The sequence below is a fragment of the Vitis vinifera genome, chromosome 12 (assembly GCF_030704535.1).
Source record: "Vitis vinifera cultivar Pinot Noir 40024 chromosome 12, ASM3070453v1".
Classification (NCBI taxonomy): Eukaryota; Viridiplantae; Streptophyta; class Magnoliopsida; order Vitales; family Vitaceae; genus Vitis; species Vitis vinifera.
The window spans coordinates 9,388,403-9,447,589 of record NC_081816.1 but is presented as its reverse complement, the minus strand read 5'-3'; the positions used below and the strand labels follow the sequence as shown (position 1 = coordinate 9,447,589).

Sequence of the window (59,187 nt, the reverse complement as noted above, 5' to 3'; positions counted from 1 at the left end):
CGCGACCCCACTGGAACACCACCACCCCCTGTTTGCTCTCGCCGAAAAAGTTCTTCTTGCTCGCAGGAACCCCTCGCACTGGAAAACACTCTCCTCCCCTGTGTTGGAACCCTTTGCACTAGAAAAGCCGAAAAGCTTTCCCCTTTTTGCCCATCAGAAACCTCCCACCCGACGCTGGAAATGTCCGTCGGAAGCCCCCTACCCTGCGCTGGAAGTGGAAACCCACCCCCGAAAACCCCACTGCCCGCTCCTCTCCTCTCTTCTTCCAGATTTTTTTTAAAATTATTTTTTACCTTATCTCATTACTATTTATTTCCTTTTATATTTATTATTTTATGATATTTAAAACTTATGCTTTTTAAATTAATGAAAATATTACAATTTTAAATAAATTCTTGATTTTAAAATGAGTTTTTTAATTTTAAAATGAATTTTAAATTTAAATTATGATTTTAATTTGAATTTATAATTTGAAACTAATTTTCTAAATTTCAAATAAAATTTTAATTTTAAAATAATATATAAATTATTATTTTTATTTTTATAATTATTTTAAATTTTAATAATTTATAAATTATATATTTATGACGTCACCGATTCGATCGTGATTCGACCGCTCGTCCGACCAGTGAACTGTAAATCGATAACTTTTCCGATTATTGAATCGATGCGATTCTAAAAATATTGTAAATTATTTATTAATTATTTTCCTCAACACATTGCAAATTTAAATCCATACTCCCCATTTGTTGAGACATGAGAAAAAAGAAGGTACGTTAGCCACGTGGCAAGATCACGTGTCTTCGCTATCCGTATCAGCCCCACACACAACCTGTGGTCCTTATTCCGCCACGCGTCATCCACCCACGTGCCGTCAGCCACTTTCACGCAGCCTTGGGACCACCTACTTTCAAGAATAATTTTATTATTATTAAATTACCAAACAAGACCTCGCATTCCCCGTGCCCAAAAGCTCCGTACCGTCGGGCCAAATCAGTCATTTCATTGAGCACTGAAAAAGAAGTCTCCTTTTCTCTTTAAAGAAGACGTACGGTAGACGTATGTTTTAATAATTTTATACACATACTTCTAGAAATTCCTTCACTATTTATAATTTTTTTATAGCATATTATATAAATAAAATAATTTTAATTATTTTAATTAATTAATATATATTTAAAATAATTTTTAAAATTTAAATTATACATAATTTCTATAAAAAAGGATATTTTAAGTAATAGAAAATATTTTATTTTTATTTAATTTCTTTTAAAAAAACTTTAATTCTTACCACTTATTCATCACTAATAAATGCAAGTAGAATTTTGTTTTAGGGTGTGAATTTCATTATAAATTATAGAATAAAATAAAAATATATTTAAAACATTTATGATGAAGCAGCAGAACTGAAAAGGTCTGAGAAGTTGAATTATTTTTCTTACAATCCAAACAAACGTGATGTAATTGTGCGTAATAAATTCAAAGCCATTCATGCTCAATTTATCGTTTTCATGAAGCAAAAGAGGAAGATTGATGAGGTTGGAGCGTATTACTCAACAGTGTAGAAGTCTCTTTCCCAAGGCCATATCCGACAAGGATTCACCTCTCCGTTGCCTCATTTGAAGTAAGCAATCCAAGTCTCCTCGTTTAACTATTGAGTGGAAAATTGGAAAGTAGTTTACCAGAAAAACACACTATGAAACAAATTCCATGAGAAGAAGATAGTGGCTTCAATCTTCAGATTCATCTTTGTTTAATTTTGGTTGCAAGTTTCGAGCTTCAGGGTTCATGGGTCAGCTTCAGAAATCAGGTGGGTTCACGTGTTGCTGATCCATGTCTTGCAAATTTGATGGTCAGTTACACACTCGCAACTCTGTCAGTTTCTTTTGGTTATTTATTCGGTCTTTTTGGAGCTCTGTGTTCTGTTTTGGTTTGGGGGTTTGAGGTTTTATCCCCTCAGGTATGAACGTTTCAGGTATGGGTTGGAAGAAACGGTTTTGATTACTTGAATTCTGTGTGAGGGTTGAAGAATTTGAGTAATGGGTCACTGGTGATTTTGGCGTATCTATCTGGGTTTTGTTTCTTGAGGGCCCAAAGGGGCTTATGGAGGTACTGAAGAGAACGGAGATATAAGTTGCTGCTTAGTGGAATTAGGCAATGCAAAGCGATTCTGTGGATGCGTCTCAATAGATTTGGAAGTTATGCAATCTGGGTTTGTATGATTTGACTATCTGGGTAGTAGTTCTTCATTGTTTATGGAGGGACTTTTTGGAGGCAATAAGGAGAACCCACTTTATTGATGTTCTTGGAGAATCCGTTTTTGTTGACCCTTTTCTTTCCCTTTACTTTGGTGCCTTTATCTGTTGAGAATCGAATCATGCGTACTCTGTGAATTATCAACTTCCTTTTATCGAGCTTTGAATGGCTACATGGGCTCTGGCGATAAAGGAAAGGGATTTCTTTTATGTTTTGTGGTGGGTTTCACTATTACCCCTTTCATGATGATTCCTGGGTCCCGTAGATTCTACTTGATAGAGAGGAACTAATTTGTTTGGGCTTTGGATTTGATTTTGGTTTTTCTCTTCTGTGATATTCTTCTGTTTTTTTTTTCTTCTTGGAGTATATACTTTGGGATTTTATGGTGGAAGGTTTCGTATTACTACTCCAGTTTCATGGATCAGATTGATTAAAGGAGCTGGTGGGAGAAGAAAAGATGTCCTCAAAGTCTACTAACAAGACGAATTGTTCTAGGAGCAGCTCTGCTCGATCAAAACATGGCGCCCGTGTGGTGGCACAGACCCCAATTGATGCCCAGCTTCATGTGAACTTTGAGGAGTCTGAACGTCATTTTGATTACTCTGCTTCAGTTGACTTCAATATCTCAAGTTCCACTAGTGATGTCCCCTCTTCTACGGTCTCAGCTTACCTCCAAAAGATGCAGAGGGGAAACCTGATCCAACCATTTGGCTGCATGATTGCAGTTGATGAGCAGAATCTCACAGTTCTTGCCTACAGCGAAAATGCCCCTGAAATGTTGGACTTAGCCCCACATGCTGTTCCAAGCATTGAGCAGCAAGAGGCCTTGGCAATTGGAACAGATGTTCGGACACTCTTTCGATCCTCGGGGGCAGCTGCCTTGCAGAAAGCAGCCAATTTTGGGGAAGTCAATCTCCTCAATCCCATATTGGTCCATTGTAGAAACTCCGGTAAGCCCTTCTATGCAATTCTGCACCGAATTGATGTAGGGTTAATTATAGATTTGGAGCCAGTGAATCCAGCTGATGTCCCAGTTACAGCGGCTGGGGCATTAAAGTCATATAAGCTTGCTGCCAAAGCCATTTCAAGATTGCAATCTTTGCCAAGTGGGAATATATCACTGTTATGTGACGTGTTAGTCAAGGAAGCGAGTGAATTAACGGGTTATGATCGAGTGATGGTGTATAAATTTCATGAGGATGAGCATGGGGAAGTTATTGCAGAGTGCCGCAAACCCGACTTGGAACCCTATCTTGGTTTGCATTACCCAGCTACTGATATACCACAAGCTTCAAGATTCCTCTTCATGAAAAATAAGGTTAGGATGATATGTGATTGTTTGGCCCCGCCTGTTAAAGTTATTCAAAACAAAAGATTAGCTCAGCCATTGAGCCTCTGTGGATCCACATTGAGATCTCCTCATGGGTGTCATGCACAGTACATGGCGAATATGGGTTCGGTTGCATCGCTTGTGATGTCTGTGACCATCAATGAGGAAGATGATGATACAGAGAGTGAGCAACAAAAGGGAAGAAAATTGTGGGGCTTGGTGGTTTGCCATAATACAAGCCCTAGGTTTGTTCCGTTCCCTTTGAGGTATGCCTGTGAGTTTTTGGTTCAAGTTTTTGGTGTACAAATTAGCAAGGAAATGGAGCTAGCTGCCCAAATGAAGGAGAAGCATATTTTGCAGACACAAACCGTGCTTTGCGACATGCTCCTTAGAGATGCACCTGTAGGAATTGTTACTCAATCACCCAATGTGATGGACCTGGTTAGGTGTGATGGAGCTGCGCTCTACTACCAGAAGAAATTTTGGTTGCTTGGGGTCACCCCTACAGAGGCACAGATTAGAGATATAGTTGAGTGGCTTCTTGAGTACCACAGTGGGAGTACAGGCTTAAGTACTGATAGCCTGATGGAAGCTGGCTACCCAGCTGCCTCAGTTCTTGGTGATGCAGTTTGTGGGATTGCTGCCGTTAAGATTAATTCAAACGATTTCCTTTTTTGGTTCCGGTCCCACACGGCAAAGGAGATTAAGTGGGGTGGTGCAAAACATGATCCTGATGATAAGGATGATGGGAGAAAGATGCACCCTAGATCCTCATTCAAGGCTTTTCTGGAGGTGGTAAAGCGGCGGAGCCTACCTTGGGAAGATGTGGAAATGGATGCCATCCATTCCTTGCAGCTGATATTGAGAGGCTCCTTGCAGGATAAGAGCGCAGATGACTCTAAAATGATTGTGAATGTTCCATCAGTTGATGCCAGCATAAAAATGGCTGATGACTTGCGCATAGTCACAAATGAAATGGTTCGTCTTATTGAAACAGCTTCTGTTCCCATCCTGGCTGTTGATGCCGCTGGTTGCATAAATGGGTGGAATAACAAAGCGGCCGAGCTAACAGGATTGATCATGCAGCAAGCCATTGGCATGCCCTTAATTAATCTTGTTGAGAATGATTCAGCCGACATGGTGAAGAAGATGCTCTCCATGGCATTGCAAGGTGTCACTAAACTTTACCTTTGTGCTTTTAGCTCATTAATTGCGAATTATGTCATATCTGCAAATCTTTGTCTTTTACACTCAGAAATTTGTACAGTGGTGCTAGGTTTGTTTTGAATTTGTTCCTCTGAACATTTTTTTTTCAATCTTAGGTTTAAATGTGTGACTTGATCATGATCAGATAGTTTTTCTGTTGGATGTTTTTTTACCTGTACACTTATATGTAGGGAATAAGAAATATATTGCTCGGTAGAAGGTTGAGTTTTTCAAGTTATATGAGCATCTGGCATAAGGTGTATATACATGGGCTTTTTTCACGCTTCTGAATATTAAACATAATAGACTAAACAGGCTCACTGCTTGGGCTTGACTTTATATTTGCATGAATGCCGCTTGTGCCAATCTCATGAAAATTATTTTTAAGGAGATGGAACTACATCCTTTGCTCTTGTGAGTAGTTGTATAATTTATTCTAGATTTGTACCCACTACATGCCCAGCTCGTCAAATTAAGGCAGACATCATAGTTTTCCCCTTTGTGATGCTCATTTTTTTATTGTCATATTTATTTACTTATGAAGAAGAAGGCAGATAGCGTAGCTTTGGTCAATTGAACTTTCTGCTATTACGAACATCACTATTTGAAGTTCAAAATAATTGAACTTTGCTTGTTGAGTTCCACCTCTCCCACTTCTGTACATCATTCTTTATATTTTTCTGTTCTTTTTGAGACATACATGAGGGATCTCAATCTGATTTCACAGTAAATGGCAGGTATAGAAGAGCAAAATGTTGAGATCAAACTCAAGACATTTGGTCCCCAGGAAAACAATGGCCCTGTTATATTGGTAGTTAATGCATGTTGTAGCCGAGACATAAAGGATAATGTCGTAGGGGTTTGCTTCGTTGGGCAAGATATCACAGGGCAAAAGATGGTTATGGACAAATATACTCGTATCCAAGGTGATTATGTTGGAATTGTGCGGAACCCATCTGCACTAATTCCTCCCATTTTTATGATGGACGAGCATGGTCGATGCTTGGAATGGAATGATGCAATGCAAAACTTGTCTGGTCTGAAGAGAGAAGAAGCCACTGATAGGATGCTTCTCGGGGAGGTTTTTACGGTCAATAATTTTGGTTGTCAGGTTAAAGATCATGACACATTAACCAAGCTCAGGATATTACTAAATGGAGCCATTGCAGGTCAGGATGCACAGAAATTGTTATTTGGGTTCTTTGATCAGCACGGTAAATACATTGAAGCATTACTTTCTGCAAACAAAAGGACTGATGCAGAGGGAAAGATCACTGGGGTTTTGTGTTTTTTGCACGTGGCTAGTCCTGAACTTCAACACGCCATGCAGGTGCAGAGAATATCGGAACAGGCTGCAGCTGATAGCCTCAAGAAATTGGCATATATTCGTCAGCAGATCAGGAAGCCTTTAAATGGAATAATGTTCATTCAGAATCTGATGGACTCATCTGAGCTAAGTCAAGACCAGAAAAAATTCCTGAGGACAAGCATGATGTGTCAAGAACAATTAACAAAGATCGTTGATGACACTGATCTCGAGAGCATTGAGGAATGGTATGGTCTTTCAACTGTAGTGTTTATTTCTATGCTTGTTTACATACTTAAGGTTATTGCTAAGCAATTTTCCCTCTTGCCATCAATGAAACGGCTAATATAGATGTTAACTGCATGAAGCAGCTGTAGATGTGACCCATGATGAGTTCTTTCCTAGAAGTCTGATGATATTTGAATTATTTTGAGTGAAATAATTCAAATCATCTCAAACATTTGATAAAATGTTTTGGAAACCATATTCTTGTTCGTCTCTAGAACTTGGACTGTTGGGATTGAAAATAGAACAGTGCGAGGATGGTTGGGATACATTTCTAAAGAATGCTAAGGGGCATCATTGAATCAGTAGAATGTTTTTAAGATCTTATGCCTTTAGAGGAAGATAATAGCTTTTTGGCAGAGGCTGAAGTGATCCAGCAGGATTTATCTTGCTGATCCAAATGGTTGGCTTGATATGACTGCCACTCTAATAACATCAGCTATGAAAAAAAACATAAACCTACAAAGAAAGGAAGCAGGTTAGACCGTTTATTGAATCACAAAACTGAGAAACCTAATATAGTTAACACAATTTGATAATAATCAACCCCATGCACTCTTCTTGAGGATGTTCATCATTTCTTGTCTATCTGCTTGAGTAATGCAGCAAATTTATTTGTTATGGTCTTTGGATGGTCTTTTCTTCCTGATTAACTTGTATATTTTATTTCTTTATGTATCTTATATAAGAATCAGTGTATTTGAAATCATGCTATGTTGCATTTTCCTTTTTATTTGTTTCCTTTTGTTGTTTTATTCATGGCATGCACCATTAGCAGCTAACCTTCTTGCATTGTATCTTTATTGCTTTCTTCCTTGTACTTTTGGAAATGTTTGAACAACATTTGATCCATGTGATACCCATTTTCAGCTATATGGAATTGAATTCTGGTGAGTTTAACCTAGGGGAAGTTTTGGAGGTTGTCATAAGTCAAGCGATGATTCTGAGCCGGGAGCGTCGGGTGGAGATCATCTATGATTCACCTGCTGAAGTGTCGTCCATGCTTTTGTATGGTGACAACTTGAGGCTTCAACAAGTCCTTTCAGATTTCTTAACAAATGCGCTTCTCTTCACCCCTGCATTTGAAGGATCATCAGTTGCACTCAGAGTAATTCCAAGAAGGGAGTGTATAGGGACAAAGGTTCACATTGTACATCTTGAATTTCGGTAATTCTCATTTAAACCTTTCAATATGTTTTTATCTTTCCCTACGAATGATCTAATACTTCACCAACTTGGCCTGCTGTTCTACATAGCTTAAACAAAATTAATAGCATAATATAGTATCAAAACTCTAATTAACTAGAAGTCTCGGGTTCAAGTTCTCCTACCTGCATGTGGGGATTATGGTCTCTTCCCATATACTTTCTCTTCTTGTGAGTAGATGTGGTATTTGTCATTTACATTTCTAAATATCCCCATATGTCATAAAACATTGAATCCGATACTGGTTATAATGGCAGGATTGCCCATCCAGCACCTGGGATCCCAGAAGACTTGATCCAACAGATGTTTCACCACAGCCAGGGTGTATCAAGGGAAGGTCTTGGCCTATACATCAACCAAAAGCTTGTGAAGATCATGAACGGCACGGTTCAGTATCTCAGAGAGGCACAGGGATCATCCTTCATCATTCTCATAGAGTTCCCATTGGCTCACTAGAACAACAGCCAATGAATCCAGTGAGAGCTTGACACTGAGACTTCAACAATCTGCACAGCCACCTTCACAAGAACCCTACTCAATGGCATCTTGTGTTGGCAAAATGAGTTCCGAAACAGCCCAGGATTGGACTGGACGACCCTTTGAAGGCTGTAAGTTGCTGGAGTATCTGCAACTCAGGTTGGCATATTGGTTAATCATGGATTGAAAATCAGGGGCTGTTCGCTGAATTGCTCGAAGGATTATGCAAATGAAGAACACCCCTAAGTTGAGTGTAAAATTTTCATGGCTTCCCACCTTCTGTACTTTATTTTTCTACTCTTTGTATCATCATTCTTAGGTTTCATTGTATGTTTTCCTCGTAAAGACTCAATTCATATAACTTTCATACACTGGAAGAAACAGTGCCAGGCAAGTGAACATTGTATAGAGAAACCTCTTGATCAACGCTTTAGTAAAGTTTTCCTAAACTTGGATAAATGGGTTTGGAAATAGGGGTTCTATTTCTACTCAAACCTCTATCCAGATATTATCAAAAGTTGTGTTTTTCCTTTCAAAGGTTGACTTTAGTGTCTAGGAAGCCCTTTTCAAGGAAGCTTAATAAATAGGAAAGGAGAGTTGTAAAATGAATATTTTTTTATCTAGAATGTGTAGTATGTCTTAACCTCATCATAGCCTTTATCTACCTAAGACTAATGTATAATACCTACCACTAATGAATTAAACAGGGAATAATGATTATCATAGTACTTAATTTTAAATATGCTTAATTAAATGGTTAAACTAGTTTAGTATTAATCTTATTTAATTATGAATTAAACTTTACTTAAGGTTAAGTGGAATTGGTTAATGACTTAAGCATGCTTATTAGGTTTTTAGGGCTTATTAGAGTTATGAAAACCTAAAGGACTAATGGGCAATTGTAGGTTTAATATTGGTTAATTTGGAGGACTGAATTACAATATTGGGAAAGTTGGGGTTGGTGGTAGCCATGTGGCATGCCACCTCCTATTTGGTTGGATTGAGACCCCTTTATAAGGGCATGTAGCTCGTTTTGCAGCATTATACCTATAGCAACCTAGGTTAGAGAGAGAATCTAGAGAGAGAAAGTGAAGATTTAAGGTAAGCAAGTTGATTAATTTAGTAATTTTGGTATATTTGGGTTCCTAATGGTATGTTGAAACAAATTAATGGTGCAGTTTGTGTAAAAGTTGAGTGTAATTAGTTATAAACATGTTTTAGTTGAAAATTAGAATTAATTAAGGTTTAAAATTTTTTAACTTAAGTATTTTATTGATGGTAAGATCAGCATACATCTTTGTTTAGTTTGGTTTGATTGAAAAATAGATTAGTAAAACATGTGATTAATTAGGTTATTTAGACACTTGGGACTTGTTAATTGTTTAGGCTTTAGGAAAATCAAAATAATTAGTGTTTGGTAATTAATTGGGGAATATTCTTATGCATTGTAAAGATTGTTTAATTCAATTCAAATTTGATTTGAAAACCTATGGCCTTGTAGATTAGAGAATATGAGAATTAAAAATTAACAACAGTAAGTTGTTAAAAATTAGTAAGAAAGGAAAATGTCATAAGTTTTAATTGTATAAATTTTCATGGTTAGAAAACCTAAATTATGTGTTTCATTTCAGTTCCTTGTAATAAGTAAAGATCGCCTACATAGAAGAATCACAAAGGGGAAGTTGGTGTAAGGTAGGGAATTTTATGTTGTTCCATGGTGTATTTGATTTCTTTCCTTACAACATTTATTGGAATTTCATGTCATTTATATGATTTCATGAAATGTTTTAATGTATCATTGCATCTCGATTTATTATATTGAAATATTACAACAATATTGGAACATATATTGGTATGAAGATTCATGGTTCAGTGTTGTGGAAATGGTTCATGGTGTGGTTGCATTGCAAGAAGGATATGGAATAATAACATATGATATCCAAAGAATCGATTGGTGGGAAGTGTTTATGTGAAGCTACAGTCACTATCCTTTGATATATTGTTTATGTGGGACCGTGGGCCTTTGGGTGAAGTCCCTAAAGCCCTCAAGAAAGACACTCCAATGTGGGTGTATAGGGTTAGTCCTACCCTTAGGTTTTAGTCCCTTAAGACACGAGGTTGGTCCTTCTCTTAGGTATGAGTCCCAGAAGACATAAGGTAACTTACCCTTGGGTTATAGTCCCAGAATAATTATAATTATATTGACTGAGTATCTTGTGGAGCATTGATATCTGATGTGTACATTGTTAGGGGTTAGCAGTTTATCAGTTCTAAAAGGATGGATGAGGAAAAACAGGGATAAAACCAGCAAATACATGCATACATGTTTGACATTATTGCATATTTGTTAATGGTTATAAAAATGTTTATCATGCATGCTATTATACATTTAATCCAAGGCTTTTAAGGGTATGTTTAGGATGGTTATGAACTTTCCTACTGAGTTGTGAACTCACCCTATCCCTTCCACCTTTAGATGTAAGTCAAAAGACCTATGCTGGAAATAATACTTGAGCATTGCTTTACTGTTGATTGGATGTTGTTTGCTTGCATTGAAAGTGTTTTGAGGTTTTGCCTTTGTATCAAAGACTAAATCTTTTTGAAGAAATGATGTAATGTATATTTGTTATGTACACTTGTAGTATGGGCTACCCGTAGTGAACCATGGGGTTTTGGTATATGTAAATTAACGTAATACAAGTTCTTTTTGTAAAACAAATCATATTTTGTTAACTAATAGTTACAAAGTTTTGTACAAGATTTATACTTCTTTATAATAGGTTTTCATATTCTCTTTTTACACAAAATCAAGTAGGAACACAACATTTAAATTTTTGTATTCCCATATTTTTTAGAGTACTTATGTTGTATTTGAGTATCAATTGTTAAGTTTGAAAACCGGGGTGTGACATAATGGCTAGTGAGGTGGGTAATATTTTATAATTTTTTCTTTTTTTATCTAATTCTTTCATACAAGTTCAATGTCCTCATTTCATCCTACAAAATTATGAAATTAGATAGAAGAGTCCCCCTTTCATCCTACAAAATTATGGAATTAGATAGATACTTGTTGTAAGATAATTGACTCTTGGCTTTAAAATACTAGAACATTTACATGATATAGCGTTAAAAACTTCTTTAATCGATGTGAAACAGTACAATTATCATCATATGCAAACACAACGTCTACTTTTTTTCATGTATATTTTGTTTGTTCTAAACTTGATGAACTTTTATAGTTTTAAAACACATCTAAAAATTTAAAAGGACATATTACAGTCATCTCTCATATAGACACAACATTCTTATTATGTCTTAGAAAATTACAAAGTTATACAAATCGACATCCTTTATGAGCCTAAATAGATTGAATACCATATTAGAATTGAATATCAACTATAATAACATTTATAATAACCTCTTCCTCTCATATAAATATTATTTGTTTTATTTTCAGAGCTAATTTTAATCCAAAAATGTGCAGAATTAGCTCACTTATAAGCCATCATATATGATGTTAAATGTGTGTTCGTCGTAAAGATGTTTGGTACTCTATGTTTAGTTCTAAAATATTATTTTAAGAGAAAGGGTGTGTGTTTTTATTTATTCACTTATATTTTATGTTTGGATGTGGTGAAAAACTAGCCAGAAAAAAGGAAAAATAATAAATTTTTTTCTACTTATCCTTAGATAAAAGCATGGTTTTAAAAATCGGATCGAATCGATCGATCCAATTGGCGGTCGGTCACTGTTCCGGTCTTATCCGATCAATTAGACCGAAAATAGGTTGAAATAGAATCGGACCAACTGAACCGACAGTCCGACCGGTGAATCAGATAAACCGGTCGGTTCATTCTGAATCGTCCAGTTTGATTCAATATATTTATTTATTTATTGTCAGCATCAAAACGATGTTGTTTTGGAGGATATAAAACCTCCTTCTCCAAACCCTCCCTCTCCAAACCGCAGTTGTTGCCCGCCCTCAACGCGCTGCAACAAGCTCCCACCGCCTACCGTTTCACTGTGCAAAATCTCCTTCCACCGACCGTTGCAAGATCACTGTCGCCTGAGTTGCCTCTTCCCTGTTGTGCCATTGCAAGCCGATAAGCCACCCCTTGCCGCTAGAACCCCAACTGCAAAAAGTCAGGCATGATGTTGCATTTGGTTGGTGTGGGAAACAATTTACATGTTGATTCATGTCATAAAAAAGTCGAGAATGATGTTGCATATGGTTGGTGACCGATACTATTATTGAATCTCATACCTCCAATAGAGTTGAATGTAGAATGGAGGTTTGCATCTGGTTACGTTACAGAAATATACTTTTTCGATATCTATTTAAAGACACCATCGACCAAGTGATGTCACATATATAATTTTAAGTCTCACAGTTTGCATCAACCTATATACTTTAGTTTCATTCATTTGTATCTTGTTTAACTATCTAGATCTCATTATACATATTCAACTATTCAGATTTTTTGTTCTTATCTAAATCTCATAATATTTAATAATTATATTATGAATTTCAAGAATTACATTTTATAATATTTAATAATTATAAATTTTAGATAAATGTTTGGTTTGAAAGTAAATTTCTAATTTTTTCAATTGTTGATGACTTTTATTCTTTAAATTAATATGTGATTTTTATAAATTGTTGATGACTTGATTATAAATCATTAAATTGTTGATAACTTTCATTCTCTAGATTAATGTGAGATTTTTGTTTCTAATTTGATAGAGAAATAAAAAATGGAATCAAACTTGACTCCATCCTCTGGCCAAGATTCAACTACCAATTCACAAATAACTAGAAGTAAGACCAACCCTACATAGGAGCATATTTTTGAAGAAAGATGTGCAAATGGAAGGAAAACTCTCATTTGTTTGTATTGTAAAAAGATTGCAAAAGGTGGGGGTATTCATAGAATGAAACAACATCTTGCTGAAGTGAAAGGAGATATTGGTCCATGTAAATCGGTTCCTCCTGATGTCAGATTTCGAATGGAAAATTCTTTGCAAGAGTTTGTGAATTCCAAGAAAGCAACCCAATAAGCATATGAATATAGAAATCCTTATGGTCCTAATATGTCACAATTTGAAGGGGATATGGCAGAAGGTAAAGAAGAGGTTCAAGAAATGCAAAGTCCTATGGCAGCTAGTAGTGGAAAAAGAAAAAAATCAACAGTGGATAAGTATTTTATACCAAGAAATACTCAAGGAGTTCAACCTTCCATGAGGAATGTATTAGCTGGGAAAGAAGCTATTTGGAGAGCAAATATGGCGGTTGGGAGATTCTTTTATGATGCATGCATTTCTACTAATGTTGTTAATTTCTTCTACTTCAAACCAATGTTGGATGCTATATCTGCAATTGGTCCTAGATATAAGGGTCCAAATTACCATTAGTTGTGGGTTAATCTTTTAAAAGATGCCAAGAAGGAAGTTCAGTTACTTGTGGACTCTTATCGTGCAATCTGGGCAAAAGTTGGGTGTACAATAATGGATGATGGTTGGATAGATAATAGACAAAAAACATTCATCAACTTCCTTTTGTATTATCCTGAAGAAATATCGTTTGTGAAATCTGTCGATGCTTCAGACATTGTCAAAGATGCAACTAATTTGTTTATGATATTTGATGAGGTGATTGAATGGGTGGGTCCACTCAATTTAGTTCATATAGTGACTAATAATGCAACAAATTATGTGGCCACAGGGAGATTGATTTCTCAGAAGCATAAACACATTAATTGGTCACCTTGTGCAGCTCATTGTCTTAATTTGATCTTTAAGGATATTAGTAAGATGGACCATGTTGCTGAACTTGTAAGACGTGCATCAAAGGTGAGCATTTTTGTGCATAATCATGTTGCTTTGTTAAGTTGGTTGAGAAAAATAGACGGATGGAGGGAGATTCTCCGACCTGGTGCAACTCGCTTTACTATTACATTCATTGCACTCAAGAGTCTTCATGATCATAAACATGACTTGCAAGCTTTGGTGACTAGCAAGTTCTTTGTGGACTGTAGATATTCAAAGGATAATAAAAGCAAAGTTGTAGTTTTCATCATCTTGGATAATATATTTTGGAATGATTGTTTGATTGTTGTGAATCTTATGTCTCCACTAATGCTCTTATTGCGTATTGTTGATTGTGATGAGAGGCATTCGATGGGATATGTGTATGAAAGCATGTATAGGGTTCATTTGGGCATCAAGAAATTGTTTAACTACACAAGCCTTATATAGAGATCATAAAGCAATGTTGGGATCAACTAAATAAAAGTATTCATTCAATAGCTTATTAGTTGAATCCATGTTTCCAAAATGATCAGCAAAACTTTTGTACTAAGCCAATTGTTATTGGAGGTGCCATGGATGTTATTGATCAGAAAGTTTTGAAAGGCAAGCTTGATACAATGAATGAAATGAAATTGTTTTGTGATCGATTGGGAAGTTTTGGAAGAGACTTTGCTTATTCTTCACGTGAAGTACTTCAATTGGGTAAAAGATTATTTTCATTTATTAGTGCCATTGTTCTTTTTCATTAGTTACCTACTTACTATTTAATATTTTAAACTTGCTAATGTTTTTTTTTTCTTATTTTTAATGTGAAATGGTAATTAGATGAATGGTGGAGGCTACATGGTTACAGCGCACCACATTTGCAAAAGTTGGCCATTCAAATATTAAGTCAAACTGCATCGTCTTCTAGATGTGAGAGGAATTGAAGTGTCTTCGAACGTATACATACCAAAAGAAGGAATAGATTGGAACATCAAAGGCTTAATGATCTTGTATACATTCATTACAATTTGTGGCTAAAAAATCGATATAAATGTTTTCTTAGTTGTTTTGAATTTAAATTCTTTTATTCACAATTATGAATAATTATATGTGTTTCTTTTTTAGGTTTTATAACAAGAAAAGAATCTATGATCCCATTGACTATGCATGCATTGATGAGACCAATTTTTGGATAGTTGATGAGGATCAGACAGTAGAGCTAGATGTTGAAGAATTGGAAAATTTTCTATATAAAGAAGGGTCAATTCAAATAAATGAAGTGGAAGGTTCAAGTTCTCATATTGGTTAGTAGAATATTTAAACTTATAAAAGTTCAATAATTATATTTTTTTTTCTTCAAAAATGATTTCTTGTTGATATATATTCAATATTTTTGTAGATAATGAGGATGGTGGTGGTGTGGCTATAGAAGGGCTTGATGTGGAGAACTTTGGTTTTCCGGATGCTCATTTTCAATCTCCATATTCTAATTTCCAAATTGAATGAAGACATGAATTTTATATTTATTAGTATGCAAAAATCTTCATGAATATCCAAACATTGACATGTTATATTTTGAGTAACTATTTAAGTGTTGTGGTTGACATTTGTATTATCTATTATGGACAATGTATTAAGTTAACAACTCTTTGATAATTTGGTTATTATAGGATAGCAATGGTTTGATTATTTAATAAATATTGGGTTTATCGACATTATAAATGTATAACATCTTATATTGTATTATAGATATCATATATGATGATTGATAACTTTTATAGGTAAAAAAATTTGTGAAAAAACTCAACTAAAAAAGTAGATGCTGTCAAAATTTAGATAAAATTTATTAAATTTTTAATTTTTAATAATATATAAAATAATAAAATATATATTTATGACGTCATTAGTTCGATCGTTGGTAACTTTTTCGGTTCAATAACTGGTCCGATTCTAAAAACATTGTGATAAAAGTAGGAAAAATCTTTAATAAATATATTTCTCAATAATTTAATTTTTTTCATGAACAAACAAATAAGATAGAAGTCTTATAAGCAAGAATTCTATAACATTTTCTTCTCTTTTTTCTTTTCTTACTCTTTTAATCATAATTAAGCAGGATAAATTAATACATCATTTAGTTTTATTTTCTTTTTCTCCTCCTTTCCACTGGTTTTTTCCCCTTGAGATCCAAACATACTCTCTAGATACCTTATGCTCTTATACCTAACAAAGATTCAATTTGAAAGTGTCAAGGAGGGAAAACAATGGGCCACACGGTCCTTTTTTTCTCTGAACATGTTTCGCGGCTTCCACTCATGCAAATCGAGGAGAATCTCCTACAATTCAACTCCTACTTTTACTACATTCACTGCTTCACCTTTTCCACCACTCAAATCTCTTCTTTTCAAACCCCTTAACCCCAATCAATGTACCAAATCATTGCAAGACTTGGTTGATCATTACAAGACATCTACTTCCCATTGCAACACCACACTGTTTTCGAGTTCTGAAACGTTTGAGTCCCTGATTAACCGATATCAAGGTTCTTGCTGCTCTGAAGAGGCTAGAGAGCTTCATTTGCAAAGTATCAAATATGGGTTTGTGGGCAATTTGTTCCTATCCAACACCCTTATTAATATATATGTCAGAATTGGCGATCTGGGTTCAGCACAGAAGTTGTTTGATGAAATGTCAAATAGGAATTTGGTTACGTGGGCTTGCTTGATTTCGGGTTATACTCAGAATGGCAAGCCTGATGAGGCGTGTGCTCGTTTTCGGGACATGGTTAGAGCAGGATTTATTCCAAATCATTATGCTTTTGGTAGTGCTCTACGGGCGTGCCAGGAGTCTGGGCCAAGTGGGTGCAAACTTGGGGTGCAAATTCATGGTTTAATTTCGAAAACACGGTATGGATCCGATGTGGTTGTTTGTAATGTGCTGATTTCCATGTATGGAAGTTGTTTAGATTCTGCCAATGACGCTCGTTCTGTTTTTGATGGGATAGGAATTAGGAATTCAATATCATGGAATTCAATCATTTCTGTTTATTCTCGTAGAGGAGATGCTGTTTCTGCATATGACCTTTTCTCAAGCATGCAAAAGGAAGGCTTAGGATTCAGTTTTAAACCCAATGAGTATACTTTTGGGAGCTTAATAACCACAGCCTGCTCTTCTGTTGATTTTGGTTTGTGTGTGCTTGAGCAGATGCTTGCCAGGGTTGAGAAATCAGGATTCTTACAAGATTTGTATGTAAGTAGTGCTTTGGTTAGTGGTTTTGCGAGGTTTGGGTTAACAGACGATGCCAAGAATATTTTTGAGCAGATGGGTGTGAGGAATGTGGTTTCCATGAATGGGCTGATGGTTGGATTGGTAAAGCAGAAGCAAGGAGAAGCAGCAGCTAAGGTATTCCATGAGATGAAGGACTTGGTTGGAATAAACTCTGATTCTTATGTGGTCCTTTTAAGCGCTTTTTCCGAATTTTCTGTGTTGGAAGAAGGAAGAAGAAAGGGTAGAGAAGTTCATGCACATGTAATCCGAACTGGATTAAATGACAATAAGGTTGCAATTGGAAATGGGCTAGTCAATATGTATGCCAAATCTGGAGCCATTGCTGATGCTTGCTCCGTTTTTGAACTCATGGTTGAGAAAGATTCAGTCTCTTGGAACTCCCTAATCTCTGGTCTTGACCAGAATGAATGTTCTGAAGATGCAGCTGAGAGTTTCCATAGAATGAGGAGAACTGGATCGATGCCTTCAAATTTCACATTGATAAGCACTTTGAGCTCTTGTGCAAGTTTGGGTTGGATCATGTTGGGGGAACAAATACATTGTGATGGGCTTAAATTAGGACTTGATACAGATGTTTCAGTCTCAAATGCCCTTCTTGCATTATATGCAGAGACTGGATGTTTCACTGAATGCCTAAAAGTGTTTTCCTTGATGCCAGAGTATGATCAAGTTTCATGGAATTCTGTTATTGGGGCATTATCCGATTCAGAGGCATCAGTTTCCCAAGCTGTGAAATATTTCTTGCAAATGATGCGAGGCGGATGGGGTCTTAGTAGAGTAACCTTTATAAACATTCTTTCAGCTGTGTCATCTCTTTCACTTCATGAAGTAAGCCATCAGATTCATGCTCTGGTGCTAAAATACTGTCTTTCTGATGACACTGCTATTGGGAACGCCCTTCTCTCTTGCTATGGGAAGTGTGGAGAGATGAACGAGTGTGAGAAAATTTTTGCTAGAATGTCTGAGACAAGGGATGAAGTGAGTTGGAATTCCATGATTTCTGGATACATACATAATGAACTCCTGCACAAGGCAATGGATTTGGTCTGGTTTATGATGCAGAAGGGTCAGAGATTAGATAGCTTCACCTTTGCCACCATTCTTAGTGCATGTGCCTCAGTTGCAACATTGGAGCGTGGCATGGAAGTTCACGCATGTGGGATTAGAGCTTGTTTGGAATCTGATGTTGTAGTTGGGAGTGCACTTGTAGACATGTACTCCAAATGCGGAAGAATAGACTATGCTTCAAGATTCTTTGAGTTGATGCCCCTGAGGAATGTATATTCATGGAATTCAATGATATCAGGATATGCACGACACGGGCATGGGGAGAAAGCTTTAAAGCTTTTTACACGAATGATGCTAGATGGTCAACCACCCGATCATGTCACCTTTGTTGGGGTCTTATCAGCTTGTAGCCATGTGGGGTTTGTAGAAGAAGGGTTTGAGCATTTCAAATCTATGAGTGAGGTATACAGGTTGTCTCCTCGGGTGGAGCACTTTTCATGTATGGTGGATCTTCTTGGGCGGGCGGGCAAACTCGATGAGGTAGGGGACTTCATCAATAGCATGCCAATGAAGCCTAATGTTCTCATTTGGAGGACAGTTCTTGGGGCTTGCTGTCGAGCAAATGGTCGCAACACAGAGCTGGGTAGGAGGGCTGCTGAAATGCTTTTGGAGTTGGAACCTCAAAATGCTGTGAACTATGTGCTTCTTGCTAACATGTATGCCTCTGGAGAGAAGTGGGAAGACGTTGCAAAGGCTCGGACGGCAATGAAGGAGGCGGCAGTGAAGAAGGAAGCGGGCTGCAGTTGGGTCACCATGAAGGATGGAGTTCATGTTTTTGTAGCTGGAGACAAATTACACCCTGAAAAAGACTTGATATATGACAAACTCCGGGAACTGAACAGAAAAATGAGGGATGCAGGGTACATTCCGCAGACAAAATATGCACTGTTTGATCTGGAGCTGGAGAACAAGGAAGAACTCCTGAGCTACCACAGTGAGAAAATTGCAGTTGCCTTTGTCCTCACCCGCCAATCAGCATTGCCTATAAGGATAATGAAAAATCTCCGGGTTTGTGGTGACTGTCACTCTGCCTTTGGATACATTTCAAAGATTGTCGGTCGACAAATAGTCCTACGAGATTCAAACAGATTTCATCATTTTGAAGATGGCAAATGTTCATGTGGGGATTACTGGTAATCAACTTGGTGCCATTTTTGTAGAGCTAGGTATGTAAAAGCTTAACTCGTCATTTGGGAGACACTGATGGAATATACTCAACATTATTTCATATGGGTTGAAGCAGATTATGAGAGGGGACTAGCCATGATTTTATAATTTTCCTCCTATAGGGGGTAAAGGTGGAGTAATGATGGAGGTCGTGGAGTGAGAAAAGATATGGTGAAAGTAATTAGGACAAATAGGGGTAAAAAGGTAAAATGAAGATATGAACTTATAAATAAATTAAAATAAAATGAAAATATTAACTTATGAATAAATGAATTATTTTTACTTATTACTTAAAATTATTTTTGATTTTAAGTCATATCATTAAATTGTTTTACCAAATATACTTAATTGACTTAATGACTTAAATTAAGTTATTAAGTCATTTTAAATTATTAAGTTGAAAATGTTTGGTAAAACTTAATAATTATTATTTGATGATTTAAGTTAACTTTAAATTAAATTATATTTAAGTTGTTAACTTAAAACTTATTACTTAATTTTACTTTAAATATTAAATTAGTTTGATAAAATTAACTTTCAAATTTATTTAAATTATCAAATTGATATATTCATCCTCATAAATTATAATTAGGGTAAAGAAAGTTAAGTAACAAAGAACGTTGTGAAGTAGTAAAAGATATTGTAAATGTAATTAAAACAAATGAGGGTTAAATGGTAAAATAAATGTAAACTTAAACATAAATTAATTAGTTTCACTTATTACTTAAAATTATTTTTTATTTTAATTCATATCATTAGGTTATTTTATCAAATATATTTAATTTATTTTAATGATTTAAATTAAATTATTAAGTTGGTATACCAAACCGTTTACCAACCCACAAAAAAGCATTCAAAAGAGACCATGTCTTTATGTCTCAAACCTATTTAAAATGTTTTAATTACAAATAAATATTCTATAAATATCTTCAACTAGGAAAAGGGCAAAAAAATTCAAAATGCTGTCATCACACTCGTAACATAAGAAGGTTCAATTGAGCCCAGCCCACCTATAGTGGGCCTTTCTACATTAAGCCCACAAGGGCCAAAATCTAAAAACAGCCCACATTGACTTTTCTATACTCCCTATCACAGAATCAATGGAGAACCCAAAGCTCGAAGAACAGAGGATGTGAATAGGGTCTCTTTTTTTTACTGAATTTTTGGCACATTTCTCTTCTGGGTATGTGATTAATCACTAATATCGTTCTTAATACACTCTGTTTTGTCGTTATTCACAATAAAGTTTGCTTCTTTATTTCGAATTCCCCCAAATTATTTCATTTATTGCAATCTGTAATCCCTAACAAACAGGTGGTGTGCATTACCACATTGTCAGATGCAGAACAATCAGAAACGTTTATGGGCTTTATTGCACTGTTCTTGACTGGTACGTGGCTTTTCATCAATTAGTTATGCGCATTTTTTTTTTCTTTTTGGATTTTTTTGGTTTTTAGTATCTCAAGTTGAAGTTAGGGTTTTGTATTGTACGTTTCAATTTCTGTTGTGAATTGGTTGTTTTTGTTGTTTTGTTTAGGTTTTTTTTTTTTTTTTTTCAGTTATTTGTTTGGACCCTTTTGTTGACACGTGGTGGCCAGCTCAGTGAATAAACAATTTACTCTGTGATGCCCAATTCAAGTTCCTTTCAGTTGGGATTCTCAGAAAATCGTGGGGAAGAAAAGAAAAATGAAATTTTGGGACTTGAAGTTTTAGGTTGTTTTTTTTTTTTTTTTGGAAGATCAATTTTTTTTTCCTTCTCAGTGATCAAGCAGTTGAATTTGAATAATGTGTTATAACAGTTAATGTTTTTCTTTTATCTGGGAATGTAGGGTTTGAATTTCAACTTTGGGTTTCTTAATTCCTAAACTATAATTCAAATGTCGATTTCATAGCCGGTTATGCACCATTTGGTTGATGCTAAAAGGGAGAAAAATAAAAGGATTGTTCTAGTTTCCAAAAATTGAAAATTACTCATCCAAGCTTATGTACATTCATTGGAGTGGTTGGTTTGCTTTCTAAGATTCTAACCTTCTATTTTTTTTTTCCCTAGGTTTCCTGCCAAAAAACTGAGCATAAGGGTTTGGAAGTTGGGATATTTCTTAGATTTTTTTTTTCCTGAAAATGGCAATGAAGCCATCAAACAACATCTGGATTCGTCGCCAGCAATGCCCATGTGGAGATTGGAAATGCTATATCAAATATGAAGGAGATGATCAGACTTCAGCAAACTCTCAATTGGTAAAGAGTGAGACATCATCGTCATCTTTAGCATCAGAAGTCGTCTTCACTCCATATGTGGGTCAGATATTCAAAAGTGATGATGAAGCATTTGAGTACTACAGCAACTTTGCTCGGAAGAATGGGTTTTCAATAAGAAAAGCACGCTCAACTGAAAGCCAAAATTTGGGTATTTACCGAAGAGATTTTGTTTGTTATCGTTCTGGGTTTAATCAACCAAGAAAAAAGGCCAATGTTGAGCACCCCAGGGATCGGAAATCAGTACGATGTGGGTGTGATGCAAAGCTGTACTTGACCAAGGAAATTGTTGATGGCGTTACTCAATGGTATGTTTCACAATTCAGTAATGTTCATAATCATGAATTGCTGGAAGATGACCAAGTGCGTCTGCTTCCTGCATATCGGAAAATACAGGAGGCTGATCAGGAACGCATTCTTTTGCTTTCCAAAGCTGGTTTTCCTGTGAATCGGATAGTGAGGGTGTTGGAAACAGAAAAGGGAGTTCAACCTGGGCAACTTCCCTTTATAGAGAAGGATGTTAGGAATTTTGTTCGAACATGTAAGAAAACTGTTCAAGAAAATGATGCTTTGCTCACTGAGAAAAGAGAAAATGATACATTGGAACTCCTTGAAACTTGCAAGGCTTTGTCAGAGAGGGATCCGGATTTTGTTTATGATTTTACTATGGATCCAAATGATAAGGTTGAGAATATTGCATGGTCATATGGGAACTCTGTTCATGCATATTCAGTGTTTGGTGATGTGGTTGCTTTTGACACTACATATCGCTCTATCACCTATGGATTGCTCTTGGGTGTGTGGTTTGGCATAGATAATCATGGCAAGGCAATCTTCTTTGGATGTGTTTTGCTGCAAGACGAAACTTCTCAGTCATTTGCATGGGCTTTACAGGTTTGTAGGTGCATATCATTGTGATGATATTGGGTACGTCTTTTATTTATTTATTTTTCTTATGATTTTCTTCTTCTGGACAGACTTTTGTTCGGTTTATGAGAGGAAGACGTCCACAAACAATTCTAACTGATATAGATTCTGGGCTTAGAGATGCTATAACTAGTGAATTGCCAAATACTAAACATGTAATATGTTTATGGCATATTCTGTCTAAATTATCCAGTTGGTTTTCTTTGCCACTTGGACCACAGTATATGGATTTTAAATCTCAGTTTGATATATTGTGTCGTCTGGAGAGCATAGAGGATTTTGAACATCAGTGGCATCACCTTGTTGCTCAGTTTGGACTTGTTTCTGATAAACATATTGGTCTGCTCTTTTCTTATCGAGCATCCTGGCCATTTTCCTGCATTAGAGGTTACTTTCTAGCTCGTATGATGACGTCTGAGTACTCAAAATCTTTGGACATGTTCTTCAAAAGAATCTTGAGTGCACAAACATGTTTGCAAGCTTTCTTTGAGCAGGTATGATGGTTCCTTAGATTTTATGTCTCAATTTATTGTATTGATATTATTGTGATGTAAATACAGTTTTGAAACTCTTGTAGGTTGGTGTTGCTGCTAGTTGGGCAAATCAGACCAGAGAAAACATGCAATATATGCATATTAAGACATGCATGCCTATTGAAGAACATGCACAGAGTATTCTTACGCCTTATGCCTTCAATGTGTTACAACATGAAATAGTGCTGTCTATGCAATACGCAACAAGAGAAATGGCTAACGGGTCATATCTTGTGCGTCACTATAAGACAGTGGATGGGGGATGTCTTGTGATTTGGATGCCAGAAGAAGAGCAAATTCACTGTTCCTGTAAGGAATTTGAACATTCAGGGCTTTTATGCCGGCATTCTCTCCGACTACTTGTTGTAAAGAACTACTTTCAACTCCCAGATAAATACTTCCCACTTAGATGGCGAAAGGAGAGTTCCTTAATTACTATGGATGATCACAACACTCAAAGCAACAGTGATGAGTGTTCTCAAGCCTTCCATTCTCTTGCTGCAACTCTGCTGACAGAATCATTGGTTTCCAAGGAAAGGTTTAATTATGTTCATAAAGAACTCACAGGGCTTCTTGATCATGTTAGGAATATGCCAGTTGTTGATGAAGTTTCTTTGAATATGGCACCTAACAATGTTGATGAGTCTTAGTTTTTGTCAATATAGCAAATGGCCTCCAAATATACTGTCCTAGTAGTTAAAATGTGGTGTTGACAGCGCCAAAAAGAGAAGTAAAGATTGAATTTTTTATTTTTATTTTTTTTGCTTTTAAGCTAATAGGCACGTAATAGAGGCAGGGGAATATAGATTTAGTTCAACTTCCAACAGCCCATCCTAGATTCTGGATTGAGTGGCTTTATTTTTCTGTATTTATTTGAATTGTCACTACAGGCTGACAAGAGGTAGGCAGGCACTTTTTATTCTTTATTGTAAAATGTAATACACTTTTATGTGAAAGGCTTTTTTTTCTCTCTTTTTTATTTTTTATTTTTGAAGAATGAACAGGGTCTGCATCTGAAAATTCCTCCCTTGATGTTAGGATGTTTGGGAACGAGTTCTTTTGCTTCTTAAGTTTTCATTCTTTGCCCTCGTCAATTTATTAAAATAGCTATTTCCTTGATATTTAGCACACTGAATCGTCCTCTGATGTTCTTGAGCTAAACAACAATTGAGAACATGACTCTGAACTTGTTCTTTCCTGTATCACAAACAGCCATAACCCTGCAACAACATCAGACCTTAACTATCCTTTGTGGATCTTATCCACCATGGCCCCTGCAACCACACGTTTCCCTTTGTGGTGTGACAGGAAGGCCAAAGGGTGTCAGAGAATACCCTTCAATTCTCTGGTTAGAATACCTGTCTTTCTCAGCCGGAATCAAAACAATTTCTACTGTCACTATCTTGTCTCCACTTTACAGATGTAATGAAATCCTCCCTAAGAGGGATGCTATCTTTTCTCCATATCTGAAGTTCCTTTTTAGGTCTTATCCTCCATTTATTATGCTCATCCACAGCTGTGAATTTTACATTTTCCATTAGTTTGAATCCCACCCCGTGCAAGGACTAAGTCTCCATTGGAGTATCAATGACTACTGTTCAATCCATGGCGTCTCAAAACCTGCCACACTTTCTTTCCTTGGCCAATCAGATTGAAAAGCACATGCTTATTTAAGTTTAATTTGAGCAATCGATTGACCTAATCTTACTGTGGGTGATTATCAATCCATCAATGACTACTGTTCAATGGAGGTCCACATTTGGGGCGTCCATGGCATCTCAAAAATTTCCCACAGCTTCTTTCCTTGGCTAATCAGACTGAAAAGGACATACTTCTAGTAATTAATTTGAGATTAAGGCGACCAAATGACCAAATCCTATTGTGGGTGATTATCAATGGGAGCAGGGCCAAGTCTGATTGTGATTTTTGTCTCCCACTGTTTCACCATGCCTAGCTGTCTATCCATCCATTTGGGAGTGTTCAAAAGTGAGCAAGTGAAAAGGCATTGTTAGATTTTGGCATTGTTTTGCTGTCCATCAGAGTGGAGATCAGGCTTCTTGTACCTCTTTCGTCCATGATCTAGGGAATGGAAATTGGGCACCTCATTATGTAACCCAAACATACCCTTAAGATTTGAGGAGATCCCCTCTAGTTGGGTCAAGGGTGTCTTCATTTGTCTGGAACAATACTTTAACAGGATGATTGCATCAGAAGTTGGATTTTGCCCAGATGGATATGGCTGAACATTAAGCCAGTTAGCATCTAATCCCTTCAATGTCTTTTCCCTAATGTGAACGGGAATGAAGCAAAATGGACCCAAGGAACTCTCTTGTCTGCTTCTTCCCCAGAGACTTCCAAGTCAATTAGGTAGTTGCCGGGTCTTCTTCCTAAGAATTTTAAAAATGGGAAAGAAACCAAAAGGTCTCAATCACCAGCAAAAGCAAAAAAACAAAGACTTTCTAATAGAAAAAAAGAAAAGAAAAGTGAACCATTTCATCAGCCCCAGGAGGGATATATTCTCTTTGATTTCCCTGTCCATAGCCATACCTCAGTAATATCTAAGAAGGGTCTCAGTAATATCACAGAAGGATCTTCTCCACTTGGTCAATTTGGCACCAAACTTTGATAGCCCATTGGAATTGCAGATCCTTTTGGATGTTACAAATAATAGAGAGGAAAAATATTAGAAGCAAAACAATTTCTCTTGTTCAGTATGATGATCAGCCAAACATCATGCTCAAGAGTTGTGTCAGTTACTTATTTGATAAAGAAAAGAGCCTAAACATGGTTATTATAGGCCTAAGAATTCTCGTCCCAGCACATCTCAGGTAAATTACAACTGGATTTGAAATTAGAAAGGACTGGGGAGGTGATTTTTACACCAGAACCAAAAAAGGCTAGTGACTAGCATGAATACTTCGGTCACAAAGATTAGAACATAACCAGTTGTTGTGCTTCAAATTTGATTCCTTCCCTCATCTTCTTTATGAAATCATCACATTTCTTGTTTAATTCCTCTGCACTCAGCAACCCAGTTTCTTCTTCCTCTTCCTCTTCCTCTTCTTTGATAACTAGAAACCAGTTTTCTTGGCCCATTTGTCTTTCTTCCTCTTCTTCAACTTCCACATCAACTTCTTCCTCTGTGATCACTAGTCCATTTTCTCTCCCTTCCTCTTCCTCAACTTCCATAACAGCTTTTTCCCTTGCGGCCAGTGGTTTTATTTTGTAAAATTCAGGTGCTGGACCTTGACTGTCCCTGTTCTTGATGCCCACATCGTTAAGATCCGTCCCCCAAGATGGAGAATTATTGATCAAACCAGAGTTTTTAACAATAAAAACTAGTATACCGTTGCAAAGTAGGAATATGTAGTGCCTGTCAATGCCATAGTCATGGAGTTTCATCGAAAAAGTTGAGAAGTAGAAGTTGAAGGAATGGGGGAGGACAAGGACCAAAGAAGAGTAGGAAAGGAGGAAAGAAAAGAAGGATAGTGAAAGTAGGAACTGGATGGCTTTCTTCAGAAAGTGGGATTTGCTGGAAGTTTTGATCCTTTGATGCTTGATATGATCCATATTTTCTTTATGGCATCAGAAAAAGGAACTCTGATAGACAAAAGGGGTGGGAGAGACCTTTGAAAGCATGCCTATAGAAGTGTAGTGGGATGGGGTACTTATAGACAAGTTCAAAACCCTGTAGCTGAGGGAAGTTGTGTGTTGATTTACAAAGCTATCCTCTCATCAGAGAGAAGATTTGTCCAACTTCTAATATTTTAATGAGTAGACCCCAAGTCAGCCAACCACCCTTTTTTAAGCTTTAGAGTACCCAAGACTTTTTAAATCTAGAAATTGGCTCAACTCTTGTTAATCAGTGAAGGAAGATGTTGGGAACTTCTCTATAGACCAAGTCCAAGGTAATTTACCCACAGAAAAAGAGAACAAAAATGGCACTAGCACTAAGAATTGACATGAATGAATCTGGAATTCAATGATGAGGGGAGGAAAAAAAAAGGGGGGGGCGGGGGGGGGGGGGGGTGTTGTTTGTGGAATATTTATGGTTTAGTGGAAGGCATATAGCCCTAGATGGAAGGGCACCGCGAAAAATTTAAACAACCAACTATAAACAGTTGAGGGAAATTGAGTTGAGAGCAATGTCTGTCAACTAACTCTTTAGGAACACTTGATGGAGATGGGCAGGTAATGGGAACCTTGTAGCTGTAATTAGGCCTTTAAGGCTGCTAGTATAGGCTTTAATTGGCTCATTTATAGGGTTGTTCATCTTTAAAATGGCTTTATTCCCAGGATGGTTGAGTAGGTGAGTATACTTAAATTTAATTCGTTTTTGTCCATCAAAGATGGGCCTCTAGTTCTCGAGTAACTATCACATTCGTAAACTATTTCCACTCTAAATCAATCTTTGAATCCAAGGTTTAGGACTATGATCAGGGAAAAGGGGCAAAGGGGAATGGGGATCACTTTGGAGGGTTACCAATAATGCATTGAGTCAACTTGACTTTTCGGTCGATGTAACAGTACAATTACCATTGAAAATGGGACCAGATGGGGCACACCAGGATGGGACATGGAAGTTTACATCATATGACCCGGGCTCCACGGCTAAGGCTAATGACACCAGGATTGACTAAGAGCAATGTGAACACAAACATCTTCTTGGAAGGTTGTTGAATGGAAGATGTATTCACATTCCACAGGCTGGACCTGAACTTCAAAAAAAAAACAGGACGATCAATTAGTAGGACAGAGTCACTTCAAAAGACTACCGAGCCATTTGTCTGAAATTTGTCCAGTAAAGAGGATTCATGAACTTTGGTAGAATTTCATCTTTGCTATGCTCTTCTTTGGCACTTACCCAAACTTGTAAATAAACATTTGATTTTTCTGTAAAAATTGAACTGTAAAATTAGAGTCATCACCAAGAATGAAGGTCGACATGGATTCCAGAACTTCATACACTACTTCAAATTTTCACTATCATCATCATATTGATTTACAAGTGATGATTATTAAGAGAAAAAAATCAGATTGTGTGTGGTTTTTCAGTTTTTGTGCAAGAAATTCATCCTTAACCCCAGGTTTGGTGCACACATAGTCCACGGGAAAGACTAATTTCAACTCTTATCAGTTTTAACAGACCTAGGGCTGAACTGGGCTGGGCCCAATCCCTCCTTCTGGTACTCGCGTTTTAGCAATGTTTTCCTGGGCTCTAAAACCCTTGTAGGTGTTTCAAACTGGCCCAAGCGAAAGCTTCAGCCTATTCTCAAATTGGACTTAGAAGCCAGAGTTACAACCCACTGAAATACCAGAGCTACCACTTTCATGGACTGCCTGTGAGTTCAATTTACTTATTTATTCATTCCAAAATTACATCATACCGATAATTTGATGGGTCTCATTTAATAATAACTTGAAATAAAATTTTATTAATGCAAAATGAATCCATTAAGTGGTGGTTTCCCAAGTTTGTTTTCCAAAGCTAGCACAGAAAGGGCCCAAGAGATTAGGATTAATAGCTAATTAATTGTTGATTTAGGTATAGAAAAGCCAATCACAGTTCACAATAAGATCTGTATGGATAAGATATTCTTAGCCTCATATGCAAGGTTTCTTTAGCAAAAGATTTGAGAAGTAGTTTCATACACTGGCCTTTTCAAGTACTTAGATGGCCACTATTACAGTTATAGGTGGTATCTATACTTTAACCCTTCTTCAATCTTCAGCAAATATCTTTATATAGTGGATATGATATCTCAACAATAGATCTCAATTCATTTAAGGTGAAATCCATACTTAGATACCACATTACCCGTAGCCCAATTGCATGGCAACACGTATTAATCCTTGTTCATCCTCTTCATTCAAGCATGATGTACACATACCCACAAGAAGGATCACAATTGCATCATCTAGAACATATCGTACTTCCAAATGGGTCTCTCAGATATCTTCAGGAATCCATGCAAAAAGGCATTTGGAGCTCAAATCCTCAAATGGGTATCCACTAAATGCTGTTCCTTTGCAGGATGGTGAGTTCTTGATTCCTCAAACTGCTATCCTTTTGTCTTCTTTTATGTTTTCCCTTGGTGAAATGGGTTTCTGGTGTTTCCCCAACTTTTCATTTTCTTTTTTCTGTATTTGATTCTTCTTTTTGTTTGAAAAAATGTGCCCCCACATCACAATGTTCAACCACTATATTTGTTGAATTGGTTTTGAGATTGTGCTTAGTGAGAGTTTGTTGATTGGTATGATGGAACTCTGAATTTGGAAGAAAGGGGAAGAACACCGTCTTCAACCTCACGATAAGAAAACAGGAACCAAAAGGAAAACTGGAGGATATCTGCAATATTGTTCAGACTGTCTGGTTGAACAAAATTGGAATTTTTTAGGGATTCTAATTCTTGTGGATTTCAAAATTCTTTCTTTTAATTTGAAATAGTTTGCATATTTTTGTGGTCTATGGAACTGAAATTCAATTCCAGTTCTGTTGGTATGTAAACCAAGGGACCAGTGTACTGGAATTTGGAATTGGCAACTGCCATTCCAATTCCATGCAGCCGCCTCATACTCAAGCTATGCATATTTGCAGAAAGATAACTTATTTTTGCCTTACTTGCAATGGGGATCTGCCCAAAATGGTAAAGTTTGCCAAAAAAACTTGTAAAAATTCTAATTTGTCCAAGTTTCTCCAAGGACCTTAAAGCAATTGAATGTGGCAATAAAAAGAATCAGCTCATAAAACCAAAGATAACCGAGGAAAAGAATTTGTGAAGAAAGAATATTTTGCTCATGTACCAGGGTTCATGAGCAATAACTAATTTCTGCCTTCAGAAATTAAGATGCATTTTTGGCTTTTCAATATGCCTTTTTTTCTTTTTTAATTCTCACACTCAGATGTTGTCATTCATAACTTGTTCTACTTCCCTCATTAGTTTATTTGTTTTCTCTAGTTTGTTTCCAGTTGTCAAAACTTTGATGAGCTTTTGGATCATGTTTATCAGGAAATCCTCTGACCGAAGATCACATTGCACCTCAACTGAAAGAGAGGCCATTTATCTCAGGATCAGAAAGCCCAGAGTCTACTCTCAGCATAACAGTTGTCGGCGCCTCAGGAGACCTTGCAAAGAAGAAAATTTTTCCAGCACTTTTTGCTCTTTTCTATGAAGATTGGCTGCCTGAGGTTGTATACTTCGTTGATCTAAGCTTCCGTTTTATAATGATAGAGATAAATTGAGATACTTCAGAAGAACAAGATGCATTTTTTCCATTGTCACACATTTAAGTATTTCTGATCAGTTTCTTCTTTCTTTTCATTTACTTGTTTTTATGCAGAATTTTGCAGTTTTTGGTTATGCTCGAACTAAAATGACAGATGAGGAGCTAAGGGACATGATTAGCAAAACCTTGACTTGCAGAATTGATAAGAGGTGTTCTATTTTGCTAAACAATCTCTCATATGTCATATTTAATCTAACCATGCTTTTCTTTTCATGTTCATTAATATGTGGAGAAAACTTGCAGTGCAAATTGTGGTGACAAGATGGACCAGTTCTTAAAAAGATGCTTTTACCATTCGGGTCAGTACAGCTCTGAGGAGCATTTTGCAGAATTGGACAAGAAGCTAAAAGAGAAAGAAGTAAGGAGCATTTTGAATTTCTCTCTGGCTGTTTCATATCAACCTGTTGCAGTATGGTTAATTTGTCTTGGTATGAATTTTTTTCAGGCATGTTAAGCTACCAAAAAGCTTAACAATGCATATCAAGTCGACCTGGGCTAAAGTCTTAATACCTTTCTCAGGCACTGCTCTGCTTTCTCTCACTTGCATGTGTTTCAATATTAGGTTCAAATTTATAACCACCCGAACACCTTGGTTTGGTACTAGAGGTGCAGATTTTTTTTTTTTTTTTTTCTGAAGGTCCGTAAAATCACCCGATCTAATGGTTTGACTAGAAAGAAACACAAAACACATCTGCCAAGAAAAATCTGCTGCAAGCAATGGTTCCAAGCCATACCAGATAGCCATCTCTGACATCTGAAAAAGAGAAACAATCCATTCAAGGAAACTCCCTAGAAGAAGCCTAAAATCCAAACTAAGAAGTTTCCCAAAAGAAGCACAAATAAAAGCTCTAAATAACAAAGGGAAAGGGATGAAAGTCAAGTCTCTCCTCATAGTACAAACAGAAGTAATTTAGCTTCCTTAGTAAGAGTAAAGGGAAGGGCAAGTCATCCTCTGTTGAAGTCCCATTGTGCTAACAAACTCTAAGCCCTCTCTTCTATTTTTCATGGCATATTTTTGAATAAAGAGGTATATTTAGAGAGTGATCCTTCTCTTCTTGCTCACTGAATTATCTGAAGAATGTTAGCATCTTCAGGTACCACATTAAGTTACCAACTTACCCAAAAGTTTAAGCTATTAGGTAATCGGCTAAGAAAGTGTGTCGAGCTGACTTGGGATAAAACACAATCCTGTTCCTTTTGTACCAAAAACCCATTGGAGATTAATGGAAAGAAGTGAATACCATTTCCAGTTACTGTCACTAGGTTTATAAACTTTGACTAGGAAAGAACTGGCCTTCAAAAGCTTTTGAATTTTTAATTCCATTTAGAACTGCTACTTCAGCCTTGATGCTCAATTGGGGAAAAAGGGAGAAAGCTAAAGAAGTTCTTTTTACTCTGAGAGAAGTACTAGAGAAGTCCAAACCATATGCACTCTAGACTTCAACATCTCCAGAGTTTTCAGATGGTTCTGGCAGCCTTGTCATGCAGTGTTCTTTTTTCAAGTTTTCTCCTTTTATTGCTTGAGTCGTAATCCATGTGTGGCTCCATTTTTGTGTCAATCATATTTAACTCACCATCCTCCAATTAGTACAGTAGTGAAGTTTTCTCCTTTGCACGACCTATCGTGAATAGTTTTTTTCTCATCCAATGAAGGAAACAATGAATTAAATTCAAATATTTGAATGACAACCTGAATTTGATGATCTGTTCATGTAAAATTCAAAATGCCAAACTGGTGTCAACCGAGCACAAGGAGACTTTGCACAAATTAGTTTCTCTATGTTTGCTGTAGGATGCACCATTTGTTTATGACAAAAAAAAAAAAAAATTGATTGGAGATTGTTAGTTTTAAACTCTTACTTTGTTCCTATTTAAATACTCTTTCCAGGGTGGAAAACTACCAAATAGGTTATTTTACTTATCAATACCTCCAAACATCTTTGTGGATGTGGTGAGATGTGCTAGTCTCAGAGCTTCTTCGGCAAGTGGATGGACAAGGGTCATTGTTGAAAAGCCTTTTGGCCGTGATTCACAGTCATCTGGAGAGCTCACTAGATCCTTGAAGAAGTACCTCAATGAGGACCAAATATTCAGGTATGTTTTGCTGCCTTGAGTTTTTTCTACATGAATCTAAAGAATTTAGAGAGGGTGCTTTTCAATGGGAATGAATCATAGAGATAAAGACAGATCTTTGACTCTGTTAATACTTATTCAGGATTGACCATTACTTGGGGAAGGAGCTGGTTGAGAATCTGTCAGTACTTCGATTCTCAAATCTTGTTTTTGAGCCTTTATGGTCCAGGAATTACATCCGCAATGTGCAGCTGATATTTTCTGAAGATTTTGGCACAGAGGGACGGGGAGGGTGAGTTCCTTATGCTACTGTCTGATATTATAATTGGATAAACCCATTCCCCAAGAATGAACATAGCTTTAATGTGTTTGTTCTTGCCTTCAGATACTTTGATAATTATGGTATCATCCGAGATATAATGCAAAATCATCTCCTTCAGATACTGGCACTATTCGCAATGGAGACACCTGTCAGCTTAGATGCTGAGGACATTAGAAATGAAAAGGTATTGAGAGTATTTTTCTGACGATATTGGCCATGTATTCATTGTTTTCCCTTTTTTCTTTTTTTCATTTTTCTGATTTTCCATTCTTTGTCATGGCTGTCCAAAAGAATCCATATTCTAGGTTGGCAAAAAGCTATAAATTAATATCTATCCCTCATCACCTAAAAATAAAGAAAGAAACCTCAGGATGTTATTGGAAAAGGCTAGCATTATTGAAATTCTATGAGTTTATCATAACATAGCGTCCATGGTTTTGATTCAGGTCAAGGTTTTGAGGTCAATGAGACCACTGCAGCTTGAAGACGTGATTGTGGGCCAATACAAAGGCCATAGCAAGGGTGGCCAATCATATCCTGCTTATACTGATGATCCAACTGTGCCAAAAGGCAGTATCACCCCAACTTTTGCAGCTGCAGCTCTCTTTATTAATAATGCCCGATGGGATGGGGTTCCTTTCTTGATGAAGGCAGGCAAAGCTCTCCATACTAGGCGGTGGGCAAACCGTTATCATCATCTTCTTCTTCCTTATACAAATTCATTTTTTTAGTCTCGTCCTTGCATTCTGTGGGAATTTGAACAGTGGAATGACCGAAAATATTTTTGCAATGAAAATTCAGAGCAGAGATCAGAGTGCAGTTCAGACATGTCCCAGGTAACTTGTACAAGCGGAACTTTGGGACTGATTTAGACAAGGCTACAAATGAGCTTGTGCTTCGCGTGCAACCAGATGAAGCAATTTACTTGAAGATTAACAACAAGGTTCCTGGTCTTGGAATGAAACTGGACCGTAGTGATCTTAATCTCCTATACAGAGCGAGGTAAAAGTGACAAAGGCATTTGATTGAATAGATACACAGCTTTTAATTTATCAGCTTACAAGGCTACAGACATGGGTATAAAGTAAGAAGTTACATTAACCATTGCTGAGCTCTGTTTACTTACGAAATATATTTTCCTTCAAATGTCAATTACTCATGGAACGGATGGAATTTTATCACATTCTTTCTGTTAACCTAAGATTTATATTCAATCTTGAAGGTATCCAAGAGGAATACCAGATGCTTATGAGAGGCTGCTCTTAGATGCAATAGAAGGAGAACGAAGGTTGTTCATTAGAAGTGATGAGCTTGATGCTGCTTGGGCACTATTCACACCATTGTTGAAGGAATCGGAAGAGAAGAAAATCATTCCAGAGCTCTACCCCTATGGTAGCAGGGGACCAGTTGGAGCACATTATCTTGCTGCAAAGCATAATGTTCGATGGGGAGATCTCAGTGGCGAGGAATTGTAATAGTGAAAAGCTCCACTCTAGGATTTTGCATGATCATGGTGGCTTCCAGTTTCAAAACCTTCACTGGGTAAGTTTGATTCTTTCCAATATATGTTGTAATTTAGAGATATTCGCTCAATGGGGATTTTTAGTATTTAATATATATAGCGGTCAAGAAGCATGTTGAGAGCCAGAATGATTCGAATCAGGTTGTAAGTTTGTCTTTGATGATGATTTGAACAAGTAATATGTAATGAGGTGGACCAATTCTGATCAAAGAATAAATGGATGTGGATCTTTTTGAATTTTCTTGAGCAATATATCCTGACATAATGATGAAAATCACACAGCCAATACACTTGGCATCAACTGAACAAAATTTTGCATGGTTGGTTTGTTTATCCACCTATTAGATTAGCGAATTATTGGCACCTGCAGCAAACAACAAGATCAATTACATTATGGGTTTTATATCTTCACTGAGCTTGACCAAAAACACATTCTGGGTAGAAACATTGTGAGGGCCCTATGATGAATAACTCACTGTCTTTGGTCTTGCAGGTAACCATCAGTTTATCACTTTCTAGCCAAACTTGTTGGCCAAAACGTCCTAGTAACACAGCTGAAGCAGGAGTACAAAAGGCATATAGAGATGCAAAACTGCCTGATAGTCCAGGGTGGAGACAGTCTGTAGGAGGCATATAAGAAGGTTTAAGTGTTTGTGATATGTGTGTAACATGGCATTGTTAAGTAGGTATAGACATATTCATGGTAATGGAGTATGCAGCACTGTAAAACACAATATCCCATTTTTCCAAACTTGTCAATAACAATTCAAAGTTATGAGATTCTGTGTTTGCATTTCTCCCCCAGGACCACCACCATCACTGATGTTAGTAACTGCTCAGATGCAGTACTGAACATCTAACAGCCTTCTTTATGAAGTGCCTTCTGCCCATCTATCTATCTTCTTTCTCCATACCTTAAAATTATGACAATCAACATCTTTGCCTTATTGGCAATGAACATGGCTAGGTGCACTTTCGAGAGGAAAGTATTTTTGCCACATGTGCTCTAAGTCACATCTTTGCCATGGATGTTTCGATCTTCTGCAAAAATCAACAGTTGAACCACTATGTATTCTGTCCAAACTACATTTGTTTTTGAAGCCTGCATTTCAGAGCCCAGCTGAACACCACCCACCTCTGTCAGCTTATGGTTGGAGCTATAAATATGATTGAGCAGCTATCAAGATAATAGTTTTATCAGATTTTAGCAACTCAAAGCTGATATTCAGATATCTGTGCATTCAATCTTTTCTCAGACCCTTGAATGAGTTGCTACAAGGGTAGGTAGGGGTAAAAGCATGGTTTTAGTGAACATCCAGTTACCTGCATGCACACATTCAACAAAATCCTCACATCATCAACATTATACAACAAAATTAAAGCATTCAATCTGGTTCTATCAGCATGCATGAACAGGAAACTCCAGATTTTACTAACCAATAGACTCAACTTACAATAACTGAATAACTGCCAGCTTATCCTATAATGGTAGTAAACATGAACGTACGTAACAGTATTCTGCTAAACCTAATGAGGAACCACATATAACAGGAATGCCATGGTTGCTGGATATGTAGTATCTTCAAAAGGGGTAATCAATAATCATGCATAATAGGCCTGCCAGGCATCCATAAATACAATATTGCAGTATACAGTATGTGGAGCAGGATGTTTTCTGAAGAGATTGCATCAAGTCTTGGACAGTGATATTAAATGCTGGCTGACCCACCATTGTGCACCCAAACTTTAATTTCTTCACAGATTTCAGAACACAATGGTCCTTGTTGCCTTGATGATTTACAAAATGGGAATTCCATTAATTTGTTCTCCAAAATATTATTTGCATATATAGTTCACTTGATAGAAACATCATTTTCCTTATTAAAATGGCTGTCTGCGGCATATGTAAAGCATTTCCCTGCAGCCCCATCTTGTCTAAATCACAATTGAAATGCATTATAGAGCATTTGTTTTTGTCCTGATTGCAATCTGTCAAAGAATGATACTTTGAGGAGTAGATTGGGAAACAAAAAGATCCTTTTTTTAGATGAAAGCAATACCAACAGATACTTCCATAGACATGCACATAGAATGATTTATAAATGTGCTTAGGGAACTTACTTTATAGGTATATATGGCACACTTGGATCAAACTAAGCTTGAATAAGCTCTTGGAAGGTCTTCATGGCAGTAAGGGGCAATCCCAAAAGTAAAGTGGTGCCCTTCTCTTTTCCTTTTGAGAGAAACAAAGCCACTTCTTTCTCAGGCAAGGTCACACAACCAGATTGTGTAGGATCTCCCCACCCAAAGTTGGTAGTATCAAAAGAGAGTCTAGTCCATGAAGTGATCAAAAGGGTGGCAGTTAACGAAGGCCTTGCTCTAGTTACTTCAAAGTAATCAATGGTTGAACGGATAAAGTCCTCGTTCACCATTTTTATTGCATCTTGTACTAGGCCCACTGCATAAGAAAACGGTTTTTCGATCAATTCTCCTACCTTGCAAAGACAACAAGTTAGGACAATACCATTGCCAAAGTACCCTTTGGGCAAGGGTGGATTGAACTTGGATCTCCCATCAACTGCAAATAGTAGCTTGGTTTCTTGGTCGGATCTCATCTTGAGTGCCTTGCTTCGGGCACGCCACACTAGAGCTGTGAGCACTGTGAAGCTTGTGCAGCTCTTTATCACCTCATCCTCCATTGCTAGTTTCTTTAATCGCCCTAGCTTTTCCTGATCAAAATGGAATGATTTATATACCATTTGCTCTTCTTGATAGAGACGCTCCATGTTTGACTTGTCCTTTATCTCCATGAACTCTTTATGGTCATAATTGATCTTAGGTGGTTGTCTAGATCTCAATATGGATCTGTCCACAAAAGGTGGGACGCTCAGTGATATCCCTCTAGCTGTCTCTGCCCATGAATTTACAAACTCCATTGCAGATATTCCGTCAGTCATGCAGTGATTAATTGTCATGCCAAGAACAAATCCTCCACACTTGAACCTTGTTACCTGTAAATTATTACCAGGAAAGCAAGAAGTGAATATGAAATCTCACAAAGAGCAAACAAGATAAATGAATGGTGGAAATAACAGGACACCGTCTGGTGTTAAGCCAGGTATGAATCCTACACAGTAGGGGATGTGTGTGAAGTAAGTTGTGCAGTAAACACAAGCCCCATAGAACTGAGTGCTGTCTCCTTTGGTTTTAGCCTTTTACAATAAAAACCATGGGCTGGCTCTACTTCACTTTTGCAATTAACAGAATGATTTCGCCAAAGAGGAAACAACCTGCCCCTTCGCTATCAAATTTACTATGCCATTATGGGCCGAGAGGGGGCTTTATTAGGAAGGACCATGTCATGTGGGGTTGCCATAAATGGTGAATAGTTTATGACACTGATAAGGGTTATACTGAGTAGGGAGGACTGACTGTAAGCCCTTTAATTTGAGCCAAAGTCTAGTAGCAATCAGGCCTGTTTTATGGTATCACGTCCTGAATATAGTCGAGCTCGTGAAATAGACGTTTTCCTGCTATATATAATGTCTTCTCCTAAGTGTCATATCCCACATCTAACGGAATTGCATCAATATAGGGGAGTGATTGCGATGATATTCCACATTGGAGCCAATCCTCGACCCTAGTGGGATGAGTGTGATATCCCAATAAAAGAAAAAATTATTATAAAAATTGGTTTCAGCCTTCACTGATTTTTGTGTGTAAATGATGAGTGTGCAGCCACAGAAAATAAAGGTACTCTACTGATCATGAATACAAATGCAACCCTATACCTGTGCAGTCAGAAGAGGCATTTCTAGTATGTTTTTCGCTTCGGGAACAGTATGAACAAGCTCTCCCAACATGGCAGGATCAGGTATAGTACTGATATCACCCAACACATCCATACTACAGTCTGCAACGGCTTCAACAAAAGGCACACCGTCGTTCGAGCACTCTACAATAAGCTTTCCATCAGGACTAATTGTTAACTTCCCAGCCAACGGGTAGAAATGAACTAGAACTTTTGCCAACGCTTGCTTGATCACATTCGCGACGTTTTTACTACTATTCATTCCATCTTGCTTGAAACAGTACACTGTTTGAATGATAACAGCGATGTTCTGATCAAGGTTGGATAAGAAATAGAACTCTTTATCATGAGTTGCCCCCTCGGATTGAACTAAAATGGGCTGTGATTTCTTAATAGAAAAAACTTTTCCATTTTTGTATATTCCATCCATTGGAGCTGGCCCTTGATCAGTAGTCTGCACAAATAATTAGCTTACACACAATATGAACTCCGTGTAAAGGAGTACTCCAAAAATCAAACAACGAAATATTATATATGAACTTAAGAATGAAGCCTACTACCTTTTGAGTCTTTCTGAAGAATGAAACTGGCTTTTCTTCGGTTTCTTGGCAAATTCATGCAAGTCTATGAACTTATATACACTGAAGAGTTGGTTGGCAGTTATTTTCTCTATTGAAGGCTGCCTGGATAAGATAATCAATAGGTGATGTAATTGCATGACAGCAAGTCATATACCGAAAGACTATTTTGAATCAGTCCATGTCATCCCTCTGATTGGATTTGAATGGTGGATTTAAGACTGCAGAGCTATGTTCAGTTCAATTACTTGATATCAGCTGATGAAGAATGGTCAGAACATGTGGTCACAAACAAATGGCTCCAGAATAGGGTTTTTTTTTTTTTTTTTTTGGTGAATACAGAACTTTCTATGCTGCCAAACACACAAGAAGCAAACAGGAGGAGACTTTCTTGGTGGGCTAGAAAATATGTAGCTCAAATGGTCTTCATCTTGGCATGGTTTTCCTCTGAGGTTCGGAAAAAAGGCCATTTGATTGTATATTTTTCATGACAAAAACTTGAATTTGACTGCTTAAATGTCTCAAAGTGCAAAAATTTATGTGCGTGCACATCCCTTTTGCTTGCAAGTAAAAGATTGAAGACAACTTGAATATGAAATGATGTTGATGGAATTAACAATCCCTCTCCTAAAATGTAACTCCCATTGATTATACCCATGTGCAATCTTCAAAGTCATAATATTTCCTCCAAATTACGACTTGAACCATGAATATTTCTCAAAGCCGTGATATTTCATTTAAGATGGGGCTTGTTTTAAGTATTTTCATTTTTCGGTCTCGCCCACTAAGCTTACGAGCAGCAATGTTACATTATAACAACCCAAAATTAAATTTGTTGTAGGAGTTATCACATGGGTAGCCAAAACCTACCACAAAAAACCGGCTATGTCTTAAGAGTTGTCATACGAGCGATTCATCGTTCAAATTTAAGAATGATGTTATTATATTCTAACAGTCCCTCTCCCAACATAACACGTGTGACTCTAGCACGTCATCTTACCAATTGTTAAATGAATCATCTCATTTAAAAATCTTTCAATGATTTAGATTAAACATTTTATAGTATTCGACATTAACCCAACGAGCATCTTCTAAAAATTATCATTTGAATAATCTAATACTTTTAGGCTTAAAAGTAGCATTCAAATGGTTTCTACATTCATAGTCTTGTCTCCTCTCTTTTATCTAAGTTAGTAGATTACATAAAAGTGTTGTAGTTGACTCACAATTAGCCGAAAACGATGAGAATAAATGCATAGCATGCATATTGCCAAATAATAAACATCATACATGAATTATTGGAAGAATGTTAGGTGATCTTTCCTTGTAGAAACCCTTTATTATTTAGTGGACTGTTGAATGTTCTTTTCTCAGAGAATGATAGATTATGATACAAAAAGCTTGATGCTTATTCAGCCACGTTTGGACGATGAACCAAATATCTAAATTTTTGTATGTATGGGCATCAACAAGCCATGATTTCTTACAAAGTCTAGCTAGCATGCCTATGCATAAAAGGGTGGTGCCTATGCTTGTTGTGGCAACTTCTTATGTGTCTAGCAATGCCATAGTTCCGACGCTAGAAAGCTCATTGTGACAATGATGATACGTTGCTCTCTTTGCCTATGCTTTGGAAAAAGCTCAAGCTATTTTCAAGTTGGTACTACTTTTCAGGTGGGGAGTCTGGGATTTTAAGCCTTTTGGAGCTCCTGAGGTGGAACCCCATGTCTCAATTTTCACACCCTCATTCACTGAGATGTCCCTGTAAAAGAAAGTGACCCCCTTTAATTTTGCTGTTGCTTTATGGAAGTGTCGTTTTCCCAGGATACGTTACGCAACACTGGTCCAAACGGTGGAAAAACTGGAGTTGATGCATGCCATGTTACTACGCCGTGGTCTGATGTCGTTTCATCAAACGGAGAATGATTGTGGAAACGACGTCGTTTGGAACCAGAAAACAAAACGACGCCGTTAGACTCCGAGAAAGGACAAAGACAGCGTGTTTTGCAAAACGATGCGTTTTGATCTGTCTTCTCTGCCTCTTTTGTTACGGACCTACAGTCAGTCTCGGAAGCAAAACCCTAGATTCTCTCTCTCTTCTCGATCAAAGAACTGCACAAAGAAGAAGAATATATAGGTAAAAATATTCTTCTTTTTTCATTTCTATAATTTTGAAAAAAAAAATTAAGAAAGCATTTTTTTACTAAAATTTTCCTTCTTTTTGTTCTAATTGATTTTTTTTTATAAATATATTGAAATGTGTTTTCTTTCCACACCAATTCCCACCTCCCCCCTTTTCTTGGTATAAGGTGTTTGTTCGAATTCGCCGAAATCGAAATTTGAAAATCTTGCGTAATTGGATACTGATAGTCTCAGTGTTGGATGATATAATTTTTCTAGGGTTTCTGTTTTTGGGGAGTTTCGATGGGTCGTTCTCGCGCAGTTCTGCATTCTACTGACGATGATCAAGGTTCACACAGGTTCGTAAAATCCAAATATTCTTTAACCATACTGCTTATTTCAGCTTTATTTTAGATTTTTTTTTTTTTTCAATTAAGTGTTGTTGATTTTCTAGAAAAATTCAAAAATTTTCAGTACTATGTGTTTAGGATTGCTTTAGAAGAGCTCCTCTTTTGTACATTTCCGTGTTTTACATAGAGCAGATTTCTAATGATTTTTTGCTATGTCTCAATTAACAATTTCGATTCTCCTTTATTTGAATTCAAATGCATTTCTCCTTGCGGTTTCTATTTCGAAGTTGACGTTTTCAAGTGTTGCTTTTGAGTGTCTGCTATACTTTCAGCTTGATTCATTTACTTCAAGTACATTTTTGGTGGGGGCAGTTTTGGTCCGATTTCTTATTTGGAGGTGAAATGCATAGAAAAAAAGATAGAAATGAAAATGGTGGTCAGGAACGTTGTAGTAGCAAAAGCCATTGGCACTGATGTTTTGATTAAGAAATGGTGTCAATGCTAGAGTTAACCTTGTACCCATTTCTATTTATTTCCCTTTACTATACGAACTGAACTAATGTATTTGAACTTTACTTTTCCTCTCTTGTAGATCCAAGAGAAGAAAGACTGCTTCAACAGCAGACAATTTAGAGGGTGCAACTGCAGGTATGTTGTTATTTCTTGCCTAATAATATGCACTATGCAGAGTGTAAATGATTAATCTACTTTGCTTTTGTGCTACTGGTTGCTTAATATTTCTAGAACAGTAAATCCTTTTAGGAATCTTCTTTGTTTTTCCTTTTTTTTCTGTGTTGGTGTTGTTGCTGCTCATGAATTATATTGCTTCATGCTTTGGTGCGTTTTCCTTTGAGTTATTATAACTTTTAGTTGTATGCATTGAGAAACTATTTGTTTCAATCTATTTCTCTTTTGTTATAACTCCATTTCTCACATTGTGGTAGGCCAAGGAATGAGTGAGGGGAAGAGAGCTTCATACCACTGTAATTATTGCAGCAAAGATATCTCAGGAAAGATCCGTACCAAATGTGTAGTTTGTCCCGATTTTGACCTTTGCATTGAATGCTTTTCCATTGGAGCTGAGGTTACACCTCACGTATGCTTTCATCCATATCGGGTCATGGTATGTAACCTTATTTATGGTTTGATTTTTTCCGTCATTTCCGTCATTTCCGTCTTCCTTTTGTGTTATGCTTTGTCTTGGATGGTTAATTAATTACTACTTATTATGGCTTTCAGTATGGCATTTTCCATTTTTAACCTAATTCTTTTGTTCTTATTTATGTCTAGATTTATTGTCTTTATGCAGTTAACCTATGATCTAAGTGATACAGGATGCCTGAAGTAAGGAAACTAATTGGGTGTGTTTATCATGGTTCTCTTAATAGGAGCTCAGATATCGTCATCCATGATTTAAGATTTCTTATAAGTTGCATTTGTCATGGTTCTTTATCATTTTTTTTAGCGATATCCTTCCATCTGCATTTTACTTTGGCTTGCTGAAATGAGGAAAGCTCAAATGACAATATAAGAGAGAGTATTATTACTTAAATAGAATAAATGCATCTAGGAGAAGTTAGAGATAGCGCAAAATTGATGAAAATATGAGAGTGTTGAATGCTCAAATGACAATATAAGAGAGTATTATTACTTAATTAGAATAAATGCATCTAGGAGAAGTTAGAGATAGTGCAAAATTGATGAAAATATGAGAGAGTGTTGATTGTAATGGTTTGGTTGCAGTAGACATAGATGATGTAAAAATGACTAATGAGGAGTGATGTGGGCTTTGTTTATCAAAGAAAAAAGAAAGTGGATCATGATTGTTAAATAAAACATGGTAGCCTATGAGTTATTAGTAAATATTGCCCCAGCTAGTGTTTAATCGTGAGAATTGTTATTAGCTGACCTCAATAGTGTAAGTCAACATTTTGAAGGAATATGTTGCCATCCATGTCAAAAAAATTTATTTATAATTTTTACACTATTTCTCCATTTGCATTCTTGTTATTGATAATATATTTTTCTGAGCCAGAACAAAATGAAATTGGAAATAGTATGATATGCCTCAGGATAGTTCCTTGGTTTTGGATATTTTCTTGGTTTTTTTAAATCGATTCTCACAATTTTCATTTGTACAGGACAATTTATCGTTCCCACTCATTTGTCCTGATTGGAATGCAGATGAAGAGATGTTACTTCTGGAGGTATTCCTATATTTTTTTATCTGAATTTTTTATATTTCTGTAAATTTACATTTTAATTCAACCCTGATAAGTTTCTCCTGGCCTTATTAGTCACATATTGTTGCATTTGATGTTTGGAGGATTAATGTGTCTTCTTTGTAGGGAATTGAAATGTACGGACTGGGGAACTGGAGTGAAGTTTCAGAACATGTTGGAACCAAAAGAAAATCAGAATGTATCGATCACTATGTTGCTATATACATGAATTCCCCATGCTTTCCTCTTCCTGTAAGACAACTGTTTCAACCTTTATTAGAGGTTTCAAGCTGAAGTCGATTACAGTGATGATATTCCTCACAATTTGTTTTCATAGGACATGTCCCATGTTCTTGGAAAGACTAGGGCTGAGCTCCTTGCCATGGCCAGGGGAGAAGATGAAGTCAAGAAAGGTTAGTTTAACAATGATTCCATTACTGTTGCAGCTCTAATTTAGAGTTTACACCATCACAAGATTTGACTTGATCGAACATGGTTACTAAAATTCTCACATGAAACATGGTTACTAGTTTTCACAATGTTTTTATTGACTCAGGATCCCCTACACATGGGGAGTTAACTCTGAAAGTGGAATCTCCCTTATCTGCAAGAGTCAAGTACGGTTATCTTCACCATTACGTGTCCATTTTCAGCTTAAGTCTCTGATCCCTTATGCTAAATTTTCTGTTGTGCTATATCAGGGTTGAAGAATCAAGAAAAGAAGGTCCAGTAGTTTTGTCATCATCTAGATTAGCTGCAGTTACAGCAGTCACTAATGTGGAGACATTTTTCTGTTTATTTACTCAGTCTTTGTACACTATTGTGGCTTTATGGATATAACAGGCAAATGCATGCTAAAATGTGTTTCTCTCATCTGTCAGAGATCCAATCCGACATGGTTTCTAGCAGCACTAAAACATCTGCAGGTGCAGTTAAGAGGGCATCTAACATGGCCCAGGTTAAGGATGGTCGTGATAACATTAAAGTGGAAGGTAAGATTTCTGCATTCTATTGTTAACTTCCAGACTGGTTTATGTTTGCATATGCAATGTGGGCAATTGTCATGAAACTGATTTCACTTATCAAAAAAGAAAAATTGTCATGAAACTGATGTCATTGGGTGTCGTTGATTTTGTGTGGTACTCATTTAGATGTCATGTGACCACTTTTGGTTCTCAAGCAGCTACCCAAAAGTAGGCCTATGTTGGCTTCTACTCCATTTGGCCAGTATTGTGGTTTCCATCCCCATACCTCCCTACTTATTGATTAAAATTCTATCTTGTTTTTCCAATGTCAAATGTGTATAATTCTATTTGGCAGCATGAATGAAAACAATCAAGATGTTAAAAAAAACTTTGTTTTTAGATCTTTTAGTTGTTAAAGCCCCACAATTGTTGAAGCTACAGAAGAAACATTTATGCTTTTTCTAAAAATTGTACGTCCTCAGGAATAGTTTTTCAAAAACAGGTCTCAAAAGTGCCATAGAGACCATATTTATGTCATTTTTGTTTTTTCCTTTCCCAGAAACAGAAATGGTTTTGCAATCCCTTTATGACACATTTCCATTTGTGTTGCTACTTACATGCATCGAGAATCCATATATTTTCCATTTCACACGATAAGTGCTTGACTGATGTTTTGGTAATGCATATTTGGCAGAAACTCAAACAGACAGAAGTGTTGGAGAGAAAAAGCCTAGGACCTCAGGGGATGAGGGGCCTTCTGTGACAGAGCTGAGTGGATACAATTTCAAGAGGCAAGAGTTTGATGTTGAGTATGATAATGATGCTGAGCAGTTACTGGCTGATATGGAATTCAAGGATACTGACACTGATGCTGAGCATGAACTGAAACTGCAAGTTCTGCATATTTATTCCAAAAGGTATACTCACTGGTCACTTTTGTTTTTCATACCTACCTTTGTAATTCCAGAATATTTGCATATTTTGTACAATAAATCATGACATATCCTATGCTGAATGTGTGAGCATTTTGATTTTGTGGTTCAAGTTCTCTCACTATTATCCATGACTCAATCAAATGTCCTGAGGACTTCTTGGCAGGCTTGATGAGAGGAAACGCAGGAAGGATTTCATATTGGAAAGAAATCTACTTTACCCTGACCCTTTTGAGAAGAACCTCTCACCCGAAGAGAGGGACGTAAATCAGCGCTTCAAGGTCTTTATGCGGTTCCACTCAAAAGAAGAACATGAGGAACTGCTTAGGGTTGTGCTCGAGGAACATTGGATTCAGAAAAGAATACAAGATCTTCAGGTGTGCTTTGTACTTGACACTTTACCTCCATATGCTTTATTTCCCTTATCAGCTATGAAGTAATTGTCAATTGCTATATTTTTTTAAGACTTAAAAGTTATCATGAATTACTTATGTGGTTAACATTATATTTCTGGTATACCATTAACATGTAACTGTCTACCACTTTGGATACCCAAAGCTCAGTGAAACTAACCAGATAATACTTAATTCAACTCAGAAAAGCCTAAGCCCTAACTACTTAATTTTAAATGGATGAATCCTTATCCGATATTCATATTTATCAAGGACAATATACCCCAATCAATTATGAGTCAACAACGTCTTTGATCCATTCTCCCTTTCACTGCTCAGGTATCTGGTATGGTCACCACACATAGATTTGTACTAGGGATCATGTGTAGTTATTACTTAATTGCTTGATATTAGTTAAGAGTAGCTGGCATGATCACTACATATAGATTTGTGCTAGGGATCATGGGTTCTTGTTACTTATCTGCTTGATATTACTTCAGAGTACGGTCTTTGTTTGACTGCTATTTTATACAATTAGTATCATTAATCGATTAGATGACTATCTGCTCGCATCAAGAAGTTCGGTCTGCCAGATGTTCATCTAGTGCATTACCACTTGCTAGTTTCTGTTGCAGTATTTGTCCAGTACAAAAGGAAAACAGGAGAAAAAAAAATTTGAAGAAGGAAAAAAGTCTGGATATTGACATGGGTGGCTTTGCATTTGACATGCCTTCGTGTTGGAAAATAGAATTGTCCTTCTAACAGAGGTTTATGAAGCCTTTTTCCGTAGCTTTCCTAACTTGGGTGTGCAGAAATCATTTCATCAAGTGGAATGACCACAGTTGATCCTGTTTGGCTGAAAGAATTGTTTGGATCACTATCATGGTTCATTTTTTTAATCTCTTCAATAAGCTTATTAATGTGCATAATAATGGACCTATGATTCAGACTTTGATCTTAAATCTATTTTGTATGTGCAAAGATTTAACTTCCCTTGATTTCAAATAAAAATTAAACTGCAGGATGCCCGAGCTGCTGGCTGCCGTACATCTGCTGAGGCAGAGAGATATCTTGAAGAGAAAGGGAAGAAAGAAGCTGAAGAAAGTGCCCAACAAGCAAAGGAAAGTGCTGAGGCTGGTCCTAGTGGGGGTAAAGTCTTACAGAGGGTGAACACTGCCAAAGGAGAATCTGATGGCAGTCCTCGGGGAGGTGGAAGAGGTTCTGCAGGTCTAGAGCCTGGAATCAAGGACACTTCTTCAACAACTGCAGGACATGCTATCTTAAGATCCCTAGATGTTTGGGATATCACTGGATTTCCGGGGGAAGATTTACTCTCAGAAACTGTAAGAATTCTACTTCTAATTTATGTCTGCATTAATCGGAAAGGTGGCTTCATGTGTGGGCCTGGTTTTCAAACTCTCTAAATCCAATTTACACCCTCATGGATACCTAACCAAATCTTTGGATCCACTTGTTGGATTCAAAACAGAATTGCACCCATACACCTTTCTTTTCTCAGCCGAACTTGTGATGTTTTCATGCAGGAGAAACAGCTTTGCAGTGAGATCAGAATCCTCCCTTCACATTATCTCAACATGCTGCACACCATGTTGACAGAGACGTTAAATGGAAACATCACCAGGAAATCAGATGCCCATGGCCTGTTCAAGGTTGAACCAAGCAAAGTAGACAAAGTGTACGATATGTTTGTGAAGAAGGGAATTGTTAAGTCATAGTTACATTATCCATCCTCAGTTCTTCAACCCATTGAAAGGAGAGGATGGGATGAGATATTACCTCATGAAAGGAACATTCAAAGAGGGATGTCATAGTTTTTAGAATAATTTAAGGGTGAAACAGAATGAACGTAGAGCAAAGAATGACAATGTAATACTGCTTGTTTATTTTTGAGAAAGGGAAATAATTGTCCGTATAATTCACGCAGCTCAACAATTCTGATCGAGGCACTGGGCCCCTAACAGAGGGGCTAGGATTTGTCGTTCAAAGTGGAGTCTCATCGTCGTAGGACCATGGGCATGGTGTAATAGTGAAAAAGAATGTTGTGGGTCTTCAATGGGTTTTTTGTAGCCAAAGCGCCTAATGGCCAAGGACCCAAATATGTGAAGTTGCTGTACAAGACTACAAGTTTGGAGATTGTATTATAAGGTTACAAGATTGGAGTGGCATGGTTTGGTAGGTTGAGTGAAACCATTTGTATACACGATTTCTCATTCTAAGATTTGTTTGGATTAGCTTTTAAGAAGTCAAAAACTCTTTCCTAAGCTTTATTCGAGCTTATTTGCTTATTTGAGTAATCTTATTAAAAGAGTTTATAATTTAAAAGAAAAAAAAAATTGATATGGGAGTCGAGAAAATGATTCTCATGTCAAAACCCCATTTTATTGTGATGATCAAATGTTTCATCTAAAACAAAATTTAACATTACAATAATATATGAATATAGGAAATATTTTATCTGATATTGGTTATGAATGTTTAGATAAAACTTTAAACCATAAATATTTTAAATTATGAAAGGAAAATGTTATAAGATGGAGATGAGCATATGAAGACTTATGTGATAGGTACAAATTTGAGGAAAATTTTAAATATTCACTAATGGAGTGAGGGCTTATAGTTAGTCAAATTATGTTAAAACCTTATATACCTTTGTACATAAATTGTCTTATTTATGTGTGTTCTTGTACTAACATGTTGAAGCCTCGGTGGAGTGAGGACATTAAAGTTTTTGTTAGTAAAACAAGCAATATTAGAGGCCTTGGTTAAGATTTTTGGAATAATTAATTAATATACATATATATATGCTAAACATAGAAGATTATTACAAAAGCAATTTTGGTTGAGGATGAAGTCAATTATTCCCTTATTGTAATGAGATACAAAATGCATGTCATATAGCGACAAATATTCTATATCATAAAAGAAAAAGGTTACAAGATAAAGATGAACTTATAGAGACTATATATAGTAAATAAAGATGTGAGGAAGAATAAAAGATATCTGATGGAGCAAAAACTCGTAATTCAAAGTGTAGATATAAAGAATAAGGAAATATGAGATGTTTCAAGACCCAAAAGCAATATCTATTTTTTCATCCTCTATATTATAGTGGAATTATCACATTAAAATCTTATGTATTTTCATGTATGATTATTTTTATGTTTATGTTTACCTTGTATACTTTTATGTGTGATTAATTTTATCTTTATAATTTTACATTAATATGTTTGCATTGAAGGTGGGCACAACATTCTCTACAAATATCACCAATTGCAAGAATAAAAGTGGAAGTTTAACTAAAGCCTAACATGTATACATTGTTTCTACCTCAGCACACTATTGACCCATAAACATGCTTCTCAATGGCTTTAAAATAATTAGATTGAACCCACCACCATCCATGGGTTGACATACTTATACCAAGTGTCATAACCTAACTAAGCTAAAATATGTGCTCCAATGACACATATATGAAGTGAATTATGCATTATAAAAGATTCAACTCCTAGAACCCTAGCTATGGATTTAACATATATAATGAGTTAAATATCAAGTTTGAAGAATGAAAAGGATGCAAGTTGCAAAGACAGTTCCGATCATGACAATGAGTCAAGTATGCTCAAAGAGAAACATGATCAAAGCCAAGCAAAGCTACAAAAGTCAAATCATGAGCATGAGATGTGAGTAATTAAGCCTACAAATGAAGTTGCATTAGTGGAATTCGAGAAAAGTTGCATGATATTTGAAGATTGAATGAAGTCAACTCTAACTATGAATTAAATTTTAGTGCTTTCCAAGATTATTTTGGAGCAAGCCACATTAATTTGAAGCCTAAAATGTCAAAAATCGCAAATCGAAATTGAAACCTAAAAAGTTACAGTGAATGAGACCAAGTTGAGAAATGAGTTTGACTTCGACAATTATTTTGGTTGAAACTATTTCAACTTGGCATATTATTAACGAAACTTGTAACTTTCGACTAAGGCTTCATCCAACTCCCTAAGAGTTGAGAAGTTTTGTACTTCTCTTGCCCAACGTATTAGATAAAACTAGTATTTAATGAAATCAAACTATTATTTATATCCTAATTTGATAAGTTCAGCCTTAGGCATCAGTGAGGGCAGAAATGCAAAGAGCGACACTGGATCATCCAAGGGCAATGCCCATCCATTCACTTACTACAAACAACCAAGTACATACCCAAGAATAATAAATAGCCCACCATCTTGAGCCCAACAAAGCTACAAGTCAGTCAAAGAGAGAGCTGTACAGCATCAACAAAGCCCTTCTCTCTCTCTCTCTCTCTCTAGAATAGAAAAATCAAGACTAGTCTCCTAGGGTGAGGTCAACAAAAAAGCCAAGTCCCCAAAACGGCGCATCTCACGCCCATCCCACATCGTCAAGGTAAATCCAACTAAGTCAGTTAGGTTCGGAGCCCAACCCAATCACACATGGGCCTAAGGCCCAATTCTGTTCCTCTTATTGGGCCCCAAAGTCCCACAAGTGAATCGTGGTGTCACTGTTGCATGCTGCCACGTATCTATCATCTGCCACCATGGCAACCAGATCCCCTAACGTTCTTTCCCTCAAGTTGTACAGATACACCCCACGTTCCACCTCCCACGCTCTTATCACACTCCCGATGCACATCAGGGCGTACCCCCCGTTCATGCACCCCAAAACTCGCCTCTGCGAGGTACCTCCCACTACAAACCTGCACACCTCTTCTAGATTCTCCGCCCTGCGTACGCTAGCCACGCCCCTCCCGTCCACGATAACGTACGCCTCATTGTTGGCGTCGAGGCTGCCCACGATAAACCCTGGCGCGAACTCTTGTTCCCCGTGTACATTGCCTCCGTTTCTAAGGTTGAAGACGATGACTCGGCGACTCGTGCATGCCACGGCCGATTCCTGGCTCGTGACTCGCACTCGGCCAACGAAATCGGCTAACTCTGTGAACATGTGCCAGCCCATGACGGCTTCTGGGTCGGTGAGGGTCCCACCGACGAAGACGAGCTCTTCGGTTTCGCCATCCCAGATGCGGAAGGCTTGGCCAGGGGCGCCGGCGTAGAGGCCGACCCACCAGCGGCTGCAGCCGGCGAAGTCGACTAGGGCTCCGTCGCTGGCGCCCTGTCCCAAATGGACGTGGCGAGTGGGGATAACGGGATCGAGAGGGGCAACGATGTCGAGAGCCGCGACGTTGACGTCGCCGTGGAGGGAAGCGAAGACGAGGCGGGCGCGAGAGAGGATGATGCCAGAGACGGCGCGGGAGAAGGGACCCATAAGAACATTGTGATGAGGGAGGCAGGTGCTGACGTGGAGGCGGGTGGCGAGGTCAAAGAGGCGAACGGTGCCATCCTCGAAACCCACGGCGAGGTGGAAGTCGGAGAGTGCCAGGCAGCGGCAGGAGAGAGCTGTGGCTGTGCCGGAGCTGACGTAAGCTGGGTCAAAATCCAGTGTCGTATAGTTATACCGGCGGTTCCGAAAGTTCATGGCGGTGCGGTGGCGGTAGATAAACTCTTCCCGCCATGTGTCATGAAGCCGCCGTGCCCGGCCCCAGATACGGCGGCAGAGGTTGCGCCATAGAAGGTCCGATCGAGACACTGCCCGCCATGTTGAGCACACCTGCAACCATTAACAGTCACCCCGGCCACCTTCAAAACATGTATTCTAAAAAATACTTTCCAAAAACATGTAACACAGCCCTTTCATCTAAATATATACAAAGAGCGAGGCTTGTGAAAGCAGAATCCTAAGCTTAAAAGACAGTGACAATAAGAAGCATCTCCAAGGACATTTTTTCATTCGGATAATTCATAATTCTTCCCTTTTTAAGTTCTTGAGAAAAGTGAATCTTTAGAAATGGCATGATAATTAAAAACTTTATAATCTTCCTGCAAAGCTTTCTGCAATGGCATGGAATAGAACAATAAAAACATCGAAGCTAACAAGGCAAGGCAAGGCTGCATTTACCATTTTAGGGTGCCAACCTAAGAAAAAGATGGTCCTTGACTAAGAAAGGATGAAAAACCCTAAAAGCTTCCTCCATTACCAACCTCTGTAAGTTCATCACAATAAATGGGTCATTTTCAGGTATTGAAAGACTTTGAAGATGGGTTCCCATTAAAAGCCCTGAGCCCTGATGAGGACGGATCTCAAACAGAGATTGGTGACTAGAAGATGAGGACACACAGAAACAGGCCTTTTCAGAGATGGGCCCAAAACCCCACAAAACAGTGGCAAATGTAGCCTTTATTATGGGATATGGGACTTGAGACTGAGGGCATGGCAGGGAAGGGAAGCAAGCAAGCAGGCAGACGAGAGACTAGGGACTAGAGGGTGGGGGGGAGGGGTCAGAGAGGGAGAGGTCAGTACAGTACCCCACAGTCAGAACTCTAAATAAAGAAGGGGAAGAAAGGAGGCAATGGTTTCTGAATCAAATCGGCTTGTCTTATAGTATAGACTTGCAGTAGTACAAAACCTCATCATACATCCTACTATTAGGGAGACCTGACGACAACCCACTTTATTATTTAATCCAGGTTGCAACATGAGGTACGGTCAGTACAGCCCCTGCCCCAGCCCCGAAAATAAAAAAAAAAAATAACTACATCTTTTTCTCTTTTTCTGGCTTAGTAAAGGCTCTTTTTGCAGATGAAAATGGTGGGTTTGAGCTTTTGAAGGGCCTGAACAAAGGGGAAATATGGCACACTTAGGACTAGCAGTAGTTGGAGATGGGGGAGAGACAGATGAAGAAGATTAGTGTGAGGCATCAGAGCAAAAGACAAAGGACCACAAACACAATATTGAGGCTCTTTCAGCTGTGGTCCATACCCCTCACACAGCAATATCTCATCAAAAAGCTTTCACATGAACATGGGATTACAACTTACAAGCGTGCTTCCCCACATCTCTCTTTCATTTCCAAGAAAAGGGTTCTCGTTAAAAGCAGCGAATCTTCATATGCCCCCCCTTCTTCATCACCCACCCCATCTCTACACCAGACTGCCTTTTTAACCTGATTCTTCCACTCTCTCTCACTCTGTATGCTACTCTCCTCAGACCTTTGTTCATAGTATTATTATTACACCCAACTCCTTTTTCCCTTTTTTTCCCACTTTTTTCACTTTGGGTTGTTAGGATTTTAGCTTCTGATCCTCCGTAAGATTCTGTGACATCGACACTAACAAAGGAACTCTTTTTCCCCCCCTTTTTTCCTTTCAGTTGTTGGGTTTCTGGGTTTTGATCATTTCTCTCAAGATTATGTGACTTTTCTTTTTTCTGTTTCTTTTCTTCTTTGGATTGTTGGTTGTCATCATTTATTAAGATTTCTTGACATCTACACTTACAAAAGGAGGAGAATGCATGCTTCAAAAGGTGGATGATATTAAATAAAACTGCACTTTCTTCCATTGAATACATGCTTTTTGCTTTCAAGGTTGGACAAATGAAAATATATATATAAACGAGAAAAAGATGAAGAAAAGGGCTAGGGGGTGGCAATGGGAAGAACCTTATCTCTAAGGTGACAAGAAGACATGGGAAGTTGAATAAACCAGCACTGGATTCCATGTGCTTTTTGGAGCTGCACAGGCTGGTTTATGACAAAGCTTTATGGTGCTGCCATTTCAATCATCAATTTGCCTTGCCAGGGAAGGTTCAATACAATGTACAGCAAAGAGAAAAGAAAGAAAGAAAGAAACTAGAACAAAGTGAGTTTTTTTTTGTTTTTTTTAGGCCATATAAATCTTTAACGAGCTAGATTTCCAGGAGTTTTAGGGGGCATATGGTTAGTGACATCCACCCATGCTGCATAAAATTATATTTATGGAACTGTCTTTCTCATGCGATATACGCCTGAGTGGACAGTCAAATAATCAATCTCTTTTTAACAACTCATTCATTTTTGGGCCACATGGTTGAACTGTTCAACCCAAGTACATATCTGCAACTTTAATGGTTCTGGGCTAAGAAAACATTTGTTTATACAAACCCCATTATTGGTTACTGGTTCTATAGTTAGCTCAACCTCAGCCTGAAACACATCTAAATAATGGTACTTTTGAACAAATCTTCTCACCAAAAGACCACCATAGTATAAAACTGTAATGATTATATTCTAATATGACGACACATGCCATGATTATATACTAGAAAAGAGAAAAAACAAATCAGAGAAAAAGAAATGAGAAATCATTATGGGACAAGAAGCAAGAAGCAAATGTACTTTGAGAGTACCCTTCTATATTATCAAATATAACACAAGTAAAAGGTGAAATTTTGTCCATGTAATAATATTCACTAAAAATAGGATGTGGGGAGTTATCGGAACACGGCAAGAGACAAACACCAGAAGCCACTTCCCATCAATTAAGGGTATTTCTTCCCCAACTAAAAGTAGATTTCAAAGGGTCTCCATCTCTACATTTTAGTGTTAGAAAGGTATCCCAATGGAGAGAAAGCTAAGAAAGTTGAGTCAAAAGGTGGGGGATTGATTTTTGTAGAGCTTAAAAAAGGATCATGCTAAAAAAGGGAAAACAATTTAAAACCAAAAGAACCCTTTATTATTATTCCTTATGATAAAAATGGATCGTTACAGAAATAGGCATTTCTAAAGGGGGGGAAAAAAAGAAGAAGCTGATATGGCCAAGGAGCAGCAACACCACCTTATATAAAAAGAGACACAAATTTCTTTTCTCTCTTTGAAAATGACTCGTCCAATACAAGTCCCTTTCAAAGGCGGTTTATCCTTGGATGCTTAAATACATCCTAGGCATTGCACAAGTGATAGAGAAGGAAATTTTGAAAGCCAAGAATTCATAATCAAAAACCCAAAAAGATGTATATATATAAATATATCTGAATTGTGACATGGGTGACAGTAGGGTGCAAAACCCATTAGAAATAACAGGAAATTTTCAAAAACAAAAAGGAAAATAAAAAAAGTTAACAAATTCATTCAATTCCACCATTGGAAGGAGATGAAGAAAACCCACCTGGAAGACATTGGCGAGGGCAGGAGCAGCGGCCAGACGACCAATGCTCCGAGAAGCATCAATGGCCACTTGGGAAGCCAGAGCCTCCACAAAAGGCTCCGGCCAAACCCCATTTCCGGAACGTCGCCGAGAAGAGGAAGGACCCTCGAAATCACCACCCCCACCACCTCCACCACCAACCTCGCCATCTTGTGAAGATGAAGAAGACGAGGAGGAAGAAGAAGAAGACGACGACATCAGTAGAAGAATAGAAGAAAAAAAGAAAAGAAGATGGTCTAAAGAAACAAAGACAATGCAGATAAAAGACACAAAAGAGAGGGCCCCAAGGGAGTGTTGTTGGGTGAATCTCAGATTCTCAGATATAGAGATACATGTTGTGCATTTAATATTTATATATATATATATATATTTCTTTTTCGTGGATTATTTAGTATTATTATTTTTTTGGGTAGGGTTTTGGGAGGGTTTTTGGGGTTTTCCCGCCCTGCAACGACGGCGGCAGGTGGTGGGTTAACGAAAGACTGGTGGTTTTTGCAATTTGCCACGGTGTTTTCGGGTGCTTTTTCCAATTTCTACACGTCTCTCCCTCTGCCTCATTTCTGTCCCCCTCTCCCCCTAGGGCCTACCCTACCTCTATCTCTCCATATTTAGCTTCATTTCAATATCTTTCCCCTTTTTTTCATTTTTTCTTTTTTTATTTTTAAGGGCACATTGGTGTTTGGTACTTCTACTTTGAGGGTCCCTTTCTCATGGGTCCAGTGCCCTAAAACCACCCTCCACCTCTTGCCACCTCACTTTGGGGCCCTCCTCCTCTTCCTCCTTGTGGGGCTTTGTCTTAGGGCTGCAAGTCTTGTCCATTGCAATGGATTTATTGTCACCTTCATAGAGGTAGTAGTAGTGATATTTAGGGTTAGGGTTGTGTTTGAATTGTTAGGGTTTTAGAAAGGCAAGCAGTTTCAAAAATTTTGTCATTTTGATTGTGGAAATGTAACATAAAATATACGTGACATATGATAATATCATATAGAAGAAGAAAGAAATAAAAAAAAAGAAAAAGAAAAGAAAAATTGATATAGAAAAAGGGAAAGAAAGAAAGAAAATGAAAGTAGATGTCCATTGGTTTGAGGGAAAGCTGATAGGGTTTGAGATGATTAAATATGGTCAACCTGCAGAGATGTACTAGGGCTTCACCTCCATTAAAAAAAGGTCTCAACTAAATCTTAAGTATCAAACAGAAAAGGAACAAAAGAAACAACTTTATTCAACAACTGTTTTTATGATTGAGTCAGACCAATGTTTGCTGAATCAATGAGCCACAGCCACTCCCCCACTCCCACATTTGCGTTTGCGAGCATAAAGCAATTGCAACACAATCTCAAGAAGAAAAAAAGGTGCCGAAAGGCAGCAGTCGGATCTCAAAGACAACAAAATTACAACACTTTTATGAAATGTTTTTTAAAAGTATGACGATTCAAAAACATACTACTTTGAAATGAATGGATAACGTCGAATTTGTCTTTTTTTTAAACATACTTTAAAAAAGTTTCAGAATATTAAAACGCTCTAAAATGTATTTGCTGGCATATGAGATTATTTGAACATTTAAGTAAGAGTCCGATTTTGATTAAATACTATTTTTGTTAGTAAAATTTATTGAATATTTGGATATAATGAAAAGGGTCATTCTTTTAATATTTTTGAAAATATAATTTTTTTTTTCATTAATCACCTATCACATTTTCCTAAATATTTCCACAAAATTTGTGTTTCAAAGTTACAAATATGTAGTAAAAATTTCAACAATTTGTTGTAATCCCTATCATGGGAATAAACTGGTTGTTTAAAATTATCATGATAGTGGTTTTAACTCATCAATGTGATATTTAGAGTACGATTTACAGTATTTTTATTAGTGATGTTTTTGTGGAAGTGTTTTCCTAAAGTGTTTTAAGAAAATAAAATACCTGAAGTACCTTTATCGAGTGAAACAATCATTCTAAGTCCATTTGATAATGGTTTTAAGAAATGTTTTTAATTATTTTAACACTTAAAAGTTTTTATCATTTAAGTGTTAAAAATATTAAAAATGTTTTTTAAAATTACTCCTAAATACACTTATTTAACAATGATTATAGAAAGTATTTTCATAAAATTATTATGAAACACTTTCTTAATTCCTATTTGGTTTGAAATAAGTAGCAAAATCTAAGTAATTCATATTTTGTATAACAAAATTCTAAATTTTTAAATAAAAATAATTATACATACATTATTATTTCATTTAATTTTACATTTTTATGAATTTTAATTATTTCCATCACTATTTTTACCCAAATTTCCATATGATGTTATTTGTAAAATCCAAGTACCCATAATTTCTGACATTTTGGTCCTTGGATTGCACGTTAGATATGATACTACATAGCAACATATCATTTTTGCCCTTACCCAAATTTGCTTAAGTTTTACAACTTGTAACAATATATGCCTTTACCAAGAAAATTATTAAATTTAAAAATAATTATTACAAAATTTAAATTTAATATATTTAATTCAAAATAATTAGTATAAAGTTGGATATTATATGTCACTTTTTACCTAAAATTTGAAATTTGAAAAATAAAAATAAAGAGAGAAAAGCCATACAAAAAGGAGAAATAATCCAAAAAAAAAAAAAAAGCTAAAGGGAGATGGGGTGTGGAGAGGAGAGGAGTGGGGCCAGAAGGCAATAAACAGAGCAGTCCTTTTTGACTGGATAGAGCCACATTGGAGTGGGGCATGCTTATGTCTTTTCACTGATTCTTGATGGAATATACCCAACGTTTTTCCAAGTACAACTTTCTCTTACACCCATTCCATTACTATTATTTTTTTTCCAAAATATGTCTCCCTCCCTATCAGCCTGCCACCCTCCTATTACCACTCCTTTTTCTCACTTTATAGGCCTCCTTTAATGCACCAATACCCCTATTATACTACCACTCACATGATACATTGTTTCGTACTCACTCCCGCCTCATGTATCATGATTTTCATTTTTCATAAAATCAATTTCTTTTTATTATTTTTAAAAATAAAGTTATATTTTGGACTTCAATTTTAAAGAAATGAAGTTTAATTTCACGTACAATATATCATTTTTAATCTATTTTCCTTGTTTTTAATTATTTATTAAAATATTTTTATAAAATATTCAAAAAATAATTACAACGATCTTCATCGTTTTAAAATGTATTTACAATATTTATTTCTATAGGATTAAAAATTTTGTTTTTAATTACAAATATTTCATCCTTGGGACCTAATACCAGATTGACTCTTATACCAATTATAATAATTCATTTCTAACCATGAAAATAGTCTTAGCAGCTTTCTTCCAAATGCGCGGGATATCATAATTATGCTTTAAGATTATATTATTTTCGTAATAAAGCATTAATAAGTTATTTTTAAAATTTAAAAATTGTATTTACTATTTATTAAAAAAAAAAAAAAGTTACGAAGCGTGTCGTGTGAATGAAGGGGACTGATGGTAAAGTGAAACGGTGTCGTACTGGGAAGCAAGGGGAGAGGGAGAGAGAGAGAGAGAGAGAGAGGGAGTCAAAGTTTGGAGCATGGGGAGAGATGGAAGTTGCTGACGTGGATAGCGTCATGTTTGGCAGCCTTCACATCTGTCTATACATCCACCACCTCCACCTCCTCTCTCATTCTCCGTTTTGTCACCATTCTTTTCTCTCTCCCCCGCCACCTTCATTGTTCGTTGTCTTTTTCATTTTTTCATTTTTTTTATATTTTATATTCAATGTTTTCCCAACAAATGCGTTTTGTTTGCAAAGTTTTGGAAAACGGTTTTTAATTTTTAGTAAATTTTTAAAAATAAAAAATTCAAATATAAAAGGTAATTTTCTTAATTTATTAAGAGGAAGTTACTAAATAATTATAAAAATTTGCAAACTTCTTACATATTTTTAATTAATATTTAAAATATTTTATAAAAAATAACTGAAAACACTTAATTTTTCATAATAAAGTCTTATAATCTATTTGTTAATAATATTGAAAAATAATGTTTAAAAATAATTTTTAAAAACTATTATCTTATGTATCATAGAACAAATATATGTTTGTAAATCATTTTTTTTAATGATTTTAAATAGATTTTTGAAGTAGCTTTTATATTTAATGTTTTATTTTTAATTATTTCATATTTATATAATTATTGTTTAAAAATAATTATAAAAATAACAAAAACCAATTTAAAGATATTAAAAAGTTATATTTTTTATTTTCTGCTTGTCAAACATTATATTTGACAAAATTTGGATAAAAATAACTTATTTAAAAATTATCCAAAAAAACAAGTGATTTTTTATTGTCTTTTATAGACTATTGTAAGTGATAATTGAAATTTTTGAATTATACTTAAATCTGCAATAAATTTATGAAGAATAACATAAAAAATTGTTTTTTATGTTTGAATTTCTAAACAAAATTTTA

At 36.7% G+C, this 59,187-nt stretch overlaps 8 protein-coding genes across 14 annotated transcripts; 5 read left to right on the top strand and 3 right to left on the bottom strand.

The window, feature by feature from the left end:
* The first annotated feature begins 1,407 nt into the window (after nt 1–1,407).
* LOC100258014 (phytochrome C) lies at nt 1,408–8,525 on the top strand. The gene is made up of 4 exons (XM_002268688.5): nt 1,408–4,757; nt 5,530–6,346; nt 7,254–7,550; nt 7,847–8,525. Exons 1-4 carry the CDS (start codon nt 2,714–2,716, stop codon nt 8,043–8,045), a joined length of 3,357 nt encoding a protein of 1,118 aa, XP_002268724.1. The 5' UTR covers nt 1,408–2,713; the 3' UTR covers nt 8,046–8,525.
* A 7,463-nt stretch (nt 8,526–15,988) lies between these two features.
* Nucleotides 15,989–19,443, top strand: LOC104880926 (putative pentatricopeptide repeat-containing protein At5g09950). Its single transcript, XM_019223258.2, has one exon. It carries the CDS (start codon nt 16,071–16,073, stop codon nt 19,350–19,352), a length of 3,282 nt encoding a protein of 1,093 aa, XP_019078803.1. The 5' UTR covers nt 15,989–16,070; the 3' UTR covers nt 19,353–19,443.
* A 1,017-nt stretch (nt 19,444–20,460) lies between these two features.
* On the top strand, nt 20,461–24,082 carry LOC100247766 (putative protein FAR1-RELATED SEQUENCE 10). Of its 3 annotated transcripts, none has more exons than XM_010659166.3 (5): nt 20,461–20,565; nt 20,697–20,772; nt 21,433–22,532; nt 22,616–23,059; nt 23,143–24,082. In XM_010659166.3, the coding sequence occupies exons 3-5, from the start codon at nt 21,504–21,506 to the stop codon at nt 23,746–23,748; spliced, it is 2,079 nt and encodes a 692-aa protein (XP_010657468.1). In that variant the 5' UTR covers nt 20,461–20,565; nt 20,697–20,772; nt 21,433–21,503; the 3' UTR covers nt 23,749–24,082. The 3 variants fall into 3 exon arrangements, with proteins under 3 accessions (XP_010657468.1, XP_010657469.1, XP_019078799.1); XM_010659167.3 differs by having other exon boundaries at nt 20,465–20,565; nt 20,722–20,772; XM_019223254.2 differs by lacking the exons at nt 20,461–20,565; nt 20,697–20,772 and adding an exon at nt 20,924–21,095.
* Nucleotides 24,083–26,029: 1,947 nt separating this feature from the next.
* On the bottom strand, nt 26,030–26,500 carry LOC100854493 (NAD-dependent protein deacetylase HST1). Its single transcript, XM_003633283.4, has one exon. It carries the CDS (start codon nt 26,498–26,500, stop codon nt 26,030–26,032), a length of 471 nt encoding a protein of 156 aa, XP_003633331.2.
* A 1,997-nt stretch (nt 26,501–28,497) lies between these two features.
* On the top strand, nt 28,498–35,082 carry LOC100264918 (glucose-6-phosphate 1-dehydrogenase, chloroplastic). 2 transcript variants are annotated; one of them, XR_787022.3, is made up of 11 exons: nt 28,498–29,136; nt 30,109–30,287; nt 30,440–30,534; nt 30,629–30,743; nt 32,274–32,479; nt 32,601–32,750; nt 32,844–32,964; nt 33,227–33,456; nt 33,582–33,782; nt 34,003–34,322; nt 34,796–35,082. XR_787022.3 is itself a non-coding variant. In XM_002268851.4 (10 exons), exons 1-10 carry the CDS (start codon nt 28,932–28,934, stop codon nt 34,253–34,255), a joined length of 1,755 nt encoding a protein of 584 aa, XP_002268887.1. In that variant the 5' UTR covers nt 28,498–28,931; the 3' UTR covers nt 34,256–34,539. The 2 variants fall into 2 exon arrangements, 1 of the variants encoding a protein (XP_002268887.1); XM_002268851.4 differs by lacking the exon at nt 34,796–35,082 and having other exon boundaries at nt 34,003–34,539.
* Nucleotides 35,027–38,727, bottom strand: LOC100259728 (omega-hydroxypalmitate O-feruloyl transferase). Of its 3 annotated transcripts, none has more exons than XM_059741033.1 (4): nt 38,674–38,727; nt 38,094–38,567; nt 36,424–37,313; nt 35,027–35,625 (listed from the first exon to the last, which is right to left on the bottom strand). In XM_059741033.1, the coding sequence occupies exons 2-3, from the start codon at nt 38,541–38,543 to the stop codon at nt 36,456–36,458; spliced, it is 1,308 nt and encodes a 435-aa protein (XP_059597016.1). In that variant the 5' UTR covers nt 38,544–38,567; nt 38,674–38,727; the 3' UTR covers nt 35,027–35,625; nt 36,424–36,455. The 3 variants fall into 3 exon arrangements, with proteins under 3 accessions (XP_059597016.1, XP_059597017.1, XP_010657464.1); XM_059741034.1 differs by lacking the exon at nt 35,027–35,625 and adding an exon at nt 35,712–36,291; XM_010659162.3 differs by lacking the exon at nt 35,027–35,625 and having other exon boundaries at nt 35,712–37,313.
* A 1,897-nt stretch (nt 38,728–40,624) lies between these two features.
* LOC100254619 (transcriptional adapter ADA2) lies at nt 40,625–47,979 on the top strand. Its single transcript, XM_010659161.3, has 14 exons — nt 40,625–40,828; nt 41,092–41,171; nt 41,755–41,810; nt 42,107–42,285; nt 43,304–43,369; nt 43,511–43,636; nt 43,722–43,797; nt 43,941–44,001; nt 44,086–44,108; nt 44,266–44,376; nt 45,044–45,266; nt 45,448–45,658; nt 46,696–47,016; nt 47,218–47,979. The coding sequence occupies exons 2-14, from the start codon at nt 41,116–41,118 to the stop codon at nt 47,407–47,409; spliced, it is 1,701 nt and encodes a 566-aa protein (XP_010657463.1). The 5' UTR covers nt 40,625–40,828; nt 41,092–41,115; the 3' UTR covers nt 47,410–47,979.
* Nucleotides 47,980–49,840: 1,861 nt separating this feature from the next.
* LOC100249511 (transcriptional regulator STERILE APETALA) lies at nt 49,841–55,002 on the bottom strand. 2 transcript variants are annotated; one of them, XM_002268978.4, is made up of 2 exons: nt 54,691–55,002; nt 49,841–51,319 (listed from the first exon to the last, which is right to left on the bottom strand). In XM_002268978.4, exons 1-2 carry the CDS (start codon nt 54,925–54,927, stop codon nt 50,174–50,176), a joined length of 1,383 nt encoding a protein of 460 aa, XP_002269014.1. In that variant the 5' UTR covers nt 54,928–55,002; the 3' UTR covers nt 49,841–50,173. The 2 variants fall into 2 exon arrangements, with proteins under 2 accessions (XP_002269014.1, XP_010657461.1); XM_010659159.3 differs by lacking the exon at nt 54,691–55,002 and adding an exon at nt 51,668–52,083.
* Nucleotides 55,003–59,187: the final 4,185 nt, after the last annotated feature.

Excerpts from the sequence above, each read along its gene's own strand:
- LOC100249511 (XM_002268978.4), bottom strand. The coding sequence starts at position 54,927 with ATGTCGTCGTCTTCTTCTTCTTCCTCCTCGTCTTCTTCATCTTCACAA. Across the intron at positions 51,320-54,690 it reads CCCTCGCCAATGTCTTCCAG|GTGTGCTCAACATGGCGGGC; the intron begins GTGGGTTTTCTT and ends TAATGGTTGCAG.
- LOC100259728 (XM_059741033.1), bottom strand. The coding sequence starts at position 38,543 with ATGGATGGAATATACAAAAATGGAAAAGTTTTTTCTATTAAGAAATCA. Across the intron at positions 37,314-38,093 it reads TGCCTCTTCTGACTGCACAG|GTAACAAGGTTCAAGTGTGG; the intron begins GTATAGGGTTGC and ends AATAATTTACAG.
- LOC100258014 (XM_002268688.5), top strand. The coding sequence starts at position 2,714 with ATGTCCTCAAAGTCTACTAACAAGACGAATTGTTCTAGGAGCAGCTCT. Across the intron at positions 4,758-5,529 it reads GCTCTCCATGGCATTGCAAG|GTATAGAAGAGCAAAATGTT; the intron begins GTGTCACTAAAC and ends AGTAAATGGCAG. Across the intron at positions 7,551-7,846 it reads ATTGTACATCTTGAATTTCG|GATTGCCCATCCAGCACCTG; the intron begins GTAATTCTCATT and ends TTATAATGGCAG.
- LOC100854493 (XM_003633283.4), bottom strand. The coding sequence starts at position 26,500 with ATGAAACTCCATGACTATGGCATTGACAGGCACTACATATTCCTACTT.
- LOC100247766 (XM_010659166.3), top strand. The coding sequence starts at position 21,504 with ATGGCAATGAAGCCATCAAACAACATCTGGATTCGTCGCCAGCAATGC. Across the intron at positions 22,533-22,615 it reads CATTTGCATGGGCTTTACAG|ACTTTTGTTCGGTTTATGAG; the intron begins GTTTGTAGGTGC and ends TCTTCTGGACAG. Across the intron at positions 23,060-23,142 it reads TGCAAGCTTTCTTTGAGCAG|GTTGGTGTTGCTGCTAGTTG; the intron begins GTATGATGGTTC and ends AAACTCTTGTAG.
- LOC100264918 (XM_002268851.4), top strand. The coding sequence starts at position 28,932 with ATGGCAACACGTATTAATCCTTGTTCATCCTCTTCATTCAAGCATGAT. Across the intron at positions 30,288-30,439 it reads ATGAAGATTGGCTGCCTGAG|AATTTTGCAGTTTTTGGTTA; the intron begins GTTGTATACTTC and ends GTTTTTATGCAG. Across the intron at positions 30,535-30,628 it reads ACTTGCAGAATTGATAAGAG|TGCAAATTGTGGTGACAAGA; the intron begins GTGTTCTATTTT and ends GAAAACTTGCAG.
- LOC100254619 (XM_010659161.3), top strand. The coding sequence starts at position 41,116 with ATGGGTCGTTCTCGCGCAGTTCTGCATTCTACTGACGATGATCAAGGT. Across the intron at positions 42,286-43,303 it reads TTCATCCATATCGGGTCATG|GACAATTTATCGTTCCCACT; the intron begins GTATGTAACCTT and ends TCATTTGTACAG. Across the intron at positions 44,109-44,265 it reads TGAAGAATCAAGAAAAGAAG|AGATCCAATCCGACATGGTT; the intron begins GTCCAGTAGTTT and ends CTCATCTGTCAG.
- LOC104880926 (XM_019223258.2), top strand. The coding sequence starts at position 16,071 with ATGCTCTTATACCTAACAAAGATTCAATTTGAAAGTGTCAAGGAGGGA.